Raw genomic sequence first — 60,948 nt, forward strand, 5'->3', positions numbered from 1 at the left:
GCTATATGGATTTTCTTTTTGCCATGAAAAAATTTACTTTGTCAAAATTAAGCAAGGACAAGATATACTGAAGAATGTGTTGCATGAGATCTCAGTGTTAGTTTGCACATAAATCTATATGCATGTTTTAGAAAAGTTTTTAGTCCATTTTTTCATAGAAAATAATCTCAAAACTACCAGATGTTATACCATGCCTCATATAGGAGTGCAAATTTTCCTTTATGTTTTGTAGGAAATGTTCAAATGTTATTGATCAAACAATACTTGTATTATATATAGCTAGTAACCTGGCTTTGGATGTTTTGGACACTTGGATTAGCCACATCTGTTTCCCACTTTCTAGCAATTTCTGATGTAGTAGTTTTCATGCTGTCCACTGATTTGGTCCTTGCTGATGTAGTTATGCATCTTGCCTCTAATGTTGACGAGAAGTTCATGTTTTGTTTAATTTTACAAACGATTTGCATGTGTAAATTTTAGCATAATATACCCTTTGCTAAACGGGATTGAGTCTTTATTCTTATGAAGGAACTGTCTAGCTGAGCCGGCAAGGTTGTCCAACCGGCCGCAGCAAAGGTCCATTGTCAAGACTCCATGCAAGCTAGGTACTGTGTAGCCTAATTTGCATTTATGCATCATCATGAAGGATTCATTCTTTGTTCTTATCAACAATCTTGGTATGCACAAAATACCTAATCTGATTTGTAAAAAAATGGCACAGACAAGGATTTAGTCTTTGTTCTTATCAAGAAGCTGATCCGTTTGATATGTAACATTTTAGTTGAACAGCTTGTGAAAAGTCGTTGCCGCTAGACTAAATTTTGTATCTTGCCTACATCTATTGTGTAGTTGTTTATTGTGAAGGCGGTCTGAGCAAGATTGGGCTTTCTGCAGCCCTTATGTGCCTTTTATGTTCGATAACAGTACAGATTTTGAGCACATGTTTTATGTGTGGATTTTGGGAACAAGCTGCATGAATGGCATATGAAATATCCTTATTTTTCTTCAAATCACATGCTATATGGATTTTTTTTGCTAAGAATTTTTTTTGCTCTTTTAATAATTATCAAGAACAAGATATATTGAAGAATGTTTTGAGATCAGTGTTAGTTTGCACATAAAGCAATATGTTTTTGAGAAGTTCTTTGTCCATTTTTTCATAGAAAAGAATCTCAGAAGGACCACATATGATATACCATGCCTCATATAGGAGTGCAAATTTTCCCCTATGTTTCTGTATGCAATGTTCAAATGTTATTGATCAACTAATACTGTTCTTATATATAGCATGTTCAAATCTCATCTTTTGTTTCATTTTACAATCTAATTTCATGTGAAAATTAAGTGACACACCCTTTGCTAAACGGATTTTGACTTTATTCTAATATGAAGGTACTGTCTAGCTGAATTGGCAGGGTTGTCCGAACAACCACGGCTAGGATCCATTTTCCGAGACTCCAAGCAAGCTAGGCTGAATGCCTCAGGTACTGTGTAGCCTAATTTGCATTTGTGCATCATCATGAAGGATTTAGTATTTGTTATTATCAAGGATCTGGCATGCACACACTAACTAATTTGATTTGTAAAAAAGGGCACCGACAATGATTTATTCTTTGTTCTTATCGAGAAGCTGATCCGTTTGATATGTGACATTTTAGTTGAACAGTGTTAAAAGTCGTTTCTGGTAGACTAAGCGTCATATCTTGCTTACTTCTCTTGCATAGTGGTTTATTGTGAAGGCGGTCTGAGCAAGTTTGGGCTCTCTGAAGCCCTTATGTGCCTTATATGTTCGGTATGACGGTATTGAACATATGTTTCATGTGTGGATTTTTGAGGGACATGCTGCATGAAAGAACCTATTTTTCTTCAAATTGCATGCTATGGATTTTCTTTTTGCTAGGAAAAGATTTATCCTATTAATAATTGGCAAGAACAGATATACTGAAGAATGTTTTGAGATCAGTGTTAGTTTGCACATAAAGCTATAAGGTTCTGAAAAGTTCTTTGTCCATTTTTTTTATAGAAAATAATCTCAAAAAGACCACATGTTATAGTTATACAATGCCTCATCTAGGTGAGCAAATATTCCTCTATGTTTTTGTCTGCTATGTTCAAATGTTGTTGTCTTATTGATCAACCAATACTAGTCTTATATATAGCTAGTAGCCTGGTCTTTGGATGTTTTGGACACTTCAATTAGCCACATCTGTTTTCTACTTTCTAGCACTTCCTGATGTAGTAGTTTTCCTGCTGTCCACTGATCTAGTCCTTGCAATAAGTGGTGCAGATGGAAGGGGACCAGCAGCAACAACCTGTGCTAGAGATTGTCGAGCAGCAGCAGCAGCAACAACCTGTGCTAGAGATTGTCGAGCAGCAGGAGCAGCAGCAGCCCGTGCTGGAGAATGTCGAGCAGCAGCAGGAGCAGGAGCAGCAGCAGCCCGTGCTGGAGAATGTCGAGCAGCAGCAGGAGCAGCAGCAGCCCGTGCTGGACAATGTCGAGCAGCAGCAGCAGCAGCACCAAGAGGAGCAGCAGCACCACCAAGAGGAGGAGGAGCAGCACCAAGAGGAGGAGGAGGAGCAGCAGCAGCAACAGCACCATGTGCAGGAGATTGTCGTGGAGGAAGAAGAGGAGGAGATTAACTTGGGGGAGGCCATAAGAGTCATGGAGGCCGGGTGTGCCAGATGGATAGTCGAGATGGAAGAGACACTCGACAACAGCAGCTGGTCGGTGGTTACGGGGCGTGGGAAGAAGCCACCTTCTATCTACTGTGTCCTGGATCGGATCAAAGGGAAGCTGGTGTCCATGGGCCCGCTGCACTACGGCGAGGCTGACCTGATGCCCATGGAGCATCACAAGAAGGAGGCCGTCTTGCAGCGCATCAAGCGCTTCGGGAAGCCTCTAGTGGAGTACCTAGCGTCTATACAAGAGGTTGTTGATGAGTTGCTTGGTGAGTACGACAACCTCGATGAAAAATGGCGCACTGAAGGTAGAGATTAGTTTGTCCAGATGATGGTGATGGATGGATGTTTCTTACTGGAGTCGATAGAGCGCCACTTCGATTACCCAACAGGCAACCCGTCTTCAGTAGTCACGGGTGCCTCACCCTGTGTACAGCTATCCAATCAGACATTGTTGTTATGGAGAATCAGCTCCCGCTGCTTGTTCTGTATACACTCCTAGCCGTTGAGCGGCACACAGCCCCGGTAAGTATATTCAAATACATGCAGTAGTCCTACTTGGTAAATCTCTACTAGGACCAGTATATTTGCAATTTTTTAGTTTTCTGTTGAGGAAATAATAGATTCAAATGTGGGTTTAGCAGATTTTTAGCCATTTATTCATAACACTAGCAAACATAGAGCATACTTTATGTTAATTTTTGTAGTACCAGGGTGAATAAACCATATGTCAATTTAGGGTTATCTTAGGTTAATTACCATGATGGCAGAGTGCTAGTTTTGATGAAGAATTGTGAGTTTATTTTCCATAAAAGAATAAGGAGATACTGTTAATTTTGTAAAGGCAAAAATGGCCATTTTCTTTCGCCATTATTTTCCATTATTAATAACATGATGCATGTGTAATTTAGATGTATAATTTGGCTATTATTTCAACTAATATTTAGCGAGCAGTTTAGATGTAGGTTTTGATGGCTATTTTAGTTGATTTTTATAATGGCAAAAGTATAATTTTAGGTGCTACAACCAAATAATGGCCAAATGTTTTGCTTTTTTAATTTGTTAACTCTAGGATTCATGTACCCTTCTAGTACACTTAGTAAGATTTGTCATGGGGTTTTAAAAAATGTCTTCAATTAGTAATAATAAGTTTAGTTTCTGAGCTATAAGTAAAGGATTAGAGGCGCTAAAAGTCTAACTCTAAGATAGGTTATTTGATGGAGACATTTGTTCTTACTACTCTGTGTTTATATATCATGACTACACAGAGCGTTGCAGAGGTCAACACAATGGTGCAACATTTCTTGGGTTTTCCAGACGGGGCCAATTTGGACAGCTTGGGCCTCCACCCTTTGGACTTGTGACATAAGGGCTTGTGTGGCACAAAACTCAATTGTATTGGCGAAGAATGGGATAATACCATGCCTTCTGCTGCGGAGCTTAGTGATGCTGGAATTCGTTTCAAGTCGAGCAAAACTCAGTTCATCCATGACATCAAAATTTAAAAATGGCGTGCTTAGCTTGCCGGTGTTCAAGGCGCATGATGATACCGAGAAGCATCTTCTGAATCTGCTGGCCTTTGAGAAGTTGTATCCATGCACTGGCCATGAGGTGCTGTCCTACATGTGCTTCATGGACAACCTAGTAAACACTGGAAGAGATGTTCAGTTGTTGAGATCTAAAGGGGTAATAAAGAACTTGCTGAGCAGTGACGAGGAATTGGCGCAGCTGATCAATAGCCTAGGCAGTGGAGCACTAATGAGCCCATTCAGCATGCTCGACGATGTTCAACGCATGGTGAGCCAACACTGCAAGAAGCCTTTTAATAGGTGGCGTGCCAGCTTTGCACATACATACCTGAGGAACCCATGGGTATTCTTCTCTTTATTGGCTGCTGTCATCCTACTAGTTGCTGCGATCGTTCAAACTGTCTACACAATCCTCCCCTTCTACCACAAGAGTTAGCAACAAGAAAGTACGTATCAATGTCACTATGTGCCTCCATCACTTTGCTGACTAATTTGTGTAAGCCTAAATGATAGTACTAGTCTTTAATTTGACAAAAAAAGAATGATGGATGTCTATTTTTATGCAGGCATCTTACGGGACCAGTGTCTGGGCTAGGAGGGACTTCTTGATTCAGGAAGCTTGCTGTATGTTCAAAGATAATAGCAATGGATATTGTCGCCATGTACGGTGGAAGTTTACTTTTGTGATTTGCAGTTATCGAACTTTTATCCCTTTAGTTCTATTATGATGAATGATGATGGATATTTCCGCCAAGTATGGTGGAGTACCGTAGATTGCATGAGTCAGTCAAGCCTTTTCGGAAACCTGTATTAATTAATTGCCTAGCTTATGGGTGGTTTCCTTGTTTGTCTCTCAAAATTAGTATGAGTGTGTTTGCAAATTTGCACTGTTACTTGCTGCTGAGACTAGCATTGGTTTTTTTTTATAACTCTAGCATTGGTTGACAGCATCCCATGCTCTCATGCTCAGTCCAACACCAATGGCTTCCAGTGACATTTTAGAATGTCTCCAACGACCAGAAAAATGACTTAAAAATGTTATGGAGGCCACTTTGAAGACAGTAAAAAAACTAGTGAAGGAAAAGCCAGCCCAGAGTTTTTTCAGAAAAAACGCATCCAAATGTATTAGTTTGAGGTGTTTTAGGGATGCCTCCAAGATTGCTGAAGGCCTTTTGTAAAATAGCCTCTACAAGCTATTTCATTGATGGCATCCCATGCTCTCATGCTCACTTCAACACCAACGGTGTCTGGTGACATTTTAGAATGTCTCCAACGACAAGAAAAATGACTTAAAAATGTTATGGAGGCCACTTTGAAGACAGTAAACAAACTAGTGAAGGAAAAGCCAGCATAGAGTTTTTTCAGAAAAAACGCATCCAAATGTATTTGTTGAAGGCATTTTGTAAAATAGCCTCTATAAGCTATTTCATTGATGCCTGCTTTATACTGTTTAGGCATCTTATACAAAAGCCCTGCTTGCAAGGCCTTCCATAATACAAGCCATAGTTGTTAGCATATAATGACCTAAAATTACAATCACCATATAACCGCAGCTACTTCAAAAAATATTTTAGGAGACAACTCCAATGATTTTCGGAGGCGGTTAGAAACTATGTCTCAAAAAATACACAACGATTTTCAGAGGCAGACAAACCATTTTTTGAGGCAGTCAATACAGTATCGTCTCTGTAAATCAATTAACTAAGGCGTGTCACTCAAAAGGTAAGTCTCTGAAGATGGGAGCCATTTTAAAAGACGAACTCCTTAGATGTGGCCCCACTATGTGAAAAACAGTTTGTAGCAACGGGGCTTTTTTTTAGGAGCGGCTGGCATTGGAGCAACCCCTACAGTGGCGTGCTCGGGCTCCAGCACAGCAGCCGCCCCTACAAATGGCACAGTAGGGGCGGCTGGTAATACGAGCCGCCCCTACAAATACGTCGATTTGTAGGGGCAGCTGGTACGTAGAGGCGGCTATTACCATCCGCCCCTACTGTGTCCATTTGTAGGGGTGGCTTAATCACCAGCCGCCCCAACAAATGCCCGCTGTATATAGCAGCCACCGTCTTCCACCTCAAACCACTCTCTCTAACCCGAGCAAAAAAGGCTGGGAGGCCTTGGGCTCCTCCAAAAAATTACTCTACTAAGGGGGAGGTTTTGATATCAAATACTTTGGTGGAGAGGTTGTACAAGGTAAGAAAATGCTATTTCAAGCCTTTATTTGAAGTTTTAATGGTTGGTTAGTGATCGTAATTAGAGTTTTGCTTTTCTCTCTCTTCTATGGTGCTTGAGCTTTGTATGAAGCAAATTAGACTCTAGTTTTGAAGCTATTAGTGTAAATTAGTTAGATAAATGAGGTTACACCCTAGTTTCATGTATGTTTCATGAACATATAGATTTAGATCTAGATATACGGTTTTTTTAATTTTAATTTTGTAAATTTATGTTTCACGAAATTGGAATAGGGTTTGCATGAAAGGTAGTGGGTAAAATATTAATTGTTGCAAATTGTTGTCTTTAAAATTATTTATTTTAATTAATAAATATATATTTTTAATTATTTATTGATAAATAGGCCATTAATTAATTACCCTCTACCATGGTGTGTGTTTGATATGCTTCATGTAATTTTATTTTATATTTATATTTATATATATCTAGAGTATATAGAATTATTGTCAAGTAATTAATTATTAATTTGATTCCTTTACATAGATATCTGAATTAGTAGTCCTTTAATGTATTTTCTTTGATTGTTGTGTTTTAAAAGATGGAGTACAGGAAGTCTTGGATGTATGGTTCGTTAAGGTTCAAGGCAGGTTTTCGTGAAGAGGTGGACAAATTTATTGAAGCCGTAGAGAAGCATGCAACGACGTTGATAGAGAATAAGGATACAATTATTTGTCCCTACAAAGATTGCAAGAACCTTATGGCATGGACAGATATGAGTATCATCAAAGAACATTTGATTGTGCGAGGATTTGTTGAGGACTATACAGTGTGGATTCATCATGGTGAAACAACGGTTGTTGATAATGACGACGATGATGAAGAAGACGACGCTGAAACCCTAGAATACCTATCCCAATACTCAGAAGAGCTTGATGTACAAATGGATCCTGAGTTTGGCAATGATCAAGGTGGTGATGCTGGTGGTTGGGATGGTAACGACGAAGGTGGTGCCAATAATGATGGGGGAGCATGTGTTGGTGATGAAGATGATTTTGATGATTTGGAGGAAATGTTTCGGGTCCTTGGACCAGAGATTTTACTAAAGAGCCCGAAAGATCTAGAAAATTTGGAAAGGGTGACAAAAGCATCTAAGGAGACTGTGTATGGTGTTAAAAAGGGCTGTCCAACACATTGGACATTGCTATATTTTGTGCTTGAGCTACTCATCCTGAAGGCTAAGTACGGCTGGTCAGACTATAGTTTTAATGATCTATTGCGTCTCCTGTCATGGGTGCTGCCACAACCAAACTCAGTTCCCTCCAACACATACAAATCGAAGAAGGTCATAAGTCCATTGATAATGGGGGTTGAAAAAATCCATGCATGCCCCAACCACTGTATACTTTTTCGTGGTGAAACGTTCAAGTCACTGGATAAATGTCCCCGGTGTGGGGCCAGCCGGTACAAGAACAATGACCTTTACGGTGGGGACGAAGCCTCCATAGGGAAAAAGAGGAATAAGAAGGGTATGAAAAAGGTGGTACAAGAATCTCAGCCCCCAGAGGACACTCCATTAGGCAACGATGTAAAGTAGAGAAGAATTCCTGCCTTGGTAATGTGGTACCTGCCAGTGACCGACCGCTTGAGACGTATCTTCCTAAACCCTAAAGAAGCCGCACTCATGACATGGTGGAATGATGAGCACAAGGTGGATGATGATAAGATTGCACACCCGGCTGATTGTAGTCAGTGGCAAAGGATCAATGAGAAGCACAAAGAATTCAACGATGACCCAAGGAATGTATGGTTTGGCTTGAGCACCGATGGAATGAATCCCTTCAATGAGAGAATGAGCGACCACAACACTTGGCTAGTGATCTTGACCATGTACAACATCCCAACGTGGTTGTGTCAGAAGAGAAAGTACCTTCTCCTCACTATTCTTATTTCTGGCCCTAAATAACCAGGCATTGATATAGACGTGTTCCTCAAGCCTTTGATGCAAGAAATGGAGAGGCTATGGAGGCATGGGGAGCTGATGTACGATGCATTCCGAAAGGAGGACTTCATATGTAGAGCAATAATATTTGTTACTACCAATGATTACCCCACGCTATTTGCTTTGTCTGGACAGATCAAAGGGAAGACTAGATGCTTAGTTTGCTTAGATGGTACTACATGAGTGTTCCTAGATGCATCCAAGAAGATAGTTTACCTAAGGAATCGACGCTTCTTAAAGACAAGTCACAAGTACCGCAGCAAATTGTTCTTTAGATTTTATGACAACACCCCGGAGATTGAACCCCCTCCGAAGAGACGTCATAACGAACAACACGTGTATAGAATGGTGAAAAACATACGCATCATTTATGGAAAGAAGAATCCGGATGGGACAAACAGAGATAGAAGCACACCTCCTATCGAAGGCGTACCTTTCAAGAAACAATCGATCTTCTTTTAGTATCTGCCTTATTGGCCAGACTTATTCCCCATGCCATTGATGTTAGGCACGTGTAGAAGAATGTCTTTGAGAATCTCATTGCTACCTTGATGGACACAGGCAAGTCAAAGGATGGTCTGAAATCACGGAAAGACATGGTGCAGCTAAACATGATGCCACAGCTTCACCTGGTACCTAAGGCTAATGGAAAATACACTCTGCCCATGACGTGCTTCAACCTAACACCATAAGAGAAGAGAGCTATTTGCATTTTCCTGAGGGGGGTCAAAGTCTCGACTGGGTTTTCAGTGAATGTGAAGAAGCTAGTGTCAATGAAGGACTTGTCAATAACACACTGCAAGACTCACGATTGTCATGTGATGTTGATAGTGTTTCTACCTATTGCAATCAGGGCTATAAAGTCAGAGTTCTTGAAAATGGCCATCACCCGCATGTGCTACTTCTTTTCAAAGATCTCACATAATACGATTGGCAAGAAAGAGCTGAGTGACCTACATGAATTTGTGGTGGAGACACAAAACCAACTAGAGATGTGTTTACCTCCTACTTTTTTTGATATAATGCCACATCTCATGATTCACATGGTTCATCAGATACAGGCGTTGGGCCCTTGCTACTTGCATAAAATGTGGTCCTACGAGCGGTTCATGTCGGTTCTAAGCCGATACGTGCATAATCGAGCATACCCAGAGGGCTCCATGATAGAGGACATCCATGCGAAGAAACTAAGGCAAGAGTCCCTTAAGGTTTCGGCATACATTGCCCTGGCTTTTAAAAATCTCCAACAACACTCTACTATATGGCTACCATACAACTTTGAGTAAGTTCAACTCTATACTTAAAGCTTTGTTTGATATATTTTATTCGATGCAAAAGAGCTTTTCTAGTTCTATGATTAAATTCATGCAGCAACCATTGGATTTGTATAGGCGTCGATGTCAGGAGGAGCATGGCATGGGTCTTTGATTCAATAGATAGGGACCCGGTGACATACAAAGACTTCATATCGATTCTCAAGACGTATACATATCGACAGTCCTCATTAGCTTATATGTTTGTATACATACTTGTAACGTTCACTTTTGGATACTAACAAGTTGCATTTGCTAAAATAATTCGAACAGGGCATTCAGGTTCTATGTCAATGAACATCACAGAAGGCATAATCCAGTAAGGAAGGAAAGGCTGGCTATAAAAACACTATGTGCAGTAAGTGTAACTTACTTTAGTACTCCATTACATTGCTATCAAAAGCATTACTTAACATTTCCATATGCAAAACACACAGTGCCCCAAGTAGAAGCCTGGGAGTGTACATTGTGGATACTATGTATGTTCTATGATGAGTAACACCGGTGCCTACAGGTGACACCCCTTAAGGGTAAGTTTGAACCTCTTCACCTGTAGTATAAAAACTTCGCACATGATATGAAATACTAAACCAAAACTTGTTCTCTTGTAGTGGAAAGAAGAGAAAGAAATGAAAAGAGACCCATACAAGGATGCCCAACTCTTAGAGCTCGTCGGTGACCTTTGCAACTTCATATTGGACCAGATTGTACACGTCAAAGTCACCTACCATGACCGAGATTCTGACTTAGGTAGAAATCCTCAGTACCAACACCTTCGTGAGACTAAAAGGCTAGCTCTAGGCCGTTGATAACAATGTGTATGGAATTTGACATTGGTCTTACCTTGTGGGATGGTTTGGACTTGTAGAACGAATTAGACTTGTGAATTATGTCTATTTAATGATGGATTGTATATATTCTTGTGAATTGGACTTGTAATGGTAGTTTATATAATGCTCTTGTGCTTCTGGTCAGATTTTAATTATATATGTTCTGGTCAGATTTGAATTATATATGCATATATATATATATATATATATATATATATATATATATATATATACGTTCTGGTCGAATTTGTTTTTTTTTGTGGAAAAATGCACTGTAGGGGCGATTCTAGACTAAACCGCCCCTAGAAATAGGTATTATAGGGGCGACTGATAACACCAGCCGCCTCTACAAATCGATTTGTAAGGGCGGTCTAGGAACTGCCCCTACAAATGCATGATTGGTAGAGATGGTATGGTAGGGACGGCTGGCCGAGCCGCCTCTACAAAGCCTCACTAGCCGTCCCTAGAAACCATTCCTGTAGTAGTGCCCATCTCTGCTAATTGAACAAAGCTAGACCGCTACCCATATCTTAAGGCCCCCGCCTCAGCCCGCTTACGAGTCTCAACTATCTAAGTGGAGTCAAAACCCTAGCACTGCAGTTCTCTCTCTCCCTCACCCACCTACGCTGCCCCTCTCTTGTGCTCACCATTCTATTTTCTCTCCCTCATCTCAAGGGTCACTTTTCTATGTCGGTGGTGGAGGCCACGTGCTCTCTGGGGGTTGGAGGCCTTGGATGCCCCGTTGACTAGAGGCCACCTACATTACGCGGATACATCCCTGGCACCGCGTATCGCATGTCTGATATGTTTCGGATACGGATACGTGTCCGATACGCTGCCATATATATATATCCTCAAAGTATCCGATTTTTTATTATTTTCGCAAACATTGGATACGTCATCCGATATGTATCTGGCCTGCCGATATGACCTAGCCTAGTATGAATCCCAGTAAGACAGTCCCTTATCCCTCTACCCTCGATGGCCAACGCCCTAGCCTCCAATGCCCGTAGTCCCGCATGCCCGGCACGGTGACACCGCAACCCCTCTCGCTAGCTGTCGGCCACCGGCAATGAGCCTCCGTCCCTACTCGTCGGCCGCCAGCGACGAGTTCCACCCCTGTGACGTGGATCCAGTCTCCAGCGAACTCACGTGAGTTAATCCCCTTCCCCGTTCTCGTTCTCCTCTTCTTCTTCTTTTGATTCACTTGGTGGTATTGGCATTCTTGAAGTGGCTGACCTGTCCCTTGATGAACCTGCATTGCAAGTTGTGACTTTTGGTTTGGATGCTCCGCAGGTTGATGTTGTGGATGACAATGAAGCTTGAGACAAATGAGGAATAGAAACTTTCTGCTGCATGAATTGCAAGCCTGAATGCCTTTTATTAATTTCCTAAATTTGACACTACTATATTTGAGAGTTGAGGAGACTTCAGACCTAATGTGTTGTAATAATAGTACACTTAAGTAGTCAATTGCAATGTTTTATTGTTATCGGTTTTAAATTCAGACCTGCATTATTATTATTATTATTATTTTATTTTTTAAATATTAAATGTATCCGCTTATCGATTTTTTTTAGGAAATTGCCTTATCCGTTTATCCATATCCTTCCGATACCGGTACACGTATCCGTATCTATGCTCTAGGATTCTTTGAAGGAGAGCACTGTAGGAGGTTGGTATGCGCTCTCGCATCCTTTTTTTCCACTCCTTTTCAAGTTTTGGATGATCTTTATCTAGATCTAGATCTAGATCTAGAACTATGGTGAAGGAGAGAGAAACTAGATCTTTTTCTTCATTTTAATGTTTTCTTTGTAATACCTCTATATTTATGTGTATGTGACATGGAGAGAAGCTCTATCTATACATACGTACATGATGCAAGTTAGTAGTAGTTATGTTTTCAAGTCGTGTTTTATTTTTATTTGTTTGTTTTAATTGTAGATTTTAATTAATGTTAATTGTAGATTCTATACATGATGCCACCATCTCATTTTGAAGCATATTGATACGTTTTTTTCCACTACATACAGGGTTAATTGGCATGGAAAGGTTAGAATGGACGAACCAGATATCGTGGATATCACACCACTTCATAGAACATGTGACCAAGTTTGTTGACACTTCTCAAAAGCATGCTTTGGGTGTGAATCGGAAGGGAATTATATGTCCATGTTCTCGCTACAGAACAAGCATGTCTGGTTGCTAGAAGGCGATGATGTCAAATCGCACTTGATCCAGTGGGGGTTTGTCAAGGGATAAACGGTTTGGAAGTTTCACAACGCGGAGATGCGAGTTGTGCATCCTAAGGAACTTTGTTGTTGGTTGATGCAGACCATGGAGGAGGAGCCGCCTCATCAGTCGGGCACGGTGTTGATGGCGAGGATGATTTTATCACGATGGATGATTTTGTCCAAGACGTGGTAGAAGGTAGGGGTGACAATGATGAGGATCTTGGTGAGGTGGCAGCCGCGCTAGACCCCAAGGATGCATAGTTCTTTGAGGATTTCATTAACCGCCTCGACAACAATGACCTTATTTATGGGAGCCCAAGGTGGCTAGACAACTTCAAAGTGATGAACCAGGTGGCAAGGCATTTGATCTATAAGGATTGTCCAAAGCAATAGATCGTGCTATGTTTTGATCTCCACATGCTGATGTTGAAGGCTCGTTTTAGATGGTATAAATCTAGCTTCAACGAGCTATATATTGTGTCTCCTTGGTTCCCTGCTTCCAAAGGATAACAATGTGCCTGTCAATAGCTATTGGGCGAAGAAGTTGACCCGACCAGTGATCTTGGGTCTTCAAAAGATCTATGCTTGCCCTGACTACTATATCTTGTACCAGGGCACCTAGTATGAGAGCTTGAAGAGCTGTCCACACTGCAGCGTGAGTCGATACGAGAGGAATGTCAGATGTCATGTGTATGCAAATGACAATGGATCCTCAAGTGGGCCAAAGAAGAAGGCGGGCAAGAAGAGTAGTGCGAAGCAGATCTCATCTCATGAGAAGGAAGAAGGTTACATGCAACAGAGAATTCCTGCCTCTATGATGTGGTATCTGCCCGTGATCGACTGCCTACGTTGTATATCTGAAAATCCTGAGGATCCCAAGATAATGACGTATCATGCATCTATTGATCGCGTTAAGGACGATGGCAAGCTGCAACACCTTGCCAATGATCGGCAGTGGAAGCACTTGGACTCCATGTACCTGGAATTTTGAGATGAACCAAGTAACGTTAGGTTAGCACTAAGTATACTCGGTGACCTTACTAGCTCTCACAACACGTGTCCAGTCATCCTTACCATCTACAACCTACCTCTCTGCCTGTGTCAGAAGCACAAGTACCTTCTACTGGCCATCCTTATTTTCGAACTGAAGTAGCCAAGCTTTGAGATAGATGTGTTCCTAGAGCCACTACTAAAGGATATGAATAAGTGTTCCCCTGGCCAGGCGATACCCTGTACTACCTCCTCGCCGGTTCTTCCCTACACAAGGACCTAAAAACGAAGGTGTCAGGGTAAAAACAAGGAGGTGGAGGCAGGAGCGAAAGGTCCATCCCCAATAGTGCAGCAGATAGACAGCCCCGACCCCTGATGCAGGTGGGCGCAGCGAGGCATGGAGGCCCTAGCATGGAGGGTAAGGTGGCCCTAGCCCCTAGCACAGGAGGGTGCAATAGGTCCTAACGCGGGCGGGGACGACATGGTGGTTCTTCGACGCCTGTCGCCCTTGTGGTGGATCAACGGCATAGCAACCTAGCTAGCTAGAGACGGGCATGGGTGCAAAAACTGGTGTGTGTGTGGGTCCCCTTTTTATTTAATAACCTTTTAGAGGCTGGTGAATTTCTGCTACCAGAAATTTATATAGAGATGGGTGGATATCTGCCTCTAGAGATGTTAATTTTTAGATACAGGTGGATAGAGACAGTTACTATAGCCACCTCTACAGTGCCAGTATTCTATTTCACTGGTAGAGAACCGAGCTTTACTCCCGGTGGGGAACCCCCTCTAGTCCCGGTTCCCCACCCGGGAGCAAGCATCCGGGACTAAAGGGGGGATCCTTTAGTCCCGGGTCAGGAACCGGGACTAAAGGAGGACCTTTAGTCCCGGTGGATAACACCAACCGGGACTAAAGGTGCCTCCTGACATGCCACGATGGCCGGCACCTTTAGTCCCGGTTGGTAATACGAACCGGGACTAAAGGTTTTTTTCTTTTTTCTTTTCTTTTCATTTTTTTGTTTTCTTTTCAAAATAGGTTTTCGAAGTCGTATTGTACGCTGCTAATTATACATTTATATGCGCATATAGTATGTTTCGGTTCAAGCACAATGAATGTATTAAATCACACAATTCAAGCATAGAAATATATATATATATATATATATATATATATATATATATATGCATGCATCATATATATATTTACATGCATGCATGCATATGTGTATTTTACATTATATTATTTCATGTGCATATATTACAAAAGATTGCATTATAGTTGTTGTGACATAACAAGTTTCTTCTCATCCTCTAGCTTGGCTTCAATGGCAGTGTTGGGTCGAAGTAGAACTCGCCCTTGGAATCGATGACCTGCTCATTAAAAAATCCGGCTATAGACTCTTGAATTGCTTTGATTTGGTCTTGCCGTATGACCTTTTCCTCCAACCATCGAGTCTACAGGTTTGAATTAAAGGAAAATAAATTAATATATGTACATATATATATATATATAAAGACATAGTAACACAATCAATAATAATAATTAAATGAATATATAGTGTATTTTTAACGTACTTTGAGTCTCTCTGTAGGAGTTCTTTGGGAGAGCACCTTGATAAACTTGCAAACATAGTAACCACAGTAGTTGTTCCCCTATTCCTGCCTCAGACACCACTTTACGAGAAAAAGATTTGTCATCCAATCTGGTGATCCGGTGAAAGCTATATGTTTAATTAATAAAGATGATGCGATTCAGGGGACTTACTTTCAATGGGATTACATTCAGTGGCGCTTTGCATTTTTCCATGTGTTGCTTCTCAATAAAGGTTTTCCAAACACTGCCCAATAAAAAATTTGCCACGTCATCAGATATAGTTAATCATCATGTTTGTGTGTATATATAGTTGCTAGAGATCCCGAAATTACCTCTGGATAATATCTATCATATCTTGGTAGTCTTGTTGTGGTTTTCTCATCGAGTCATAGATTATCAAGTGACTTTTCACCAGATCGATGTCCATCAATATCCAGTGATTGCTGCATGTGTTTATAGGATATAACGCATAACACTCATTAATTAACTAGAATCAACATATGAGCCATTAAGGCTATGATCGACATGATTAACACTCACTTGAAGTTATAGGGAAAGAGTATATCCTTCTTGTGGCGTTGGTTCACTAAGAAGTTCATGATGTTACTCTCTGACTCAGACTTCCAATTAGTCATTGGAGTAATTGGGTCTTTGAATACTATATGGGGATCAACAAAACCAATTTCATTGCAGCCTTCCTTTCTGAGCTCTGTCATTGTAAATCTGCATATATATAGTACTTGTTAGGATAATTTATATGCATATGCACACATATGATGAGTTTAATAATAGATCGAAAGAATTATTACTTACAGGCAATATCAGCTAATGATAACTTTGTCCAGAGAGGTAAGGTGGCATAGTTGATGAAATTCTGCAAAGTCAACATACATAACATCATCGCCACGGAACCAATGTTCGTCTCTAATTCTGACACCAACGCAGAAGTCTCCACTGGTAGACGCCTGCATGTACCACTTGTTTAGCAGGTACATTTGCGTCCCCAGATCAGATAAGGCTTGAGGGTTGTATAGACTCTGGCCTAGTACAAATTTTTTCTTCCAAATATCAACCTCCGCCGCACTCTCAATTTTTCCATCACCAAACATCTGGTAAAGGTCGAGACCAGTCTCATCAAGAAATTCACCAAGGTGATCCAAATCGACATCCGGAGGTATGTTTGCCTGATGCATTAATCCTAAATTCGAACCATATTCATTACCAACAACTAGCGGGGGGATTGATTGGTGCGCTTGTTGTCCGAGTTGGGCAACTCCTTTCCCTGCCCGCTTCTTTTTCTGTGCCGCCTCAATTGACTTGGTGAGAGTGCGGTCATAGTCTGATAACGTTGATTTGGACGGCTTACGAGATTCCCGCTGTTGATGCTGGTAAGAAGTCACCTTTTTTCTTAAAATATCCGGAGCTACGAAGAAGTACGGTTTCTCTGGGTTTCTCCTTGCTTCTTGATTCATTTTAAGTTTGTCATAGAATCTAGACATGTCTTTTTTATATGCATCAGTTCCTTCTTCCTTCTCTTCAGATATTATTTTGGGAATAGCCCTTGGTTTCACGGTGGCTTTCTTTGCAGGCGGGGACTGATTCTTTGTTTGAGGGGCTGGCCTCTTGCTAGGCTTCTTGGTAGGCGGGGGCGGGGGAGGCGTTGGAGACCTCCTTGGAGGTGTTGGCAGCGGCGTTGGAGACCTCCTTGGAGGTGTTGGCAGCGGCGTTGGAGACCACCTTGGAGGTGGCGGCTGTGGCGTTGGAGACCTCCTTGGAGAGGGTGTGGATGCAGCCTCGTCTTCCAACACAATGTCATCGTACAGAGCACTATGATGATCTGGCGATTGAACAATTGGATTTAGGTTGGGGGAGGATCTGCTACAAAAAAAGGAATGACATATTATTATGAGCAGATTGTTAATTATTTAAGCCAATACAAATTAATGATGTAGTGTTTTCATCCGCACGTACCTATGGTGAGGTAGTTCAGAAGGAGGTGGAGCCGACATCCCTGGAATGATGATGTAGCGCTTGCGCCATAGAATGTTAATTTTTAGATACAGGTGGATAGAGACAGTTACTATAGCCACCTCTACAGTGCTAGAATTCTATTTGTATGCTAGCAGAATAGTGTTCCCATTTTATGTTCCCAATTCCAGACCATTTTCAACATGTTTCTGGTCATATTAGTTCATTTCCGCTATACCTCTAATCCTGCGTTCATTTCCAATCCCATTCAATTTCACCCTAACAGCAAACACTGGTGTGTGTGTGGGGCCCCTTTTTTTATTTAATAACTTTCTAGAGGCCAGTGAATTTCTGAACGCTGCTAGAAATCTATTTATAGAGGTGGGTGGATACCTCCCTCTCGAGATGTTAATTTTCAGAGATAGTTACTATAGCCACCTCTACACTTCTAATATTCTATCTGTAAGCCAGTGGAATAGAGTTCCCATTTTATGTTCCCGATTCCTGGCCGTTTTCAACATGTTTCTTATCATATTAGTTCATTTTCGCGATGCCTCTAATCCTGTGTTCATTTCCAATCCCATTTATTTTCACCCTAATAGCAACAGCAGAACAGCATAGTAAATTTACCATACTAGTCCATCAACCCATGCTCCCGCACGGGCTAATTTTGAGATACTTAAGTAATAGAAATTCTAATTTAATACGTATTAAGCACTTCCTACAATTAACTTGATTTAAATCCAGAGTTGCACATATGTATAGAATTCGCTTTGGCATGATTGAGAGAGATCGTCGTGGCACAGCTAATGATGTCACACTAGTTTGATTTCACCGTTGGGTGTTTTCTTTTTCCTTCATTTGTTTTGTGTCCCAGTATGGCTGACTTTGAGCATTATGGGCATGTTGGGCTTCCCTCTTTAGAAATTGAATTGTGTAGATAATGATATTAAAAGGTTAATTCACCTGCAAATAAAAAATTAATAACATGATTGAGTATGGATATCTAGATGCATACCTTCAATTGTTTTCATAAATTATAGTCTTCCATTGAGTTTTGCTGAAATTTTTTAGGATAATTTGGAAGTCCATACCAATGAAGTTTGGCTTGTCATTTGTTGGTTTTTGATCTTTTCTTCATGAATGGTGTCGCCAACATAATTATGTCGCTGCTCTGAAGTCCTTAACACATAGCTGTTGCATCATTGAAATTATTTGATATGTATTTGTTGTGATCTTGAAAAGGAGGTGGTAATATTATTATGTTTCCATCCTGGTCAGGTATGTGCCGCTCCTTTTAGAATCATCTCGTTAGTGTAGATGACTTCCTAGGTTGTCATGATGTTCTCCAGGTAGCTTTTTCTATATATATATATGATCAATAGATGTGACAATAATTGGATTGATATATTAATTAAAATATAGTATTTAATGAAAAAGTTGCTTGTGGAAGAAAGTAGGTATTGGTAGATTACCTTGTTTATCTTGCCATTATATATCGTTGTAGTTTCTGCTTTTGAAGGTCACATGTGATGGCGTTGTGCATCAATGTGCCATTGAAGCCTTGCTGGCGTTTGCTTTTAGTCTGTATTTATTAGTGGGATTGGATTCCACCACCGTCAGATAGATTTGTTTTCATATTCTTTTGATGAAATCAGGAAGATAGATTAGTTAATTATAGATATAGGTTAGGCACACTTTTGGCTAGTGGCAGTATGTCTTGGAGCTTTTTGGTGAGATGCTTGGTCATGTTTATTAATTACATAATATGTATTAAGTACTTCCTACAATTAACTTGATTTACACTACTACATGATCGAATTTGCGCGACGTTGCCCAGGTGGCCTCCGTGGCGGGCATATTTTTGCCCGCCACGGTTAATGCCTGTCGATTTACGTAGGCGGGCGTTTTTTATTTTCTGAGGCGGGCACTTTTGCCCGCCACGGTAAATTTATTTACCGTGGCGGGCATCTTAAGACGTCCGCCTCAGAAAATAGCATATTTTCCGAGGCGGACGTCTTAAGGTGCCTGCTGCGGTAAATCGATTTACCGTGGCGGGCGTCTTAAGACGTCCGCCTCGGAAAATAGCCTATTTCCCGAGGCGGACGTCTTAAGGTGCCCGCTGCGGTAAATCGATTTACCTAGGCGGGCGTCTTAAGACGTCCGCCTCGGAAAATAGCCTATTTCCCGAGGCGGACGTCTTAAGGTGCCCGCTACGGAAAATCCCCAGCAAGGCCCGCTTTCTACCCGATTTTCTACCCCACTCCTCTGTCTCTCTCTTCCTCCACCGGTCGGCCTGACCTCCTCTCCGTTCCGCACGACTGAGTCCGAGCGAGGCAACCTCCCCACTCCCCACTCCACGCGAGACCGAGGCAGTCTCCTCTCCACTCCGTCGTCACCACCTCTCCACTCCTCTCTCGACGGGACATCCACCGGCGACGCTGGGGACATGGGGCGCGCGTCGGCTTCTGCGCGCGGGACCTGGCTCCCTTCCTCGCACGGCGGCACGACATCCACCGGCGGCGTGCCCTGGTCTCCTCTCTCTCCCTCGTGCGGATCTGGCCCCCTTCTTCCTCCCTGGCCGGATCTGATGGGAGGCGGCCTCCCCATCCCTCCCTGACGACGGCGGCATGCTGTTCTAGGTGGAGGGCTGCCAGATCCTATAGGAGGGCGGCTGGATCCGATGGATCCCGGCCGGATCCGGTGAATGCCGCGACGGTGGCACTGCCAATGCAGCTATAGGTCCCTCTTCGTCTCCCTCGCTCTTCTCTCTTCGTCTCCCTCACTGTGCCCTCTCCCCTTTCCCAGATCTAGAGACGGCACGGACGTCGGAGCTGCGGTGGCGGCGCACGCAGATGCGCGGCTGCTCAGCGCCCTCCTCCTTTCCGGCCTCATCTTCGGCAGCGGCGCTGCAGAGGCGGCTGCAGCTGGATCCAGGGACGACGATGGCGGCGCTAGGGTTTCGGTTTGGGATTGGGCTCGCCGGTGGGCTTAGTCAATGGGCTCGCCGGTGGGCTTTGGGTTTTTTTTTGTTTTTTCCAAACGATTAACCACGGCGGGCGGTGTAACATGCCCGCCGTGGTAAAAGTATATTTACCGCGGCGGGCACGTTACATCGCCTGCCGTGGTAAATCGGTTAACCGCGGCGGGCAGGGTCGCCCACCGCGGTTAAGCCACGATTTACCGTGGCCTCTAGGCCGCGGCGGACGGCTTTGCCCGCCGTGGAAAACCGAAAACGCCCGCCTCTAGTAAAGTTTTTGTAGTAGTGTTAAATCCAGTTGCACATATGTATAGAATTCACTTTGGCATGATTGAGAGAGATCATCGTGGCACAACTAAGGATGTCACATTAGTTTGATTCCACCGTTGGGTGTTTTCTTTTTCCTTCATTTGTTTTGTGTCCCAGTATGGCTGACTTTGAGCATTATACTGGCATGTTGGGCTTCCCTCTTTAGAAATTGAATTGTGTGGATAATGATATTAAAAGGTTCATTCACCTGCAAATAAAAAATTAATAACATGATTGAGTATGGATATCTAGATGCGTACCTTCAATTGTTTTCATAAATTATAGTCTTCCATTGAGTTGTTTGTTGAAAATTTTTAGGATAATTTGGAAGTCCATACCATTGACGTTTGGCTTTTCATTTGTTGGTTTTTTATCTTTTTCATCATGAATGGTGTCACCGTTATAATTATGTCATTGCTCTGAAGTCCTTAACACATTGTTGTTGTATCTTTGAAATTATTTGATATGTATTTGTGGTGATCTTGAAAAGGAGATGGTAATGTTATTATGTTTCCTTCCTGTTCAGGTATTGTGCCGCTCCTTAATCGTCTCGTTAGTGTAGATGACTTCCTAGGTTCTCATGATGTTCTCCAACGTAGCTTTTTCTATATATATATGATCAATTGATGTGGCAATAATTGGATTGATATATTAATCAAAATATAGTATTTAAAGGAAAAGTTGCATGTGGAAGAAAGCAGGAATGTTGGTAGATTACCTTGTTTATCTCGCCATTATATATCATTGTAGTTTTTGCTTTTGAAGGCGCATGTGATGGCGTTGTGCATCAATGTGCCATTGAAGCCTCGCTGGTGTTTGCTTGTAGTTTGTATTTATTAGTGGGATTGGATTCCACCACCGTCGGATAGATTTGTTTTCAGATTCTTTTGATGAAACCAGGAAGATAGATTAGTTAATTATAGGTATAGGTTAGGCGCACATTTTGGGGGGTGGCAGTATGTTTTAGAGATTTTTGGTGAGATACTGGATCATGTTTATTAATTGCATGTCCTCGTGATGAATTCGTTGGTTTTCAAGATCGGTTGGCTAGAGGTTAATATTTAACAACATGTTGTTATAGTACCTGTTTTTTTATTTTACTTAAAAACAATGTAGATTCTAGGCTACACTCTTTGCTACTACAATGCACAAAAGTCATTACGGCTTGGATTATGATAATTAAGATATTAAATTTATTATACTAATAGAAATTATTGTGTAGTACTATTGTTTTACAAAAACATATTGCGCTTAAAATTAGATTGCCAATGTTGATATGGAGTAATGTTATAGTCAATGTATACTTATTTAAATAACAATGGTTATTAATTATTTGTCATAACAACTTATATGGGTTTTTATACGTAGATTTATTGTTATTTTTTATTTTACAAAGTAGATTACCAGTTTTGAAATGGCATAATATTTTGTTGGAATATAATAAACTTATTTTAAATAACAATGGTTATTAATTTATTTATCGTAATAACCTATATTAGTATTTACATGTGGATTTAAAAATGTTTTTATTTTTTTATAACAGCGAAGGTTGATAATTTGGATAATCAAAAATTTTACTTTGTATTATGTTTGTTAGTGACATATGTGGGCAATTCTGCTACAAACTTAAGAAATACTTTGCATTTTGTCGGGTATTGATAGTAGGGATACCCAAAGCAAGGAAGTTAGTGTGCACGCTGACTTCCCCGGATGGTTCGAGACGTATTAAAAGGTCTCACCCGACCCCAAGGCCGCGGGCTCCGTCTCGCCCGACCCTAAGGCCGCGGGCTCCGTCTTGCCCGACCTCAAGGCCGCGGGCTCCGTCTCGCCCATCCTCAAGGCCGCAGCCTCTGTCTCGCCCGACCCTAAGGTCGCGGGCTCCGTCTTGCCCGACCCCAAGGCTGTGGGCTCTGTCTCGCCCGACCCCAAGGCCGGAGGCTTTGTCTCGCCCGACCTCAAGGCCGCGGGCTCCGTCTCGCCTGACCCTAAGGCGGCGGGCTCCATCTCGCCCGACCTCGGGCTCCGTCTCGCTCGGCCTCGAGGACGTGGGTTCCGTCTCGTCCGACGGGGACCCATACTGCCGTCAACCACTCCAGGTCCAAGCGTATGGGCCTAGGTCAAAACTCTGACACCAGGAAAGAGGCTGGCACGCCTCGATGTGACCCGTGGCCATGACGGGCCATACCTGGGGATTCACATGAAGAATAGTGTCGGACGTGCCGGTGATGTTCTGCCTAACCCTAGTACGGACGCTGACAGGCGCGTCAGTTCACCACAACGTCCACCGGGACGGAGTGGAGTGCCATAACCGGCAGATGATGCCTACGCATGGCGCTAGTGATGAACAGGGCCGCAACATGGAGCCGTCCCTGTTGACATCTATAGGATCAGCGGGACCCGCATGAAGGAGAAGAAGGACCCGGCGATCCTGAAAGCCTTCGTCTCTCTCTGGTTCTTCTACTTTTCCTCCTCTATAACCCGCGCTTTCCCTTCGTCTATAAAAGGGAAAGCAGGGCGCCTCATGGAGGGTGGGGGCGAAAAAACACGAGATCGGAACACAAGAGCATGACATGAGCACACGACTGAGTGGCAATCGAGCTCATAGCACCCGTTCACTCCTTCCACCAGAGACTTGGGATCCTTTCCCTCTCTCGCCTGTTTGTAACTCCTACTGCAAATCAAGTGCCGGTAACATGAGCAGCAACGAACTGGTGTAGGGACGTTCTGCACGAACTAGTATAAACCCTTGTGTCCTCCGAACATACTATCCGAGCCAGACGCGCAAATAAAAATTTACTCGTCGATGGTCCGAAAACACCGACAATTATCTTTCATAAAAATAAATGTGGGTAATTTAAATACAAATTTATGGGCTATATATAATAAAGCAGTATGGCGGCATACATTTATCTTGTTTGCTGGCGTGGATAGATTGCCTCTAATTTTTGCGTGTGGATTGATTGCCTCTGATTTTTGCGCGCCAGGTAGGGGCTTTTTGCGCTTCTCGACGTCCACATCAGGCCTCGGATTGCTAGTCACGGCGTCAGCTGGGTCTCAGGCGCACACGTGCGCTTTGGGAACCTAGACTTCATCATTACAATAGAGGGAGAGTTGGCGCAGGTTCCTGTTGCCGTCCATCCTCTCCACTCCACCGGCCTCGACACGATCACCGAGGCGCTTGAGGAGCTACAGCTGCACGCACCAGAGGCCCGCACCCCTGGGAGCGACCAGCTCCTCGACTTTGATTATGGGAGTTGTTAGTGTTTTGGGTAAACACCAATGAGTAAATTTGTATTATTGCACGTCTAGCCCGGATGGTGTGCTAAAAACACACAAGGTTTATACTGGTTTGGGCAGAATGTCCCTACGTCCAGTTCGTGGCTGCTACTCGTGTTATTTGCACTAAAAAGTTCATAGCAGGGGGTACAAACAGGCGAGAGGGGGACATGTCCTAGGTCTCTGATGGAAAGGTTGAAAGGGCGCTGAGAGCTTGGTTACTGCTCAGCTATGTGTGATGAGGTGCGTGGTGTGTTGAATCGATCCATCCCCTTAGTGGGGTGCCTGCCTTCCCTTTTATAGACCAAGGGGAAGCAGGGATTATAGATGGGAGAAAGGAGAAAAACTAGAGGCCAAGAAAGACCTTCGAAGGTGCCGAGTCTTTCTTTTCCTCTAAGCCAGCCCTGCTGGCACAACAGATGGTGCCAGGGATAACTCCATGCTGAGCGTCTGTCCGTTGATGATGCCACGCTCTGGCTAAATCAGCAAGTGGTCACATACCATCCTGTCCCAGTGGATGGCACGACGGACTGGGGTATCGATCCGCAACCCTACGAGGAGCGGACGACGCAGTGACTACATGCCCATCATTGTAGAGGACACGAGTCTCCTCTTGGACCGTAGTGGTTGTCATATGGTTCCATCAGGATCCGCGCCCGAGGGCCAATGGAGGCGCCCACAACACTATAAAACAAATGTATGCGCCCACAACACTGTTTGGGCACTGACATGCCCAGAAGGGCCTTAAAGCGCCCGTCTTGTCATATCATCTCGGTACTTTCCTGTAGGCATGCAGGGTATGGTCCTCGGTATTGCAGTTGACTTGAGTTTTCTGCCTTATCTGCGCGTGTAGTTATGAAGGAGCAGCGCTCAGACGTTGGGCGAGGCAGAGCCAGCCCGCGGTCATCGGGCAAGGTAGAGTCTGCCCTCAGACATCGGGCGAGGCAGAGCCTGCCCTTAGACATCGAGCGAGGCGGGGCCTACCCTCAGACATCGGGCGAGGCAGAGTTTTCCCTCAGACGTTGGGCGAGGCGAAGCCAGCCCGCGGCCGTCGGGCGAGGCGGAGTTTACCCGTAGACGTCGAGCGAGGCAGAGTTTGCCTTCAGACGTCGGGCGAGGCAGAGTCAGCCCCCGAACGTCGGACGAGGCAGAGCCAGCCCTTAGACATCGGGCGAGGTGGAGGCTGCTTGGGGCGAGGCCCATGGTCCTAGTGGATGGACGAGGAGTGATCCGGTAAGTGGTGTAGTCGCGCTCTTGATTGTGCGGATGAGTCAGCGTTCGATGGTTGTTAGCTCCTTCTCTTTGGGTACCCTAATATTGGTCCCCAACAGTAGCCCCTAAGCCCCCGGGTGATTTGAGCAGAATCGCCTGGGGGATTTTTGACTTGCTAGCGGGTGCACACCAAGCGCACCCGGTGGGTGTGGTGCCAAAGGATGAGGCACGATCCGTGCCACTGGTGGCCTAGGTGATGGCGCCCGACATGGGCCGGATGGAGGGGGACACGGCCGAAGGGTCCCTGGGTGTCGTGGCGGTGGCGGAGAGGACTAGTGGGGGTTCGCCCTTGGCGCTGACGTCAGGGGATAGCCGCTGGCCCGTGCGAGGTGAGTCATTGATCCAGTGGATGGATCCTCAAGACCCAACGTCGATACTCTTCTCGCTCGATGATGCTACCGAGAGCATAGAGCGGGAGACTCAACAAAGGGATCTCGGCCATGATGGAAGTCCTGAACCTAGCTAGGGGCGTTCGACGTGACGTCATCATTTCTACTGGTCGGGTATCCACTTAATCTCTCCTCTCGCTTTCTTCTTTCTTCATGTATTTTTGTGTTTTGACATTGATCTTCTTTTTAGTCCCTTATCGCTCGTAGCCGGGAGAAATCCTAGTTCCTCCATGAGCAGAAGGTGAAATGGGACCGCCTCGCCAAAGAGGCCTGGCTGCGTGGGGATGTGAGCGCCCAGCTTGCTTTCGCCCAACAGTGGGTGGCCAAGCTGACTCCCCTGGCCGAGGAGGCGGCCGGGCTCCAGCAGCGGGAGGCCGAGGCCCATCCAGACACAGAGGATGCCGAGAAGGCGTTCTAGGATCTATCGATGACGGTGCGGTAGGACAAGGAGGAGGCCGCTAGAGTCTGGAAGGAGCGGGACGAGCTGCTCCAAAGGGACACTGAGGCCCGCCAGCAGATCCTTGACCTCCTAGATGAGGTGAAGGAGCGGGAGCTCAAGTTGGGAGCCGAGGAGAGGTCTGCAGCCCTGTAGCAGAAGGTGACCTGGACGCCGAGGTGGCTGCCTGGCTGTGTAGGGAGCGAGAAGAGCTACGCCAAACGGTGGAGAGGCTCCGCTCGGAGCACGGCACAGCCCACGGAGAGCGAGACCAGGCTGTCTGAGAGCATGACAAGGCGTGGTAGGTGGTCAGCTCCCTCCAGGCCAATCTTGGAACCATAGTAGCCTGAAGGCTGGATGCCGAGAGCGTCTCCACCGGGCTGGTCATGGAGCTTGCCGAGGCACGGGGGATCTTTCAGGCGGAGAGCGATGAGCATGATCTCCTGCACGCTGCTATCGGGGTGGTCTTCGATGACCTGGAGGTGGCGCAGGTGGAGGGAACCAGCTCACTTGCGGCCTGTGCTGCTATAGATATCATGGTGTTGGTGCGTCAGCTCGAGAGGGAAGCTCTTCGCTCTAGGATTACCCAAGCCTTCACCATCGCCCGCTCCCACTACACCGATAGTATCGACTTGGAGACAATGCGCCTTGGCTTCGCTCCTAGCTATGAAGCATCCTAGCTGGATGAAATAGAGAAGGCGGTGGCTCCTATCATGCAGAACCTGGCGGACAAGGTTGAAGATATAGTTCTCCCCCAGAGGGGGTAGTTAGTCAAATAGGCTAGATAAGCATTTTTGTAACCCGTGAACAAGTGCCAATCCTTATATATCATGAAAACAATTCCGTAACTTTGTTTTATTTGATTTATTTGATTGAACTTGTTTTTCTTCCCTTTTTATGTGCAAAAGAAAGGCTCATGCATTCATCCCCCCCCCGTTTGTTAAGACCGTAGGGCTCAAGGCGTAAGAGGAAAAAACTTTGAATCACGCTGGCGAGCAAAGACACCGTAGCTGTCAAGGCGTAGATTTTTTGTGGTTCAACCAGGTACGCTTAGTTTATTTGTTTCCGCAAACTTTGCTGCTAGGCTTAGCGTGAGGAAGAGGTCTGACACAGTGACTGTTTTTAGAAAAGGTCTGTTTATACCCTTATTAGCCCTCGAGTGAGATCCGACCCTTTGCCATTGTTGGGGTCGGATGTCACTAAAAATCGAGGGGAGGATGGTGAGACTTTGGAGAATGCATCTCTTGTATTCACACGCACCCTCCCCCTAGGGTCCTAGCTATCTTTCTATGACCGTGCGTCCGGTCTCCTTGCAAGTCCGATCTTTCTCGAGATCCCACGCGTGCCGGGGATTCGGTCAAGGGTCGGCTCGCTTTTGTGACTGTCGCCCCGTCCATAGTTTTTGCAACCAGAGGGGTTGAGTTAACGCCACCTGCCTCGATGGCTCGAGTGACGTGCTCGGCAAGCTCGCTAGCAGGCACGTTTGAATGGAATCTGGTTCTGTCACCTGTAATGGGATCAGCAAAGCCCTCGGGGGGCATTCCATTGCTCCTTAACCCACCTTCCAACGGATTCCCCCTCAATGGGGATTCTATGGGCTCGGCTAGAGGTTAGGATCGAACAAGAAGGTTGAGACGGCCTTGTCCGCTTCTAAGTGGGATGGCTCTGTTTGACGCGAGGCGGCCTCGGGCCCTTCGTGGGCAGCCTTCGAACCTCGGTCACTAGATCTAGGATCGGGCGGCTTGAGCCCCCAAGCCCTGTGTGGTTCGAAAGGGGTCAGTCGTGTTTGATGCGTCACCCCATCCTTAGTTTCCGCAATCAGAGGGGCTGAGCTAACGACACTTGCCTCGATGGCTCGAGTGTCGTGCCCAGTGAGCTAGCTAATGGGTATGTTCAAACGAAATCCGGTTCCGTCATTGTGATAGGACCGGCAAAGGCCTTTAGGGGCATTCTGTTGCTCCTTAACCCGCCTTCCAATGGATTCCCCCTCAATGGGGATTCTATGGGCTTGACTAGAAGTTAGGATCAAACAAGAAGGTTGAGACAGCCTTGTCCGCTTCTAAGCGGGATGGGCACAGGCCAGTGAGGCTCATCTGCATTTTTTCCCCTGGCTCTGTTTGATGCAAGGCGGCCTCAGGCCCTTCGTGGGCGGCCTTCGAACCTCAGTCACTCGATCTATGATTGGGCGGCTTGAGCCCCCGAGCCCCGTGGGGTTCGAAAGGGGTCAGCCATGTTTCATGCGTCACCCCATCCTCGATTTCCACAACCAGAGGGGCTTAGCTAACGACACTTGCCTCGATGGCTCGAGTGTCGCGCCCGGTGAGCTCGCTAACGGGTATGTTCGAGTTGAATCTGGGTCCGTCATCTGCTGACGGGGTTGGCAGAGCCCTCATGTGGCATTCAACTACCTCTTAACCCACCTTTCGGTAGATGCCCGAGCCATTCGATAGGCTTGGGTGGCCCATTGGCCTCTCCTCGATTGGAGATTCTGTGGGTTTGGCTCGAGGTTAGAATCGAACGAGAAGGTTTGAGATGTCCTTGTCCGCTTCTGAGCAGGGTCGAGCAAGGCTGTTGGGGCTCATCTCGGTTTTTCTCCCCTGGCTCTGTTTGACACAAGGCAGCCTCGAGCCCTTCATGGGCTGGCCTTCGAACCTCGGTCTATCGCTGCTCATATCGAATGAGACAACTACCACTTCGTGACGCGACACAAAGCATTGTGATGCGGTAATCGCATGTGCAACGCTTGGATGTAAGGGATGAACGATAATATAATGAAAAAAAGAAGGCGGGGGTCGATAATATGACCTCGGTGGCATGAGTGACGGGTTCTGGGAGCTCTTACCAGATATGTCCGTGCGGGGTTCAGGTCCGACGTTCATGACGGGGCCAGTGTAACCTACATGAGCATCCCCATTTTCCATTTCTGTCTCTCGGTAGTGATCCGAGCCGTTCGATCGGTTTGGGCGATCTGACAGCTTCTTCTTGATGGAAATTCTATAAGTAGGCCCCTCCAAACCCTTCTTGAGAAGGTGGATGCTAAAGCTTGGAGTGCAGAGACAAAGACTTCGATCATGCTAGTGAACAAAAACGCCATAGCCGCCGGGGTGTAGGGTTCTAGCGGTTCGACCAGTTTTACTCAAAGTTTATGCCCGTACACCGCGCCTCCAATTTTTAAATGTAAGGAGGGCTCGAGCAAAGAGAAATGTCTAGTGAGTAGACACTCTTGCCAGCCCCCGAGCGATATCTGATCCCCTGCCGTTGCTAGCGTCGGAGGCTCGGTAGTGAATTTAATATGTAATGTAAGTAAGTAAGGGTGCTTATCTCTCGGCGGTGGTTTCGAGCCATTCGATCGACCTGTTTATCGACAGTAGCCAAGCCATCCGGTCGACTTATGTTTCCTATTTGAGACAGGATTTTCCTATGGAAGTAGAGGACGAGAGTATCCTGCACAACAATTTAGTTGGGCAGATAAGCCAAGCGATGAATTTGTGTAAAAATGGACAAGTTCTCAAATTTCGTTACATCAAAAAGCTTTTCAGCTCTTCTCCCCCTTTTTTCTACAGAAGGGTTTAGTGTGTTCCGACCCTTTCCATTTTTAAGGCCATAAAAGCTCGGAGTGCGGGCGAGCCAGTTCTGATCACGCTGGTGAGCAAAGGCGCCGTAGCCGCTGGGGCATAGGTTTCTCGCAGTCCGACCAGTTATACTCAGAGCTTTGTTCCCCAAATCCTAGCTCCTAGGCATTAATGTGAGAAAGGGAGGCTGGCACAGAGAATGTTTGCAAGGTAAATACACTCATATCAGCCCCTAGGTGAGACCCGACCCCTCACCATTGTAGGGGTCGGGTGTCACAACAGATAGGGGATTTCGATAACAAAACAGATAAGAGAAAGTATGCATTTAGTTAGGGGTAAAAGCAACATAGCTACTCGGTGTTCCAGGCATTGGTGAAGACTTCGCCATCAATGGTTTTCAGCTTGTAGGCGCCTAGCTGGAGTACCTCCGCGACAACGTATGGTCCCTCCCACGGCGTGGAGAGCTTGTGGCGGTCCTTGTTGCTCTATACAAGGCGGAGGACTAGGTCCCCGACATTGAAGGCTCGGACCCGCACTCATCAACTATGGTACCATCGCAATGCCTACTGGTACTTGGCCGAGTGGAGGAGGGCAATGTCGTGAGCTTCATCTAGCTGGTCCATAGCGTCCTCATGGGATGCCTCGGCTCCCTGTTCGTCGTATGCCCTAATCCTCGGCGCTCCATAGTCAAGGTCGGTTGGGAGGATGACCTCAGAACCGTAGACCATGAAGAAGGGCATGTAGCTAGTGGCTCGACTAGGGGTCGTCCTTAGGCTCTAGAGTACTGAAGGAAGTTCAGTGACCCAGTGTGCACCGAATTTGTTCAATCGGTTGAAGATCCTAGGTTTGAGGCCTTGTAGGACCATGCCGTTCGCGTGTTCCACTTGCCCATTCATTTGGTGGTGTGCTACGGAGGCCTAGTCGACACGGATGTGATGTTCATCGCAAAATCAGAGGAACTTCTTCCTAGTGAACTGCGTGCCATTATTCGTGATGATGGAGTTCGGGGCTCCGAAGCGATGAACGATGTCGAGGAAGAACAGCACGCCCTCCACGGATTTGATCACGGAGATCGGCCGAGCCTCTATCCATTTTGTAAACTTGTCAATGGTGACAAGCAAGTGGGTGTAGCCCCTGGGCACCTTTTTGAGTGGTCCAACCAGATCGAGTCCCCAGACCGTGAACGGCCAGGTGATGGGGATTGTCTGGAGTGCTTGGGCCGGTAGGTGAGTCTGTCGAGCATAGTACTAGCACCCTTCGCAGGTGCATATGATTTGCTTGACATCGGCTACCGCGGTAGGCCAGTAGAAGCCCTATCGGAACATGTTTTCGACTAGGGTTCGGGGCACGACATGCTGACCGCAGACCCCACCGTGGATATCACTCAGCAAATGCTTCCCCTGTTCGAAGGGGATGCAGCGTTGCAGGATCTCGATGTGGCCTCGCTTGTAGAGTTCGCCCTCCATAAGAGCAAAGGTCTTGGCGCGATGTGTGAGACATCGGGCCTCCATCCTATTTGTCGGTAGTGTGTCATGGAGGAAGTAGTCGAGGTAGAACTTTCTCCTATCGACCAGAGGGTCGGGCTCTATCGCTGGATCCTCTTTGAGCTCCATGACTTTAGAGCTGGATGTAGCCGACGGTTGTTTAGCCCCCGGGCCGGGATTGGATGGACCATCACTGCCCTATCCTGACTCCTCGTAGCGAACCAAGGGCTTGTGCTGGTCACTGGTGAAGATGCCCATTGGCACCGGCTATCGGCCGAATGCAGCTTTCGCGAGCGCGTCAGCCGCCTCATTGAGTCGCCTCTTGATGTGATTGAGCTCGAGGCCATCGAATTTGTCCTCCAATCGGCAGACTTCTTGGTAGTATGTGGTCATCTTGATGTCATGGTAGTTTGACTCCTTCATGACCTAGTCGATGACCAGCTTGGAATCTACTCGATTGTCGAGGCATCAGACGCCCAGCTCGATGGCAATGTGTAGGCCGTTGATGAGCGCCTCATATTTGGCCATATTGTTGGAGGGGAAATGGAGATGGACCATGTACCTCATGCGTACCCTGAGTGGTGACATGAAGTCCAGACCTGCGTCGGCGCCCTTCTTCATCAGTGATCCATCGAAGTACATCGTCCAGTACTCTTGATCGACGACTGCTGGTGGCATTTAGACCTCGGTCCATTCCGCGATGAAATCATCCCACACTTGCGACTTGATGGCTGTCTGAGAGGCATACGTAATGCCCTGCCCCATCAGCTCAAGCGCCCATTTCGCGGTTCTTCCTGTGGCGTCCTGGTTTTGGACAACCTCATTGAGGGGGAAGGACAACACGACCGTCACTCAATGTGACTCGAAGTAGTGGCATAGCTTCCTCCTAGTGATGAGGACAGCGTGTAGAAGTTTCTGGATTTGGGGGTAGTGGGTCTTCAAGTCGGATAGGACCTCGTCGATGAAGTACACAGGGCACTGTACTTTGAGGGCGTGCCCCTCTTCTTCCTGCTCCACTACTAAGGCGGCGCTGACCACTTGTGTAGTGGCCACGATGTAGAGCAGAAGGTGTTCTCCCTCAGAGGGAGGAACCAGGATTGGGGCCTTTGTCAGGAGCTGCTTAACCATGTCAAGTGCTTCCTGGGCTTCGGACGTCCATTCAAAGTGATCGGCTTCTTCAAAAGTCGATAAAGGGGGAGACCTCGTTCGTCGAGGCGTGAGAGCGGCTGAGTGCGGTGAGGCACCCTGTAACTCGCTGCACCCCCTTTATATTCTGAATCGGACCCATCCTTGTGATAGCTGAGATCTTCTCTTGGTTGGCCTTGATGCCATGCTTAGAGATGATGAAACCAAGCAGCATGCCCCTCAAGACCCCAAAAATGCACTTCTCGGGATTGAATTTGATGCTGTTTGCTCGGAGTTTTGCAAAGGTCTACTAAAGATCGGCTACGAGGTGGTCAGTCTATTTGGATTTGACCATGATGTCATCCATGTAGGCCTCAATGGCCCACCCGATGAGGTCCCCAAAACACTTGAGCATACAGCGCTAGTTTGTAGCCCCAGCGTTCTTTAGACCGAACGGCATTGTGACGTAGCAGAACGATCCAAAGGGGGTGATGAATGATGTCGTGAGCTTCGGACCTCGCCACTGTTGTAGCGTCCACCACAATGAGGGTGATAGCCGCATCTGGCTCCCTCTCTCGGGTTGTTGTAGGCACGTCTGCGGGCGTCGACGGTGTTGCGTGTGTCATGGTTGTGGCCGAGATGCTGACGCACTAGGACCGCGGTGTGCTGCCTACTTCCTTATGGTTCTAGGTGGACCGCCGCATCCCTGCCGGGCCATTCTGAGAGTGTGCACTGGCTGGCGTCGAGCTCGTGTCGCCGAGACAATGAGCTCTTGGCCTGCTGTGCCGCCGCACGCTCGAGCAACGTGCGAATCACATGGTGGGCTAGACGATCCTCGGGCGTTATGGCCTCTGGAAGGCCATGGAGCAAGGCCACCGCGGCGGCGATGTCCTGGCTTGCCCGAGTGAAGCGAGGAAGCGCTTCATCCTCTGCGATGATCCTTTTGTTCATGTCGCGGGCCACGGTGCTTGCGTGCCCATCGTCCCCGTGGAGCTCAATCTCCCGGTCGAGCTCCGTGCATTCCTACTCGAGCTGGAGTCGTGCTTCCTCGATCTCTCAATGTCGGGCTTTCAGCTGCTCCACCAGCATGCATGGTGGGGTGGCTATCTCCCTCTCGGCCTCATCACCGAGGTCGTTTGTTGGAGTAGCCTCTCCCTCGTGGATGCTTTCGACGTGCCCCTCGAGGGTACCCACCATGAAGCATTCACGAGAGGGGTGATGGCTTCCCCTGCTGGAGTCAGAACCAGAGGGCAACCTTGGCTCCTCTGCCAGGAGGTCATGGAAAGATTCCACGATGTGTTCGATCACCCCATGAACTCATTGTTCGTGGGGGATGGGATCATGCGCTGTGCCACAAGGTGGCTAACGGTCGCCACGGCGTTGCGAAGACCGAACAGAAGCACTGTCGGGGTGCTCCCTGTAGGGTGTTTCAGAGAGAGGGTGAGGCGGCGGGGGTCCTCCCTAGATGGCTAGGGTCCCAGGGAGATGCCGAGCTGGCGTTCAAGCCTCCCGTAGTTGAGGCCGATGGAGGGGACAGGTTGGATGGCGGCGTGAGCCAATGCCAACTCTCCTCCCACCGTGATGATGAAGTCTAGGTCACCGAAGCGCACGTGTGCGCCTAGGACCCAATTGATTCCATGGCTAGCCATTCGTGGCCTGGTGTTAATGTTGGAATGCGTAAAGGTCCCCCACCTGGTGCGCCAACTGTCGGTGTTTTGGGTAAACACCAATGAGTAAATTTGTATTATTGCACGTCTAGCCCAGATGGTGTGCTAAAAAGATACAAGGTTTATACTAGTTTGGGTAGAATGTCCCTATGTCTAGTTCGTGGCTGCTGCTCATGTTATTTGCTCTGAAAAGTTCATAGTAGGGGGTACAAATGAGCGAGAGAGGGACAGGTCCCAAGTCTTTGATGGAAAGGTTGAAAGGGCGCTGAGACCTTGGTTGCTGCTCAGCTATGTGTGATGAGGTGCGTGGTGTGTTGAATCAATCTATCCCCTTAGTGGGGTGCCTTGCCTTCCCTTTTATAGACCAAGGGGAAGCATTGATTACAGATGGTAGAAAGGAGAAAAACCAGAGGCCAACAAAAACCTTCGAAGGTGCCGGGTCTTTCTTTTCCTCTGAGCCAGCCCTACTGGCATAGCAGACGGTGCTAGGGATAACTCCATGTTGAGCATCTGTCCATTGATGATGCCATGCTCTAGTTCGATCAGCAAGTGATCACGTCCCATCCCATCTCGACGGATGGCGCGACGGATCGGGGTGTCAATCTGCAACCCTACATGGAGCGGACAGCATAGTGACTGCACGTCCGTCACTATAGAGGACACAAGTCTCCTCTTGGACCGTAGTGGTTGTCGTATGGTTCCATCAGAATCCATGCCCGAGGGCCAATGGTGGCGCCCACAATACTGTAAAACAAATGTCAATGGCCACAACACTGTTCGGGCTCTGACATGCCTAGAAGGGACTTAAAGTGCCCGTCTTGTCATATCCTATTAGTACTTTCCTACAGGCATGCAGGGTATGGTCCTCAGTTTTGCAGTTGACTTGAGTGTCCTGCCTTATCTACGCGTGTAGTTATGAAGGAGCAGCGCTCAGACGTCGAGTGAGCTGGAGTTTGCCCTCAGACGTCGGGCGAGGCAGAGCCAGCCCACGGTCGTCGGGTGAGGCGGAGTCTGCCCTCAGACGTCGGGCGAGGCATAGCTTGCCCTCAGACGTCGGGCGAGGCGGAGCCTGCTCTCAGACATCGGCAAGGTGGGGCCTACCCTCAGACATCGGGCGAGGCAGAGTTTGCCCTCAGACATCTGGTGAGGTGGAGCCAGCCTACGGTCGTCGGGCGAGGCAGAGTTTACCCTCAGACGTTGGGCGAGGCAGAGTTTGCCTTCAGACGTTGGGTGAGGTAGAGTTAGCCTTGGACATCGGACGAGGCAGAGCTAGCCCCCAGATGTCAGACAAGGCGGAGTCTGCTTGGGGTGGGGCTTATGGTCCTGGTGGATGGACGAGGAGTGATCTGATAAGCGGTGCAGTCATGCTGTTGATTGTGCAAATGAGTCAGCGTTCGATGGTTGTTAGCTCCTTCTCTTTGGGTACCCTAATATTGGTCCCTGACAGGAGTGTAGAGTGCCAGCTCGGCGCCTTTTTGGGACCCTGACCGTCCTGGGAGCAGCTTGCTAGAGGAGAGCCGCTCTCCCCAGAATACCTCATTTAGAGTGCCCCGACAGCGCTCCTGTCTGGTCTACACAACGCTGTAGAGGCCATTGGACACCTTGTGGCACAGCGCACGCCCCCATCCCCTACGAACGATGAGTTCGTGGGGATGATCAAATACATCACAGAATCTTTTCACAACCTCCTTGCGGGAGAATCGGAGTCTCCCTCCAACTCTAACTCCAGCAGGGGGAGCCATCACACCTCGCAAGAATGTTTCATGGCAGGTACCCCCGAGGGTTACGTTGAAAGCATCCACAAGGGAGGGGCTACCCCAACAAACGACCTCGACGACATGGTCGAGGGGGATGCAAGGGCCCCACCTCGCCTATAGGTAGAGCAGCTGAGGGCGTGGCACCAAGTGCTCAAAGAAGCATCACTCTAGCTCGAGCAAGAACGCATGGGGCTCAAGGGAGAGATTGAGTGCCATGGAGACGGTGGGCATGCACGCACCATGCCCGTGACGTCAACCGAAGGATCATCGAGGACGACGATGCCCTCCTACACTTCACTCGGGCAAGCTTGAACATCGCTGCCATAGCGGCCTTGCTCTGGGGGCTTCCGAAGCCCTCGACACCAGAGGACCATCAGTCCCATCGTGAGATTCGCATGCTACTCGAGCGTGCGGTGGCGCAGCAGGCTGAAAGCTCGCCGTCCCGATGACGTGGGCTTGATGCCTTTCCTGTCCGGGACCACCTGCGAGTCCCTAGTTCACAAGCTATGATGTAAGGGCCCATGAACCACCAAGGAGCTCCTCAATATCACCACCAGCCATGCCTTGGGCAAGGAGGCGGTTAGGGTGATTTTTGACCGCCCCAAGGGCAAGGCAAAGCGGAACGAGGACGCCAGCGAAGGCGCCTCCAACCGCCCCAACAAGAAGAAGAACAAGCAGCAGCGCGAGGGCTCACTCGTGGCCACTGCTAACCGCAAGGGGGGGTCAGAAGCCCACTGAGGGTTCCCCAGACCACTTCAAGAAGTTGCTCGAAGGGCCATGCCTCAACCATGCTTTCCCCATCAAGCACCTATACAAGGACTGCGTCCTAATGAAGCGGTTCTTGTCCGAAGGCTCCAACATAGGGGAGCATATGAAGGAGCCCAAGCTAGCCATAGATGATGCCGAGGGGAAGGACGGTGAATTTCTGATGCTGGATGGCTGCATCATGATCTTTAGAGGGTCAGCGGCCTACAACTCCAAGCGTCACCAGAAGCTTGCGCGCTGCGAGGTCTATACAGCCGAGCTAGTCGTGCCTTCCTTCCTCTGATGGTCGAAGTCTGCCATAACCTTTGATCGGATCGACCACCCAGAAAGTGTCCCACAGCCAGGAAGATATCCGCTCGTGGTCGACCCGATCATCGGTACGAAGTGGCTCACCAAGGTGCTGATGGATGGAAACAACAGCCTCAACATCATGTACGCAGAAATGCTCAATGCCATGGGCATCGACCAATCGTGCATTTGGCCGACCAGGGCGCCTTTCCATGGCATCATGCCTAGAAAGCAGGCCATGCCACTTGGGTAGATCGATCTGCCCGTCACCTTCAGGAATCTAGCCAATTATAGGATGGAGACCCTTACCTTCAAGGTTGTCGGGTTTGACGGGACCTACCACGCCATCCTAGGATGTCCATGCTACACAAAGTTCATGGTCATCCCCAACTACACCTATCTGAAGTTGAAGATGCCGGGTCCATGCGGGGTCATCACCATCGACACCTCCTTCCAGCATGCCTATGAGTGCAAGGTCGACTGCTGCGAACAGGCCGCAGCAATTGTCGCCTCCAAAGAGCTTGCGGCCATCAGGGAGGAGGTTGTCAAAGAAGTGCCCAACCCCAAGTGGTCATTCATGTCTTTTGAGCCTGTAGAGGGCGCCAAGGAGGTCCTCATAGACCCCAGCAGCTTCGAGGGCAAAGTGGTGCGCATCAGCACCACAATTTCCTCCAAATAGGAAAGTGCGCTCGCCGACTTCCTCCACGCCAATAGAGACATCTTTGTGTGGAGACCCTCGAACAGCCAGGCATTCTGAGAGAAGTCGCCGAGCACGCCTTGAAGATCATGCCAGGCTCCAAGCCGATGAAGCAGCGCCTGCGTTGCTTTGATAGGGAGGAACGCAGGGCCATCGGCGAGGAGATTATGAAGCTTTTGGCGGTCGGGTTCATCAAGGAAGTATACGACCCTGAGTGGTTAGCCAATCCCGTTCTTGTATGAAAAAAGAGTGCAAAATGGAGAATGTATGTTGACTACACAGGTCTCAACAAAGCGTGTCCAAAGGATCTATTTCCTTTGCCACACATAGACCAAGTAGTCGACAAGACCTCAGGATGCGAAACCCTTAGCTTCCTTGATGCATACTCCGGGTACCATTAAATCGCGATGAAAGAGTCCGACTAGGTCATGACGTCTTTCGTCACCCCGTTCAGATCATTTTGCTACGTCACAATGCTATTTGGTCTGAAAACGCGGGGGCTACATATCAGCGTCGTATGCTCAAGTGTTCCAGAGACCTCATCGGACAAACCATTGAGGCCCACGTAGACGACATCGTGGTCAAGTTTAAACAGGTTGACTAGGTCATAGCCGACCTAGAGCAAACCTTCATCAAACTTCGAGCAAACAGCATCAAACTCAACCCCAAGAAATGTGTTTTTGGGGTCCCGAGGGGTATACTACTAGGTTTTATCGTCTCCGAACGTAGCATCGAAGCCAACCTGGAGAAGATCTCGGCCATCATGAGGATGGGCCCAATCTAGAACATAAAGGGGGTATAGCGAGTTACAGGGTGCCACGCCACGCTCAGCCGCTTTATCTCATGCCTCGGCAAATGAGGTCTCTCCCTCTATCGGCTTCTAAAGAAGACTAACTGCTTCGAATGGATGCCTGAGGCCCAGGAGGCACTTGACAAAGTCAAGCAGCTCCTGACAAAGGCCCCGATCTTGGTGCCCCCAACCGATGGGGAACCGCTTCTGCTCTATGTTATGACCACCACGCAAGTGGTCAGCGCCGCCCTAGTGGTAGAGCGAGAAGAAGAGGGACATGCCCTCAAAGTGTAGCATCCCTTGTACTTCATTAGCGAGGTCTTGTCCTGTTCCAAGACTCGCTACCCCCAAATCTAGAAACTATTATATGCCATCCTTATCATGAAAAGGAAGTTGCGTCACTACTTTGAGTCGCGTCCGATGACGGTCGTGACATCCTTCCCTCTCGGTGAGGTCGTCCAAAACTGGGATGTCATAGGAAGAATCATGAAGTGGGCACTCGAGCTGATGAGTCGAGGCATTTCATACGCCCCATGGATGGCCATCAAGTCACAAGTGCTAGCTGATTTTGTTGCAGAGTGGACCAAGATCCAAATGCCACCAGCAGTCGTCGACCAATAGTACTAGACGATGTACTTCGATGGATCGCTAATGAAGAAAGGCGCCATCGCGGGGTTGGTCTTTGTCTCGCCCCTTGGGGTACGCATGAGGTACATGGTTCGCATCCATTTCCCCTCCTCCAATAATGTGGCCGAGGATGAGGCACTCATCAATGGCCTATGCATCGTTGTCGAGTTGGGTATCCAACAACTTCTTGTCCGGGGCGACTCCCAGCTGGTCATTGACCAAGTTATGAAGGAATCAAGCTGCCACAACACCAAGATGGCTGCGTATTGCCGAGAAGTCCGCCAGCTAGAGGATAAGTTCGATGGCCTTGAGCTCAATCACATCCCAAGGCGTCTCAATGAGGCGTCCAACATGCTAGTGAAAATGGCGTCCGACTGAGAGCCGGTGCCGATGGGGGTCTTTGCCAGCGATCAGTACAAGCCCTCGGTCCGCTATGAGGAGCCAGAACAGACCGGTCACGGGCCACCTGCCCTAGGCTCGGGGGCTAACTAGCCATCGGCTCCATCTGACCCTGAAGTCATGGAGCTTGACGAGGATCCAGCGACAGAGCCCGACCTCTGGTCGACTGGAGGACGCCTTACCTCAACTACCTCCTCCATGAGGCGTTGTCGACGGACAAAATAGAGGCTCGGTGGCTCGCGCGTCACACCAAGTCCTTTATCGTTATTGAGGGCGAGCTTGTTTACACCAAAATTTGGAAAGAGAGTCACAGGGACTCGAAAGCTCCTAGGATCATGTCATCAAGGAATCAATTGCATGCAGATCGGAACCAGCTGATTCGGATGCAAAAACAGGAATCAGCTTTCTAAAGATAGCGCCAGCGGATAACGACAAAGGCTACGTTCGGCGCCAGGACGAGACATGTTGGACTCTACAAAAAGGGAAAGATTAGAGTCCAAGTTTTCTTAAATTAGGAATGTTTTCTCTAGGGTCAAAAATTGTGATAAGATGTGCTTAGACAGGAGTCATACGTAGGCCCCGGGTATAAATATCAAAGCCCGGCTATTGTAAAAGGACAACAATCAATCCAATATACAAGTTATTTACTTTTTTGGCTCCGGCCACCCCTTAGGAGTAGAAGTAGAGTAGATCTCAGCGAGTTCTTCAGCAAGTACGGCTACATCGATCCGGTCTACCTCCACTGCTTGTTGTAAGTACCGTCATGGCTTATACCTCTATTCGTATGGCTACATCGATCTGGTCGACCTCCACTGCTACTCTGGTATAAGTTAGTTATCGATTCTTGCCTAGTTCAAGTATGGCTGCATCGATCCAGTCGACCCCCACTGCATGAACTAGATCAAGGTCAAGTTATCGGCTCTACCTTGGAATGGCAGTCTTTGGTAGATTCATTAAGTTACTGATATTGCTTATCGCTTTCATTATTTATCTAAATTACAGCAATATCACTCTGCTCGATTGGGATTGATCTAGATCGGCCTTATATCTTGTTTAGTCCAATGTTTGTTAATCTAAAACTGATCTAATCTATACATTAAATGATGAGTTACGTTTTATCGGCTATTTTACGTCAATCTTGATCGTGCATAGTGTGCGGTTAAAGCATGTTGCGTCTTGAGTAGATTTATTGGCTAGCAAGAATCATTCCATGGCCTGGTATCATGGCCTGTGTGATTCTGCCTCACGCCCCACTATTAGCACCATGGAGTGGGGATCATTATTTGATAGATCTATTCCTGATAAGGCATGACTTTAACTGTGCGCTATGCCTGAATCGGCTATTTAGCCGATATCGAGTGCTTTCATGAATAGTTCGTATCACGAGACCGTTGAAGTAAAGATAGGTTGAAAGATATGTTAGCCCCATGATCTTATTATTGTGTTATTGCCTGCATGATTCTGCCTCATGCCCCACTGATATTAGTAATGAGTTAGGGCCATCGAGTCTATTGTTATTTCTACAGCCTGCATGATTCTGCCTCATGCCCCACTGGTCATAGCGATAGATGAGATCTAACATGTTCATTAGATTTATCTTTATTAAATGGTTAAGTGATGCTGAATTGTTTCTTTATATAAAAAGGGGTTCGGTTACCTGTAATCATTGGCTTGACATAAACCAATCATTATTGACATCTCATTGCCATTGATTAATATTTGTTCAAATAACGACATTTATCCTGAATGATAACCGATTCTTCTTATACAACCCAATGAGCTTTAAACGATTCATTCTCATGAATATGCTGGAATCGACTATTTAGTCGATCTCCTTTCATATCGGCTTTCAGAGCCGCACATTCGGGACTATCTGGCAACACCGGCAAGTTCCGCCCTTAATTACTGATGAACTTTCTCTCCTTGTCAATTACAGGGTCAAATTGACTAGCATGTCTCGGGAGGAGTGCGCAGGATCAACCATCCTAGTGCTCAAGCTAGGCGGATCTATAGCTCCATCGAGCAGACCCTTCCGATTTGTTGCGTGTGTCCTCGGCACGGGACAAAAATTCTGTGTCGACAGAGCTCTATAGGCGAAGCCACACCAGGATCCTATAGCACTTCATCCCCATCGAACAAGGGAAGCAGTTGCTGAGTGATATCCACAGTGGGGTCTGCGGGCACCATGCCGCACCTAGGACCCTAGTCAGAAATGCATTCTGACAAGGCTTCTACTGGCCGACTGCAGTAGCCGACGCTGAACAGATTGTGCGCACCTATGAAGGGTGTCAATACTACACTCGGCAAACCCACCTGCCAGCCCAAGCACTCCAAACGATCCCCATCATGTGGTCATTTGCGGTCTACGGCTCGATCTGGTCGGACCTCTCAAGAGGGCGCCCGGAGGTTATAGGCACTTGCTTGTCGCCATAGACAAGTTTACAAAGTGGATAGAGGCTCGACCGATCTCCGCGATCAAGTCCGAGCAATCCATGTTGTTCTTCCTTGACATCATCCATCGCATTGGAGTCCCGAACTCCATTATCACGGACAATGGCACATAGTTCACTGGGAAGTTCCTCCGATTCTACAATGAATACCACATCCGTGTCGATTGGCCCACCGTATGAATGGGCAAGTCGAGCGCGTGAACGGCATGGTCCTACAAGGCATCCAGCCTAAGATCTTCAACTGGTTGAACAAGTTTAGCGGACGTTGGGTCACAGAGCTTCCTGCAGTGCTCTAGAGCCTAAGTACGACCCCTAGCCAGGCCACCGGCTACACGCCATCCTTCATGGTCTATGGTTCTAAGGCTATCCTCCCACCGACCTTGATTATGGAGCATCGAGGGTCAAGGCGTATGATGAACAGGGAGCCGAGGCATCCCTCAAGGATGCCATGGACTAGCTAGATGAAGCATGCGACGTTGCCCTTCTTCGCTTAGCCAAGTACCAGCAAGCGTTGTGCCGGTACCACAGCCATCGAGTATGGGATCGGGCCTTCAACCTCGGGGACCTAGTGCCTCACCTCATCCAGAGCAACAAAAACCGCCACAAGCTCTCTCAGCTGTGGGAGGGACCATACATCATTGCGGAGGTGCTTCGACCAAGAACCTATAGGCTTAAGACCATTGACGGTGAAGTCTTCGTCAATGCCTAGAACATCAAATAGCTATGTTGCTTTTACCCTTAATTTATGAAAGCTTATTGGTTCCGCTATTGACTCCTCGATTTTTAGTGACACCCGACCCCAGCAACAGCAAGGGGCCTAGGACCATTAATGACAAAGTCTTCATCAATGTCTGGAACATCGAACAGCTATGTCGCTTTTACCCTTAATTTATGCACGCTTTCTCTTATCGGTTTCGCTATCGACTCCTCGATCTTTAGTGACACCCGACCCAGCAACGGCAAGGGGTTGGGCCTCACTCGGGGGTTGATAAGAGCATATCTATCTGATAGACATTCTCTATACCTGACCCTTTCTCACATTAAGATCTAGAAGCAAGGGTTGCGAAAACGAATGCTGAGTAAAACTGGTTGGACTGCAAGAAACATACGCCCCAGTGGCTACGACGTTTTTACTCACCAGCATGATCAGAGTTTTTTGCCCGTACCTCAAACTTTTTAGCCTTAACTATGGAAAGAGTTGGAACACATTAAAGAGTATATCTACCCGGCAAACATTCTCTGTGCCCGACCCTTTCTCACGTTAAGATCTAGAAGCAAGGGTTGCAGAAATGAACGCTGAGTAAAATTGGTCAGACTGCAAGAAACCTACGCCCCAGCGGCTACAACGTTTTTGTTCACCATCGTGATCAGAGTTTCTTCACCCACACCCTGAGCTTTACAGCCCTAATAACAGCAAGGGTCGGAACGCATTAACCTTTTTATACAAAAAGGGGAGAAGGGCTAAAAATTTGTTTGGCCATAATGAAATTTAAGAGCTTATCCACTTATTACAAGTTCACCGCCTGGCTTACCTACCTAACTAATTTCTTGGGGGGATGTTCTCATCCTCTATCTCGGTAGGTAAGTCTTGTGCCAGGTGGGCCACCTCCTTCTCGATGTCATCCAGCTCGACTTCAATATAGATAGGCACGAGAACCGTCATAGGTAAGGCAGGATACGGAGCTAAAAATGCTCCTACGGCCCATTCAGGCCCTCCGATGGGTTCATAGCCGATCCGGGGTGCCCTTAGAGTGAGGGATGGAAAGGGATGGACCCACTAGCGGCCAATACCTGGGCACACAAGCATCGTGGGCATCCCGGCCCATGTTCGAGTCTTGGTTGGTTCCTAGTCCATGGTTTTTCCTCAAGAAGGGCAACGAGCCCTCAGGACTAGTCGAATGAACCTGAGAACTATATGATTGGCCACTAAGAATATAGAGTCGGTCACTAGCTAACCCATGCCAGACCCCCATGAATGGGAAGCTGGGGCCCCACTTGAGCTAGCTCGTTAATAGCTCACCGAGCACCATGTTTCGTCCATCGAGGAAAAACGTGGCACGGCTCAGCCCCTCTGTTTTATCAAAAAAACGCTTGAGGTATGACGATCACAAAGACAAGTCGACCCTCGATTGGACCCCTATAGCGTGCGGGGGCTCGAGGGAAGTCGGACTTGCAAGGAGACAGAATGCACAGTCACAGGATGATGGCTCGGATCCTACGGAGGGATACGTACAAAAACTAAGAATAACATTTCTGAGACAAAAAAAATGCTTCCTCTTACCAGTTTTGCTATCATCTCCTCGATCTTTGTGAAACCTGACCCTGACAATAGCAAAGGGTTGTGCTTCAATTGGGGGCTGATAAGGGTATAAATCTCCTTTCGAAAACAGTCGCCATGCTTGACCCTTTCTCACATTAAAAACCTAGAGGCAAGGTTTGCGAAAATGAACACTAAGTAAAACTGGTCGGACTACAAGAAACATATGCCCCAGCGGCTAAGGCACTCTTGCTTACTAGCGTGATCACTGGTCAGACTGCAAGAAACCTACGCCCCAGCGACTACGACACTCTTGCATACCAGCGTGATCAGAGTTTCCCGCCCACACCTCGAGCTCTACGGTCTTAACAACAGGAAGGGTCGGAACGCATTAACCCTTTTTCCACATAAGAAGAGAGAAAGAACAAATTTGTTCAAACAAAACAAAAGAACAGTCTTGTTTAAATGAAACAGAAGGGTCAGAACTTGTCCGCTTATTACAAATGCGATGCCTGACCTATCCGACTAAACTAACCCCTCGGGGGGATGATTTCATCTTCTATCTTGGCAAAAAGGTCATGCGCCAGGGGAGCCACCTCCTTCTCGATGTCGTCCAGCTCGACGTCAATATAGATGGGCGCGAAGCCTTGGCTCTTCGTCGCCAGATCGATGTTCTCATAATGAGAATCGGTGATCACGAATGATCGGTGAATGCCAAAGCGAAGCGCGCCCCCTGCCATATCAGGTGCCTGGTCCATGATCCAGGTGGCGTGAACCATGAGCGAGCTTGTCTCCTGCTCTGGGGCTAGCTCGAGCTCATCACAGACCAGCTGGATGGCTATGCATAGGTTGTCATGTTCATCGCTCTCCTTCTGGAGGGTGTCCTTCCCCTCGCTGAGCTCCTTCTCTAGGCCACGGCTCTTCACCACCTCCGCCCCGAGCTTGTCATTGAGACCTACCCAAGTCACATACCGACCATGTCAAAAGGCTTACCACGGAATCTAGGGAGAAAGACAACAAGGGAAACTAGAGACTTACCGTCCACGTCCACCCGAAGCTTGCGCACCTCATCGCGTTGCTGGGTAACCTTGGCCTCCAGGCGCTGGACCTCTTCTTGGTGCAGACCGACCTCCGCGGCGAGCCTAGCGAACATGCCCTTGGCTGCAACCTTCAGGTCCCTCTCCCTCTGGAGCACATTCTCAAGGTGGTCGATGCGCTGCTGAGCGTCGGCGCGCTCCTGGCGAGCCAAGTCAATACCTGTGTAGAACTCCTCTATGGCCCAGAGCAAATCATCCCGCTCCTTCCGTAGCCGCTCGGCCTCCATGGTGTCTGTGCGCACCCTCTTGATCAGGGCCGTGAGCTTCTCCTCGGCCTCACGGGCGTTGTCACAAGCGTCCTTCTCCCTAACTCGGAGGTCAACCACCTCCCAGGTGGCAGGGGCATGCTCAGCCACCTCCTGATGGTAGCAGCGAGCTATGCGGCCAGCACCTCACTCCACCGTGTCTCCTCAGCTAGGAACTAGGACTTCTCCCGGCTACGGGCCATGAGGACCTGCAAAGAAGACAAGACTTAGAGGCGAGGAAAGAGAACATGAGGGTCGGAAGCACGGTCATATCATAACTAGCCAACCAAGGCGACAATGTCATGCATTGAGCTCAGCATGGTGGTCAGGGCATGAACCGCGTCCCCAACCTCCATGTGGACGCTCCCCCCATTCCCTCTCCTCTGCTGCTTCATCGAGGGCAGCCACCTGGACCAGAGACCGGGACGTCCCCGCACCGACCTCAAGCAGTGCTGACCTATCTTGCGGTGGCAACTCCACCAGAGCAGCTCCTCTAGCGATAGAAGGGGTGGGTGACATGGACACAGAGGTCTTCCCTGTCGCCACATCCGCGAAGGATGCCTCGAGTGCGCCCCCTTCCGTCCACCCCGCTGTGAACACAACCACCAACATGGATGATGGCTCTAGTCGTGCGGCCTCCGCTTGCTTCGTCGAGGACACGACAGGCCACGCCATGCCCGCCACGAGCACCCTAGATCCGCCCTCCTTCGCCTACTCTCCCATGGACGCAGCCATCGGCTGTGCCTCCCCGATCGACGCCGTGGCCGCCCCAATGCCACTCACGCTCACCATCGGTGAGGCGCCAACCAGCTCCTGGCGCGTTTGTCGGAAGAGGATCTTTTTTTGGGCGAGCCGCATGAGAGTCCCACATCCTCCGATGCTGCAAGGGACATCACGGTCAGTTCGTGACAAAAATTCGCTAAGACAAAAAGACAAAAAAACTTTTGACTCACCCTAACGCCATCATGTGAGGACGTTTTGGGTCTGGCTTGCCTGACCCCGACAGCTCCTTATCGGCACGTTGCCACTTCGAGCCCTCCCTCGGCTCGAAGGGCTCAGACGGATCAAAACGGCCGCCTCCCGCCGACTCCGGAGGTGCATCCGAGGGCTCGGACAGAGCAGGGCGGTCTGATTCCACCAGCTCCGGCACCACCGTCGAAGGCCCAGACAAGGCAAGGTAGCTTATTTTTGTTGATTCTAAGGCCACTGTCGAAGGTCCAGATGGGGCAGGGCATTTTGATTCCACCGGCTCTGGGCGTGCGTCCTCCCCCTCCTGCCCCGTGGCATGTCGTAGGAAGGGCCCCGCCTACGGCGAAGGCAGGTCCTCATCCCCAGTGGCCAGATCATCCCACGGGATGGGTGACATGGAGCCATCATCCTCCTCCTCCTCTTCTTCCTCCTCCTCTTCTGATGAACCTTGATGCCACCTCCCTTGTTGTAGCTTTGCTCACTGCTTCGACCGTCGTTTCCTCTACTCGTCTTCCTTCTTCTTCTTCCTTTGTACATCCATGACACGGTTCGCCGCCCTCACGGTCGCATGCTCTGGCAACAGTGCGATGGAGTCTCAGAAGACTAACCCTGCCGACAGCTCGATGAAGCTGGGTCAGGAACATGGCATCAGCCTCCCCTAGGGCCTCCTTGATGCGCTGCGTGACCTCGCTATTGCGAAGCACCCCTAGACGAGCATCGTCCCGACGAGCTGCATGCCAGGTGTCATCCCGTACAGTGGGAGGACGCACGACATCAGCGGCGCCACCATCCTCACGTGATACCCCCCGATGGCGCCAGCCCCGCGGAGGCCGTGGGTCTTCAAGAACGCGATGGCCTCAAGGAGGTCATGCATCCTGTTCTTCTCCTTGATGGGTGGCCCCCATGACCATGATGGTGGTACCTCTTCGACCAGGCACCCGGAGAAGACCAGCAAGGGAGCGGCAGGGTCATCCTTCAGGTAGAACCAATGCGAGTGCCATCCCTTGTTGGATCTAGAGAGCTGGTAGGGCGTGTACTCGGCCTCCCGCTGCCCCCGAAGGTGGATGTCCAAGCATACCATTGGCACCAGGGTCTCCTGGCCTCTCTCCTTCTTCTTGATCAAGGAGATAGAGAAGAAATACCTCCACGGCTCGAAGTGGGGCTCGATCCCTCGCACATCAGGATGAAGGTCACGATGTGCTGGATCTCGTTGGGGTTCAAGTGCTATAGCTTGATCTAATAGTGGTGTAGCAGACCCCGGAAGAATGGGTAGGGAGGAACCGCGAGTCCACGCTCGTGGAAGGGCACGAAGGAGATGACATAGCTATCGGGTGGCTCTGTCTCATCCTCACGGCCAGGCACAAGCCACTCCGCCACATCTGTCCTCCCACGGAGAAGACCACGCTTGATGAGGCCCTCCATCCACACATGGGTAACATCAGAGCAGTACCACGAATCCATGGAGGATGGAGGCAGTTGTGGAGGAGCAAAGGCGACGGCGGAGAGGCGGAAGCTACAGATCTAGGGCTCCGACGGCGGATTAGCAAGCACGGCAGATCCAAACGGCGGCGGTGGAGAAACGGAGAAGGTAAGGCTGTGGTTTTGGTGTGCAAAAACATGAAGGGGGAGGTCACTATTTATAGGATGGAGCAAGGAAAGATGGTAAACCATCCACCGAAGTTCACGCGCCCACTGCACCGCGTCACGTCACCTCCCTTCGAAGATCATGCGCACGCTATCTCTGGCCGCGCCCTCAAAGGACACGCCAGATGATGGTTCGCCCGGTCAATGGGTCAAGAACCATCACAGGCAAGGAGGGATAGAGAGCTAAAAATGCTCCTATGGCCCATTCAGGCCCAGGAGTTCGAAGGCTAGCCCTCCGATGGGTTTACAGCTGCTCTAGGGCACCCTTAGAGCAAGGGGTGGAAAGGGATGGGCCCACTAGCAGCCAGTACCCAGGAGCACGAGCACCGCGGTTATCCCGGCCCATGCTCGAGTCTTAGTCGATTCCCTGTCCATGGTATTTCCTCGAAGAAAGGCAATGAGCCCTTGAGACCGGCCGAGCGACACAGGAACTATATGGGTTGGCCGCCAAGAGTCTAGAGTCGGTCACCAGCTGACCCATGCTGGACCCCCCACAAATGGGAAGCCAGGGCCCCACTCAGACTAGCCCGTTAATAGCTCACCGAGCACCATGTTTCGTCCATCGAGGAAGAACGTGGCACGGCTCAGCCCCTCCGTTTTATCAAAAAACGCTTGAGGGATGACGATCACAAAGATGAGCCGACCATCGGCCGAACCCCTGCCACACACGGGGGCTCGAGAGAAGCTGGACTCGCAAGCAGACCAAACATGCAGTCATAGTACGACGACAGACTGATCGGATCCTAGGGTACTGGAATCAAGAAAAATCTTTCCGACCTCCCGAATCCTATGGTTATATGCCCCCAAGAAGACCGATCACGACAAAAGGGAATCGTCGTCCTACCAGGACATGCTGTGGGCTACCAAAAGAAGGCCAAGGCCCTCAAAGTCCTCCCGTCCGAAAAAGCCTCCAAAGGAGTATTCTACTCCTCCACAGGCTTGGGGGCTACTGTCTGGTATCGATAGTAGGGATACCCAAAGCAAGGAAGTTAACGCCCACGCTGACTTCCCCGGATGGCTTGAGACGTATTAAAAGGTCTCGCCCGACCCCAAGGCCGCGGGCTCCGTCTCGCCCGACCCTAAGACCACGGGCCCTATCTCGCCATACCCCAAGGCCGCGGGCTCCGTCTTGCCCAACCTCAAGGCTGCAGGCTCCGTATCTTCCGGCCTCAAGGCCGCGGCCTCTGTCTCGCCCGACCCCAAGGCCACGGGCATCGTCTCGCTCGACCCCAAGGCCACGGGCTCCGTCTCGCCCGACCCCAAGGCTGCAGGCTTCATCTCGCCTGACCTCAAGACTGCGGGCTACGTCTCACCCAGCCTCAAGGCCACGGGCTCCATTTCGCCCGACCCCAAGGCCGCAGGCTCTATCTCGCCCGGCCTCAGGCTCCGTCTCACCCGACCTCAAGGCCATGGGCTCCATCTCGCCCGGCCTCAAGGCCACGGGCTCTGTCTCGCCTGAGTCCAAGGCCATGGGCTCCGATGAGGAGCCATACCGCCGCCAACCACTCCAGGTCCAAGCGTATGGGCCTGGGTCAAAACTCTGATGCCAGGGAAGAGGCTGACATGTCTCGATGTGACCCATGGCCATGACGGGTCATACTTGGGGATTAACATCAAGAACAGTGTCGGACGTGCCGGTGCTGTTCTGCCTAACCCTCGTACGAACGCTGACAGGCGCGTCAGTTCACCACGATGTCCGCCAGGACGGAGTGGAGCGCCATGATCGGCAGATGACGCCTGCACATGGCGCTAGTGACGAACAGGGCCGTGACATGGAGCCGTCCCTGTTGACATCTACAGGATCAGCGGAAACCACATGAATGAGAAGGACCCGGCGACCCTGGAAGCCTTCCTCTCTCTCTCTCTCTGGTTCTTTTACTTTTCCTCCTCTGTAACCCGCGCTTTCCCTTCGTCTATAAAAGGGGAAGCAGGCCGCCTCATAGAGGGGGGTGAAAAAACACGAGATCGGAACACAAGAGCACGACACGAGCACACGACTGAGCGGCAATCAAGCTCTCAGCACCTGCTCACTCCTTCCACCAGAAACTTGGGATCCATTCCCTCTCTCGCCTATTTGTAACCCCTACTGCAAACCAAGTGCCGGTAACACGAGCAGCAACGAGCATGACGTAGGGATGTTCCGCCGGAACCAGTATAAACCCTTGTGTCCTCCGAGCATACCATCCGAGCCAGACACGCAAATACAAATTTACTCGTCAGTGGTCCGAAAACACCGACAATTATCTTTCATAAAACTAAATGTAGGTAATTTAAATACAAATTTATGGGCTATATATAATAAAGCAGTCTGGCGGCATACATGTATCTTGTTTGCTGGCGTGGATAGATTGCCTCTGATTTTTTTATTGAGATGTTAACTTTCTATCAGATTTTTTATTAATAGATTAATTAACTGAGACATTTTGGGGTACTACATATATTATATTTTATTAATACATTACCAAGTGAATATGATCAGACTTATCTAATATTTTATATTAATTATAATAGTAGACATCAATAAAATGATATTTTTTGATATTTTAATGACACGTATATTTTGTTTTATTAATAAAGATATAGATATTCTGTTAACTAATTGTGAACGTGGTAGCAGATATTTTGTGAACCATGTGACGTGATTAATATGACTCAACTGATATTTTACTATCTTTAGTTCTCACGCACGACCCATCAAGATCTTCTCCAAACTGTTAATTCTTTTTCCTCCTAAAAAATTGTTTTTTTATTTATAATGGCATAGGTGGGTAATTTTCTAGCTAACAAAAATAGATCCAATGGTTATCGATGGCTAGAGTTATTGATTTGATGGCCCGATCTTTCTGATTAATGTGAGAATTTCTAGCATTTATCTTTTTTTCTAGCGCATCTAGTCAGGATTAACGTGGAGGCTCTGTTAGGGCCTATAATTAGTACATATATCTTGTTTGCCGACATGGATAGATTGCCTCTGATTTTTTATTGAGATATTAACTTTCTATCAGATTTTTTCTTAATAGATTAATTAACCGAGACGTGATAGGGTACTACAGATATTATATTTTATTAATACATTACCAAGTGAATGTGATCAGACTTATCTAATATTTTATATTAATTATAATAGTAGATGCCAGTAAAATGATATTTCTTGATATTTTAATGACACATATATTTTGTTTTATTAATAAAGATATAGATATTCTGTTAACTAATTGTGAACGTGGTAGAAATGGTTATCGATGGCTAGAGTTATAGATTTGATGGCCCAATCTTTTTGATTAACGTGAGAATTTTTAGCATTTATCTTTTTTCTAGCGCATCTGATAAGGATTAATGTGAAGGCTCCTCCATTGGGGCCACTAATTAGTAATAGTAAGATGCCTCTCGGGTGTCCTTCTTCCTTACCCCACCTATAAAAGGAGAAGCTAGGGTCCAGAGTAGGCGGTTGATTAATGTTTCTAGCTATAACATATACAAAGAAAGATATAGGGTTGTTACCCTCACTGGTGGCTGGAACCTGGAAAATCTCGTGTTCGTTTTCCATCTGTGAGTATTGAGAGATATTCTATCGTTTTGGACGCTGACAGTTGTTGAAGGTGCATGGTGGGTACATGCTCCTTGTCGGGCACATCAAAGTGTCAACACAAATGTTCAGGCTAAGAACACCTTTTATTTTTCTGACATGTTCTTGGTGCCACAAAAGTCACATTTTACAGAGCCTACACTAGTGGCGTAGCCCCATGTTTCGGATCTTTGTTGCAGCAGCATTCATCCTTGTACGCATCTTTCTTGTTTATGCAGTGAGCACCAACACCAGTGTAGCCCCGTCGTGTACAAGCAAGCCAGCACCCATAAGGTTTGTAATTTATGTACCGCTGGCAGTAGATCTCGGGCGTTTTATTTTCCTGGCAGCAATTGAAGCCTACATATACATATCCAACATAACAGACATCAAACCAGAGGGTATCAGAGACTTCCTCCTGCAGCACTAGAAGCCTACATATCTAACACGTTAATTGCATGAAATTTACTGGGACACTAATTAATGTTTAGATATCATAAAAAAATGAAGCATACGTAAAACTATGTTTTACCTGAAAGGCTAGCGGCTCGGCAGGAGGGGAACGTAGCAGACATGATCCCAAGAACCAAGAACAATGCAGCCCACGGGTACACAATCCTTGTCGTAGAGATCTTGAGTAGCGCCATGAGATTTTTTTAAAAATTTTAACACTTTTTGAAAACTAATTTTAAATCTAACACGGTCGGTTTTTTAAAAAAAACTAACACTTTTGGCCGCGCCTATTGCCCTGGCGCGGCCAAATGCCTGTGCCGCGCCATGCATGGTGGCGCAGCAGAGGGCTGACGTGGCGGCGACCGGAATCGCTGACCGCTGACGGGGCAGGGCCTGCCGCGCCACCGATCTTGGCGTAGCACTGCCGCGCCCTGATCTGTGGCGCGGCAGAGCCGGATAAAACCCCCGCCGCGTCCCGCGTCCGCCAGTGGCCGAGCAGCCGCCGTTGCCCGAGCAGCGCATCAAGGCCGCCTGGCCACCGCGCCCGCGCCAGCCCACCCGCGCTAGCCCGCCGCCGAGCACGCCGGCCGCCGCGGCCGCGTTCGCCCGCGCCAGCCAACCCGCCGCCGAGCATGGCACGGCCGCCGGCCACCCGGTGCGGCCGCCGCGCCCGCACGTCGGCGTGCCACCCCCTCCGGCCACACACGGCGGCTGCCCGCCGAGGCCTGCGCCCGCGCCTCCCGGCCCGGTCTAGCGCGCTACAGCGAGGTACTCCCCTAATATAGTTAGTATAGTTAATAAAGTTAGTAAAATTATTAAAGTATAGTTAGTATAGTTAGTAAAGTTAGTTAGTTTAGTTAGTATAGGTAATATAGTAAGTTAGTATAGGTATTAAAGTTAGGTAGTTTAGTTAGTACAGTTATTGAGTCTAGTTATACATTGGATTTAGTCTAATTAGTTGTTGTAGTTAGCCTTGTATAGATGTTAATATTAGATTAGTTAGTATAGTTATAGTTAGAATATGTATTAATATTACTATTGACATTACGTACGATGATTTCGATGACTTGATGAAGTTTCTTGAAATGGTTTTGTAGATGGATTGTTGTGTTAGAGTTTTGTATGGAGGAAGTGTTAGGAGATAAGATGGTATGTTTGAGGATATGGAAGAAGAATTGGAATGGTTTGATGAACCTCCTAGCTTCAACGACCTTTATGTCCATTTGAATGTAAAGTTTGGCGGTGATTTCACACTGAATGGGAGGTTTGATACTGGAAAGACTAGGGCACACTATGTCCTCATGCCCTTGCGCGACCCTACTCACTGGTCCCGCTACACTAGGGTTCTCCAAGGTTCCAATGTGCCCATGGCTGAGGTGGTGGTGGAGAATGGGTATAGGATGTAGGGTGTTCAGGACGGACCGTCCATTGATGGTTTTGGAGGCAATGACCAAGAATTAGGGGTCGAAGGGGAAGCAACTCAGGATAACATGGATTTGGATGGTCAGTTGACGCAGGAGCAGTTTCATTAAACTGCAGTAGGTTGTATAAGCAATGACTTCGATGTGAATGATTTCGAACGGGAAGAGGAGGAGCAGGAGGAGGAGGACAGGATCGGTGATGTAGTTAGCAGTGATTCATACGATTCTGATGATAACCAAGGAGGTACAGATGCTATGCCAACACCGGCTGATGCCATGCCAATACCGGTTCATACTATGCCATTACCAGTACCAACTAAGGTTTTGCATGGTGTCCAAGCTCAGGGTAGACTAGTCACAGATTTGGCTACAGATGATACCCCCTATGATTCATGGGCCAGAATTAGCGAAGCGCAGCAGTATGTTCCACCACCACCTTACACAGCGACTGAGCTTGAGCAACTAAGGTCCAAGAATGTACCTTTCAGGGGCGTTCTGAACTATAGGGATGTCAGCATGACGGATATGGCAGTTTGTGACACCGGTCTCTAGATGTGTAGGAATTCATTGTATAACCATGAGAAAGAAACCCTTAGGAAGGGGATGATATTCAACACAATGTCAGAGATGAAACTCTTCCTTCAGGACTATGCTATGTACCACCATAGGCCATACACTGTCACTCATTCGGACCAGGAGTTGAGGTACCACGTGATATGCAAAAATGGTTGTATGTGGAGGTTAAATGCACGAAAGAGACAGAGTGATGGCAAGTGGAGGATAACTAAAGTTGTCGAACCCCACACTTGCCTAGACAATAGGGGAAGGAAAATCATCAGCAGCTCACTGCATGTTACCTTGCCCGTCGTATATTAGGGCTCGTTGATGACAATAACGACATCTCGGTGTCTTCTTTACAACAGTCCATATCTAGATTTGTTAAGTATGATGTGACGTACGGAAAGGCTTGGTGTGCTAAGCAAATTGCTCTAGCGATTTGATGGGGTACTTGGGAGGAAGTGTACAACAGGGTGCCCCGCATCTTATGTGCAATGCATTACTACAACCCTAGCTTGAAATGGTTTGTGGACACCGGAGGGATGTTTTTTCAGGACCCATTGAGGCATGTCCTCTATCGTGTGTTCTGGTCATTCGCGCAAACGGAACATGCATTCCAGTTTTGTCGGCCAATCGTACTTGTTGATGGCACTTTCCTGACAGGAAAGTACAGGGGCACCTTGATGATGGCTGCTGCTGTTGATCCTGAGGACCAGATACTACCCATGGCTTTTGCTTTGGCAGAGGGAGAGAACAATGAATCGTGGTCATGGTTCATGCGGCTTCTATGTGTGCAAGTGCTTGGCCCAACTCGCACTATATGTTTGATCTTGGACCATCACGCAGGGCTTCTTAATGCTGCAGCTGAGCATATAGATGGGTTCCCACCTCTAGTACATAGATGGTGCATGAGACACTTTGCCGCTAATTTCTGGCGGCATCAGCGGAAGCAGGAGGTATGTGACAAGGTAAAGGCTCTATGTTGTGTACGTACAGAGCACCAGTTCAAGGAGACAAAGAGAGAACTAGACAAGATGGTAAATGCAGCGGGAAAGGCCTGGTTAGAGGCGCAGATGGAATAGAAGGCTCAGTGGGTGTTAGCATATGACGAGGGGGGTTTCAGGTATGGCATCTTGACCACTAACTCCTCGGAGTCCTTCAACCGTGTATTCACCGGAGTTCGATCGTTGCCTGTGTTTGGAATTGTTGAGTTCTCCTTTCATAAGTGCAACAAATATTTTGTGAAGAGGTGGGAACTTGCGTAGAGGAATATAGCTGAGCAGGGGCGTTTTGGAAAGGCTGGAGCTGAACATTTGAAGGAGGCCGAGGAATTGGCCAAGCAGCACACCGCCGAGCCGTATGGACCTCGCCGCCATATCTTTAGTGTACGGGGCAAGGTTGGCACAAGCTTGGGCGGTGAACGTTATGGTGGACAAAACTACTGAGTTGATCTTAAAAAGGTAGAGTGCAGTTGCAACGTCCCTCAGATCATGCATGCCCCTTGCTCTCATATGATCATGGCCTGCAGGGTTCGTGGGTACAACTATGAGGATCTACCATATATGTCACCCTTGTATCTCCGTTCGACCACCGTTAGTATTTGGGAGATGAGCTTCGAGCCATACCTTGACCCGACACAGTGGCCACCTTATAATGGTTATGACTATGTGCCGCATCCGGATCTAATGAAGGTAGGGAAGGGTAGGAGGAAGAAGAAGCGACTCAAGGGGGACATGGACGCTATGAGAGGGTACGGCGAAGACATGTACAGCGGGGGAGACTTCAACGAGACCCATGGCAGGAATCTTTGCTCCTTTTGCAAACAATCTGGTCACAAGGCTAGCCGGCATAGAAGCCGAGGGCAGCAGGTGATTTCATATTGTGTTCGTATTGCATAACAAGTAGTTCAAATTTTGCAATGCTACATAATGTTAATCTGAATATTGTTAATTTGAATACTCTAACCATTTGTTTATCAATTTGTAACAGGATGACCCCTCCCACGTCGCACCAGCTGTACCCCCTTCTTGAGGTGGAGTACGATGACCCCCTTCTTCCACCAGACGATGAGGTTTCCAAGAGGCGTTCGAGGGATCCTTACATTCCTAGGACTTAGTTCATTATGTCGAACGAATATTATCGTCGAAAACTTGCAGACTCATAAACCAATGAAAATGTTATGTGGCAACTTGTCGTCCATTTATTTGCTTCATGTTCATTTCAACTTGCGCACGGTCGCGGCAGCACTTGTAGTTTTGTACAGCACCAACAACAACTAAATTGAAGCTGGATGTTGTCTGTCCGCGTCACTGCCGCGCCGTCGTCTATGGCGCGGCACTGACGCGCCATGTACTATGGCGCGGCATTGACGCGCTGTGGACTCTGGCGCAGCAGAACCTAGGCTATGGTGCGGCAGAACCTGGGCTATGGCGCGGCAGAACCTGGGCTATGACTCTGGCTACAACGCTGTATTCGAGATAATTTCACCCGATTACGTTCGTTTTAGAAATTTTGAACGCATGATACAAACAGATGTGATCACTTAAGATCGATCATGGGTAATCTGAGTACATGATATATGGGTGCAATACAATAGTAGTTCAAATGGAATATAAGACAACACAATGGAATTTCTACTACATAGCTACATTGATCATTAATAAAGCATTGAACTAACAGGCTGTGCAATCAAAAACCCTCAGTCAGAAACATACTGAGTAAGCAACTCGTCGTCCGAGTACCAATCCTCAACCACAACCCTGTTGCTGTGGCTAGGCTCACCTGCATTGCCCTGATCTACCTTTCACCTGCAGTAAGCGACCTCTGCGGCCTGAGTGAAGAACGTGTCGTCATCCTCCTACGCCTGCAAGCCCGCCTCTGCTAGAGCGATGAGCTCTCTCAGTCTGCCAGTGCCGTCCTCAGCATCCTCCGCCTACAAGCCCGCCTCCGCTAGAGCGATGAGCTCACTCAGTCTACCAGTGTCGTCTTCAGCCTCATCCGCCTGCAAGCCCACCTCTGCTAGAGCGATGAGCTTGCTGAGTCTGGCAGTGTCGTCCTCATCCTCGTCCCCCTCATCAGACAACACAATCGGTGATTCAACGGTGCGACCAGCTCGCTTTCTGTGCTCATCTAACTTCTTTTCCTCGTACCTTGCACGAGCCACCTCTACAACATGGTCCTCGCTGTATCCAATACCTTTATGTATAAAATGCAATCAGTTAGCAACGCGACTATATTACATTTAAAACCAGGCAACGAAAAAAAAGGCTTCCAAGCACTCACTGGCACATAATGAAACAACATGCTCATTCAAGACCTGCATCTGTACTCTTGTCTCCTCCCTTGCCTCCTTCCTTGCCCTCTCCTCCTCTAATGGCATCCGTCTCTCCAATCCCCATTTGACAAGCCCAACATCGATCGGGTTATAAATACCGCGCTGTCTAGTAAACTCACGCATCTTGTGTTTGTGATGTTTAACGAAAAGGTTGACGTAGTCAGGTCCATGTCCCCTCTTTTGTGCAATTACTTGCTTCCCCTTCGGTTCATCCAAGAACTTAGCTTGACCATTATAACATTCCCAGCTGCATTTCCTAGTGCTCTGTTCAAACGATAAATTATATCATATATGTCTTAGCAAAAGAAACAAAATATGATTTCATGGTTACCACAAAAATAACCAACCTCATCATAGTCAATCATATGGCCGCAATAATGGCCTATTCAAAGCTCCGAAGGGACTAGACCGTAGTTGGATTTAACACCACATTCGTACTTGACTGGCGGCGCTTTGTAAATTAACCTTTCTTTCTTCTTTTGCTTTGCTTTTGGAGGTTCTTCGGGCCATTTGTTCTTAGGACCATACAACCACTCCTTGAAACGACACTTCGCCATTGAATACACCTAAATAACATGACATTAGTACATGACACATATAGCTCAACATTTCAACACATACACTTTGCACTTACTTCATGCTTGTTTGGACACACAAACTCCAACGTATTGTCAGGGTTTATCATGGCTTGGTCTCCGCAATGGCACGGAGGAGGTTCCTCGAGTCGTCTAACTGCGGCTAAGTGCTCTCCTTAGCCATCATTGGAGGGGGGTTAGGGGAGGTGGAACCCACCGCTCGAAGTGCTCTCGTGGATGTCGCCCTCTCCACCAATCGTCGAAAAGGAGGTACCTGGGGTCAAACTTGTCTGCACCGTCGATCCACTGAAAGAAAAAGCACCTCTCATGGGCCTACACAAAAAAATTTCAACAAAATATTAGTAACCTAGTAATACAAATGAAGAAAAAAACATACGGAAACAATTACTTACATTAAAACGACTACATGTATAGAAGCAACGAGCCGTTGTGTCCGGATGTCTCGATTGAAACACGTCGGCTGGACGACCATAGTCATAGTTAGGGACAGGGAGTTCAGAAGGGATGGGGGCATCTTTGCTAGACTCGTCGGGGTACAATTCTCTACGACGACCCCGTTTTCGCCATAACTGCTCCCGAAACATGTTTTCCATCTAATAAAACGGTTCAAATTAAAAATCAATCAAAACAACGCAAATTAATGTAAAATATAATCATTTGCAATGCAACTAAAATAATATAACCGACAATTATAGCAACAAAAAAATACATGGTAAACATACTTCTAACTAAATAATTAACCTCAACATTGAAAAAATCAAACTAATATCTTCCTTTAAACCGTAGACCATAGTTCCCAAACATAATTTTCCTCCTAACCTTAACTCCCATTCATAATATTCTATCCATCATTCAAACGAAAATAAAATGTGTGTCATTACCTTGAACAAGGACGAGGAGGGAGGGAGGCGGTCGGGGAATGGAATGGAAGGGAGGGAAGCGGCAATGGAGGGCCGGGCGGGGGGCGGGCTGCCGGCGTTCGTGGCGCTGCGGCTGGCGTGCTCGGCGGCGGGCTAGCGCGGGCAGACATGGGCGCGGCGGCCAGGCGGCCTTGCTGCTCAGGCAGCGGGACTGGCGGCGGGGGTTTTATTCGGCTCTGCCGCGCCATGGATCAGGGCGTGGCAGTGCCGTGCCAAGATCGGTGGCGCAGCAGGCCCTGCCCCGTCAGCGGTCAGCGATTCCGGTTGCCGCCACGTCAGCCCTCTGCCGCGCCACCATGCATGGCGCGGCACAGGCATTTGGCCGCGCCAGGGAAATAGGCGCGGCCAAAAGTGTTAGTTTTAAAAAAAAACCGACCATGTTAGATTTAAAATTAGTTTCCAAAAAGTGTTAAAATTAAAAAAAAAATCTGCCACCAAGAAGAGAATCTTACTACTCCCCTCTTTCTGTGACAAGAAGATTTCTTATGTTTGTATTATGTATCTACGGTATACGTGTTTATAGGGAAGCGCAACCATCCTCATTTTAAAATGTATCATAATAAGATTTATGTGATCTACTAGATATCTTGCACTAGTGTTCTGATATCATAAACTATCTTATTCTACTACAATAAATACTTGAGTATCCAAACTAATCCCATACAAAAATGTGTTGCCTTACATTTATGGTAGCTACTATATTACACGAATATCAATACATGTATCTGGAGCAGTCCCCCATCCACTGTCGATTGAGCAGTCAATATAGAAGTAAAAAAATGTCAGGCTGGGTCCACTTTTTGTCGTAAAGTATATATTGAAACAAAAATAGTGCCATACATGTCAATGTGTCATCACATATAAACCATCACCACATGTACCTTGTGAAGTTTTCCCACAAAGTCATCAAAAAATGTATGCACATTCTACACAACTTATATTGAAAATTTTCTGACCCTTTTATGACACCAATTGTATGTCACAAAATAATTAGTCAACTTTTGAAAATACCATTCTTCACAAATACCAAAGGCAGACTATGGTTAGGGTGGGTTTTTGTGATGAAATACTATGCTAGAACAAGCGATCACTGTCAGAGCGTCATTTCCAGTCGTGCTGGAGCCGGCGGTTATTGCTTATCACCGGTGGTTCAGAAGCCTAGGATCCATAAAATTTATGGGAAGCAGTATTCGCCCAGCCGTGAAGTCACCTGTCAATGCTAGCTCAAACCACCACCCAGAGGTGAAATATCACTGCAAGGTCATGCCACAAACCTGAAGTGATAGGTGTCATATCACTGTCGGGTAAGGCTGTGACCTAACATTGATATATCATTGCCAGGTCAAGCCACGAGCTGGAAGTGATATTTTCGTATCACTGTCGGGTTTTATGTTGACCCGACAATGTTCTTTGACCGCTGGATCCACCTAACCTTCATAATTATTGATTCGCCATTGTTGATCCTTCTATCACCATTGCTTTGGGTTATAAAACTGTCGTCTAGATGTCCCCACGGACGGAGGCTAGGTTGGCTGCATGTGACAGGCCTCTTGTAGTCCAACAAATTAATTGGTTTCACCATTTGTGTATCTATATCTAATACTAAATAGCCAAAATTTCTTCCACTAATTTTTTCGTCCAGCCTAATCACCGATTCCGTCTCGGCCACCCGCTCATGAAGTCCCACGTCTAGTTTTTTTTCTGTGGAGACGTTCCTGTCCGTGTCCTTTATCTCGCAAAGTCCCCGCATCCGTTTGTTCTTCCGTGAAGACGTTCCCTTCCGTGTGCATTGTCGAGTTCCTTTTTCTTTTTTTTTCTGCTTCCACTTTCCCATGTTTAGTTGTGACTTTTTTGTTGCTTCTTTTTTATCTCCTGTTTTTTCTTATATATAAAGAAAATAGAAAATAATAAATATAGTACTATGAGTCTTTGAACTCCTAATCTTTTCCTAAAAGATAAATATTTCCATCACTAAGGCCCCATTTGGAACACGGGAATTTTTCCCTGTTCCAGAATAACTTCATGTGAAATGTCTGCATAATTCCTGTGAAATTCATGCGTTCAAAATAGGCCCTGAGTTGCTGATGTAATTTTAATTATATTAGGAATAAAACTTAGTACTATTAGGATCTGGACTAGGCCATGGGAGTAGTTTGTCATCCAATCTAATATATATCTATGTACCTATCTATGTTCGTATCTATATCTACATCTATATAATCACAATAAATGTATCTCCAAGCTATCCACATATATCAATACAAACCTCCAAGCTGTCTGCATATATCAGTGCAATTATCAACG

General features: G+C 47.6%; 2 protein-coding genes across 2 annotated transcripts; both read left to right on the forward strand.

Moving 5' to 3' along the window:
- Positions 1–4,167: 4,167 nt before the first annotated feature.
- Positions 4,168–4,644, forward strand: LOC136480182 (UPF0481 protein At3g47200-like). Its single transcript, XM_066477807.1, has one exon. The coding sequence runs from the start codon at positions 4,168–4,170 to the stop codon at positions 4,642–4,644; it is 477 nt and encodes a 158-aa protein (XP_066333904.1).
- A 43,942-nt stretch (positions 4,645–48,586) lies between these two features.
- Positions 48,587–58,741, forward strand: LOC136480183 (uncharacterized). Its single transcript, XM_066477809.1, has 3 exons — positions 48,587–48,715; positions 48,834–49,151; positions 58,616–58,741. Exons 1-3 carry the CDS (start codon positions 48,587–48,589, stop codon positions 58,739–58,741), a joined length of 573 nt encoding a protein of 190 aa, XP_066333906.1.
- Positions 58,742–60,948: the final 2,207 nt, after the last annotated feature.

Source organism: Miscanthus floridulus, chromosome 9, assembly GCF_019320115.1.
Source record: "Miscanthus floridulus cultivar M001 chromosome 9, ASM1932011v1, whole genome shotgun sequence".
NCBI classification, from domain to species: domain Eukaryota; kingdom Viridiplantae; phylum Streptophyta; class Magnoliopsida; order Poales; family Poaceae; genus Miscanthus; species Miscanthus floridulus.

Excerpts from the sequence above, each read along its gene's own strand:
- LOC136480183 (XM_066477809.1), top strand. The coding sequence starts at position 48,587 with ATGGTTATATGCCCCCAAGAAGACCGATCACGACAAAAGGGAATCGTC. Across the intron at positions 48,716-48,833 it reads CCGAAAAAGCCTCCAAAGGA|GTCTCGCCCGACCCCAAGGC; the intron begins GTATTCTACTCC and ends ACGTATTAAAAG. Across the intron at positions 49,152-58,615 it reads CCATTTCGCCCGACCCCAAG|GACGAGGAGGGAGGGAGGCG; the intron begins GCCGCAGGCTCT and ends ACCTTGAACAAG.
- LOC136480182 (XM_066477807.1), top strand. The coding sequence starts at position 4,168 with ATGACATCAAAATTTAAAAATGGCGTGCTTAGCTTGCCGGTGTTCAAG.